This window comes from Erigeron canadensis, chromosome 6 (assembly GCF_010389155.1).
Source record: "Erigeron canadensis isolate Cc75 chromosome 6, C_canadensis_v1, whole genome shotgun sequence".
NCBI lineage: Eukaryota > Viridiplantae > Streptophyta > Magnoliopsida > Asterales > Asteraceae > Erigeron > Erigeron canadensis.
In genome coordinates, this window is record NC_057766.1 from 26719557 (window position 1) to 26791645 (window position 72089).

At 32.9% G+C, this 72089-nt stretch overlaps 7 protein-coding genes and 1 long non-coding RNA gene across 9 annotated transcripts in view; 1 reads left to right on the top strand and 7 right to left on the bottom strand.

Annotated features, from left to right (window-relative positions):
* Positions 1–3172: 3172 nt before the first annotated feature.
* On the bottom strand, positions 3173–3773 carry LOC122606053 (protein RSI-1-like). Its single transcript, XM_043779018.1, has 3 exons — positions 3665–3773; positions 3545–3569; positions 3173–3432 (listed from the first exon to the last, which is right to left on the bottom strand). The coding sequence occupies exons 1-3, from the start codon at positions 3743–3745 to the stop codon at positions 3251–3253; spliced, it is 288 nt and encodes a 95-aa protein (XP_043634953.1). The 5' UTR covers positions 3746–3773; the 3' UTR covers positions 3173–3250.
* A 5548-nt stretch (positions 3774–9321) lies between these two features.
* LOC122605656 (protein RSI-1-like) lies at positions 9322–10636 on the bottom strand. The gene is made up of 3 exons (XM_043778611.1): positions 10476–10636; positions 9834–9858; positions 9322–9725 (listed from the first exon to the last, which is right to left on the bottom strand). Exons 1-3 carry the CDS (start codon positions 10554–10556, stop codon positions 9544–9546), a joined length of 288 nt encoding a protein of 95 aa, XP_043634546.1. The 5' UTR covers positions 10557–10636; the 3' UTR covers positions 9322–9543.
* Positions 10637–19287: 8651 nt separating this feature from the next.
* LOC122605379 lies at positions 19288–20444 on the bottom strand. The gene has a single exon (XM_043778319.1). The coding sequence runs from the start codon at positions 20332–20334 to the stop codon at positions 19465–19467; it is 870 nt and encodes a 289-aa protein (XP_043634254.1). The 5' UTR covers positions 20335–20444; the 3' UTR covers positions 19288–19464.
* A 1953-nt stretch (positions 20445–22397) lies between these two features.
* LOC122604586 (pentatricopeptide repeat-containing protein At1g66345, mitochondrial) lies at positions 22398–24878 on the top strand. Its single transcript, XM_043777468.1, has one exon. It carries the CDS (start codon positions 22398–22400, stop codon positions 24027–24029), a length of 1632 nt encoding a protein of 543 aa, XP_043633403.1. The 3' UTR covers positions 24030–24878.
* A 106-nt stretch (positions 24879–24984) lies between these two features.
* LOC122603356 (probable glutathione S-transferase DHAR2, chloroplastic) lies at positions 24985–28816 on the bottom strand. Its single transcript, XM_043776032.1, has 6 exons — positions 28540–28816; positions 26658–26748; positions 26431–26574; positions 25746–25863; positions 25522–25662; positions 24985–25352 (listed from the first exon to the last, which is right to left on the bottom strand). Exons 1-6 carry the CDS (start codon positions 28751–28753, stop codon positions 25266–25268), a joined length of 795 nt encoding a protein of 264 aa, XP_043631967.1. The 5' UTR covers positions 28754–28816; the 3' UTR covers positions 24985–25265.
* Positions 28817–37337: 8521 nt separating this feature from the next.
* Positions 37338–38252, bottom strand: LOC122602791. The gene is made up of 2 exons (XR_006324399.1): positions 38168–38252; positions 37338–37521 (listed from the first exon to the last, which is right to left on the bottom strand). It is a non-coding gene; the product is annotated as an uncharacterized LOC122602791 (long non-coding RNA).
* A 1507-nt stretch (positions 38253–39759) lies between these two features.
* On the bottom strand, positions 39760–42072 carry LOC122603121 (DELLA protein GAI-like). Its single transcript, XM_043775741.1, has one exon. The coding sequence runs from the start codon at positions 41791–41793 to the stop codon at positions 40087–40089; it is 1707 nt and encodes a 568-aa protein (XP_043631676.1). The 5' UTR covers positions 41794–42072; the 3' UTR covers positions 39760–40086.
* A 28148-nt stretch (positions 42073–70220) lies between these two features.
* The window catches only part of LOC122606070 (protein PIN-LIKES 3-like), a 2316-nt gene continuing 447 nt past the window's right edge, over positions 70221–72089 (bottom strand). Inside the window, exons 3-10 of one of the 2 annotated variants that reach the window (XM_043779033.1) lie at positions 71968–72089; positions 71545–71666; positions 71296–71466; positions 71116–71205; positions 70847–70947; positions 70689–70741; positions 70433–70618; positions 70221–70345 (exon numbers count right to left, since the gene is read on the bottom strand). The exon at positions 71968–72089 is cut by the window's right edge and continues 3 nt beyond it. In XM_043779033.1, coding sequence (XP_043634968.1) covers positions 70221–70345; positions 70433–70618; positions 70689–70741; positions 70847–70947; positions 71116–71205; positions 71296–71466; positions 71545–71666; positions 71968–72089 — 970 coding nt within the window. Of the gene's footprint in view, positions 70346–70432; positions 70619–70688; positions 70742–70846; positions 70948–71115; positions 71206–71289; positions 71467–71544; positions 71667–71967 lie in introns of both variants that reach the window. The other variant, XM_043779032.1, reaches the window with a different exon arrangement.

Sequence of the window (72089 nt, forward strand, 5' to 3'; positions counted from 1 at the left end):
ATGTATAATCCACATACAATAAGTCTTTCGGCTTTTAACTCTTCTTTTAAACTAGCAATCGTGACAACTTTCTCTTTGTCATCTTCTTCATTATCTTCAGCTTGACCTTCATGATGATCACCATATAAACTTGAACTTTTGCTACAACTTGTTGATGAGTCAGTCCATTCAAAAGGAATTATTTGGTCAAAAATTTGAATGTGTCGACTACTTGTATTCTCAATAGGAAGTTCCATAACTTCTATCTTATCAATTTTTTCGTAATTTGCTTTGATTTTTGACACATTACTAAAAGACTTTGGACGGTCTAAGCCGTAATAATGATTGAAAAACTCAGTTGCATGAGGTTCACAAATGAGATTTCGATACGGGTTTTTGTTGTTTTTTGGTTCTAACAAATGATCAATGGTGGAACACCAAAAGCAAGGGGGTTTAAGAACATAGTAAGTAGCAAACTTTCTAATTAGATATGAGAATAAAGAATTGAGAAGAAGCATAAGAATAAGGCTCCATTCAAGTGCTGCATAGCCTAGAAGGATTAGTGTTTTGTGAGTAGCAGCCATTGGTGTGTTTGTGTACATGTGTTTTGAAAGTTATAAAGAATTTGGAAATGGAAAAGGAGGGGACAAAGTGGATGAAATTTGGGGAATAATGATGGTACTAATGGGAGCCTCTTACAATTAAATGATATAAAGTGGACCATTTAACAGACCCATTTGACTAGAAAAGTCCATTTAACTACTATTACATCATGACTCGGAACAATATATATTTGAACCCAAATCAACCCAAACTCAAAACCAATTCACCAATTTATATGACCCATGTATTAACCAGGTCACGTAGATCTTGGGGTATATATATTAAAATCCTCAAACTGAAACTTTTAATGTCTGATAAAACGGGGATTTTCAACCCACCAAACTGACACTCCGAACCTGTTAACCCGAGCCTGACCCCAAATGCCATACGTGGCGCCGTCCCTTTTGGCATAAGAAGATACAACGACCTCTCTCATGCAACGTCTGGGAGCACATGTACATGCATATGTCTCATCATTTCTCAAAATACATCTTACAATAATAGAAGTTTAATTACAACACCTTTTGCAAAATTTTGATGCATAATAAACAACCATTTACTATTTACAAAGTTACAACATTTTTACGTGTGCTCATTGTGCTTAACTTACATCATTGGGTTGTTAGTCATTTTTTAATCTAAGTTAACTAGCATTACGATGTTTTTTTAAGGCATATTAATTACATGCCAACATATAATCCTCATAATATTTACAAATTTGTCTATCATAAAACATGAACTTACAATCTTATGGTTAATCATTGATGTATCACCATTCACCACAAATAAAACCTATATTAAAGTTCGGGAGAATTTCATATATACCTAATATTAACACCTTAATTACATATTTACCCAATTAAAATTGAAAATTTCATATTTACCCAATCTTAATTTAGATTCTATCATATTTACCCGTTCCCTTGTAAAATGAGTTATAACTAAATTTACATCAAGAAGTTCCTTTTCTATCATATTGGAACTTTCGACATAGTCCATTACAATCAAAATACATTATGGAATTATGGATAAAACCATGTGGTTACTGGTATGATGTAGTCTAGCAGAATAACTGACAAATTGTGCCACCAACTTGAGACTTAAAAGTAGAAGACATGCATAGCAAAATAAGTAAATAACATAGCTCCCGATTTGTAATAGCAAGTTAAATAAACAAAAATAGGAGAGGCGTCTGTATCCGAACATCCAATTCGAAATTTCATACATACCCAAATAAATTTTTTATTGTTCATCATTCAAACTGTTTTCACTTTCTTGTTAGATGCACCAATCTACTATACTAGTCATGACTCCTTAAGACCGTAGTGTGAAAAAATGGTTGAATCACTTATATGCCATCCTAAAGATTAGTAAATTCACTGTTAGAAAATATTTTTAAATTCTTCTGAGATGAAGATATATGTAAAAGCAAAATTGCTAGTGGGTACGTATCTGCACGTTAACGAAACCTTAGTGTAAGAAGGGACCACGTGGGCTGGGGCAATCTCTACCAGCAATGTTATTCAGCATGATACAATGGTGCTTATACATAACAAAACGAACTGTGCTTATTTATTTTTATGGAATAATAGAGAATTTGGTGATGTAAATTTAATTGTTAATCATTTTATAAAAGAATGGGTAAATATGATAAAATCTAAATTAAAATTGGGTATATATGAAATTTTCAATTTTAATTAAGTTAAAATGTAATTAAGGTGTTAATATTGGGTATATATGAAATTCTCTCTTAAAAGTTCAAAAATTCCAATATCTTTTGATAACAAAACTATAAATAATTAAATATAAAAAATTTAAAAGTACAAGCTTAGATAATTAATTCACCACACCCATACAGCAATAGCCAATAGTAATCACTAGTCAGCCACTACTCACAAGTCACAACTCACAAATCACGAGTAACAAACAATTATCAATTATGACTTTGTTTCAAGGTAACCCCACTGACCCACTGACCCACATACTGTTTTAGTAAAGAAAAGAACCCAAAGTGGGTTAGTCAATTGGGCTTGATGGGATGGGCTTTCAATCTTAAAAGCCAGCTCTCTACAAAGCAATCTATAAATATAGTATACTTAATTTCACTTTGCATTTTACAAATGTGTAGCCGTGTAATATATATATAGAAGAAAAGCATACAAATGTATTAATTTGGTTTGCAATTGTGTTCATCTAATTATAGAACTTTACTTTAATGTGTAGGAAAAAGTGATTTTGTTATTTATTTCAGTCACTTGATCATTATGCTACTATACATCATGTCATACATTTTTAAGTTATAATAAAATGTAACATATGTACTAGAAAGTTATTTTATACATGAAATAAAGATTATTATACGTATATTTCAATTTTTTTATTCGAATTGAGAAAGACAAAAACACACTAATAACCACAACTTGACATGATTACATAAAATCCTAGTTTAGCTTAACAGAAATAGCTATCTAGGCACCAATCTAATGAACAACACTTTGACTAAAATGGCCATATAGATTATCCGTATACTTCAATTCATTATTCGAAGTGAGAAAATAACAACAAACCAAACATAAATATTAAGCTTGACTGAAAAATAAAACAGTTAGCCCCTTCAATTTGTAAAACTGTCAATTAAACCCCTGTTAACTTTGAGATATAACAAAAATCAAGGGCACTTGGGTCTTCCTTCTTTGGTCTTCCAGTTGTTGTAGCAAGAACATTTTTGCTTATTGCCATAAACACCCCCTGGTACGCACAAGCATTTGGCGCAACACTTTAAGCAGTAGAACATGCACGGCTTCTTGTGTGATGTTGCCGAGCACCTATACGTACATCTTGGCTTGCATTCTGTATAACAACGAATTTGCGAAATGACATTAGTGTAGAGTGGTTAGGGAAAAAAAAATACAAAATGAATTTTAGACAAATTAATGTTCGTTGTATTGTGAAATATACATACCACTAGGACGAAGTTTGTTTTTTGCCTGTTGAAGCGGAAATAAAAATGAAATTAGTTTTTAGATGCATATACCTTAGCTAATTAACAAGGCTAGCTCTAAATATACGTAATAAAAATTACCTCAGCCACGTCTGCTAACGTGATCAAAAGGATCAACGACAAGACCAAAAGCAAAGCAGTGAAAGGACGTCGGCCTGCCATTCTCCCCCTCTCGAACAAAATGTAAGTCTAATGATAATGTGAGCGAGGGAGAATGTACTACTACTCAATAGATCAAATCGATTGTGAAAAATAGTTGAAGAGGAGATGGGTATTTATAAGGAGCATATATAATGAGATGTGTTTTTCTTAGAAAATGGTGGCACGTACCAGATTTGAACACACTACTTGATGATGTTTGTGTGTGCGTAATGGTGGTGGATGCGGAGGTTAAGGCGTAAAAATGGGAAGCAACCACCATATTGGTCCGTTTTAATTACAGATCAAAAACATTAGTGGAAATTAATTCCATCGGATAAAATGCCGCGTTTTATGTACTAGTATATATTATACTACTATCTATTTATTATCCTCCAATGGCTTATTATTTTGTCATTAATAAATTTGGTAATTACTTTCATATAGACACAAAAATTATAACTCTCGATTTCATACATATCTAGGGAAAAAAACCCTTAATCAAATCAAATACTCGTATTATAAAACTCATTCAATAAATCAAGATTAGCAAGTTAGGATATGTACCACGATAAACATACACTTCCAATCAGTAATTTGTCTCTCTGGCCACTCACGAGCTGGATATGACATAAAATCGTATACATAAATATATATACGAGTTACCTATTTTTATATAATAATACTATATTAATTAATACTATCCACATAACTAAATTGTAACAGAATCAACAATCCCTGCCCATAAACCATATATATGCCGTTCTACGTATCAACATTAACTTTATAAGTATGGAGATTGATTGATTGCGGGTGTTTTGGTGCACATGAGAAGATATATATATGATCAGCATATAACGCCGGCACTTCGTGGAGCAAATAGGTAGCAGCACATGTGAGACCGTGCGTATATATATGTGTAAGTACTTTCTGTTCCTCTACTTAATTACTTACTTTACAAGCTTTCGATTATATATACCCAGTAAATGACGGGTAAATTTGTTATGACGGTACAGAATAATAAAATTATGCGTATCCTTAAATATAGCTCATATATAGTAGGGCATTAAAAAATAAATCCCAATAAAACTGCCTTGATTTCCCGAGCTCTAACTTGTTAATTTTAAGAAACTGGTTTTTGCGTCTTTTTATCTAGCAACTTAACTTTTGACATGTTTTAACTGCTTGTGGTTTCAGATACGTTAGAAGCTCTAATTGGTTACTACGGTGGATAAGGGACTTTTGTTCTTTCACTTGTTTCAAAACACGGCCTGATCCAGCCCGAAACCCGATAGAACAACAAAATCAAACCCGGCTCAGAGCCAGGTCACTTTTCTGGTCATATACCCATTAATATACTACGGTGTCAATTGTTGACATGGTGATAACTACACCTTTCACCTTTTAATTAAAAGAAATATAACAATCTATATATGACGGTTCTAAAGGCCGTTAAATGACAATGATTATGTGACAACCTTAGGATTGTTAATAACAAAATATTAAATGAAAAAAATATTAACAAAATATTAAAATGAAAAATATAAGAAAAAGATGAGAAACAACAATAAATGGATTATATACATCAAGGTCACACTACATATGTCAATACATTAGATAAAATTTTATTAAGGTAAATCATTTTTTATAAAATTTCGTAGATACTTCTCCGTAAGAAATATCTTTTCAAAGAAATCATCATAAATCTAAAGAGAAACAATAATATATACGGAGTAATACACTAAGTCCTTGAATATTAATTAACTCAATGATTGAAAAGACACTCCGATTTAAAAGGTTTTTTTTTAACTTTTGAGATGAGCATATGAAGTCCCTCTATGAAGGTTTGGGTATACGGTATACCCAGGTTTCAAGTCTGAGAGACAAAATCTACCCCTATTAATCCCTTCATTGCGTATTTGGAGAGACATTTTTAACTTCGAGGATGTTCTCTAGCGCGGATTTAATTAAAACAACGTATGTTAGATCTCACACTATCAAATCGAGACACAAACTTTCAAGTAAAATCCATCTAAAACATGTAATACACGTGATCAAGGGAAAGGGTAGGGGGATAGCATGTGTTGGGTTTAACTTTTAAAAAGACGAGAATATCATAAGTGAAATGTTCATTTGAAAATTAAATTTTCTGTGAAAACTATAAAACTGCAAAAAACACACTGTAATCTGAATTTAACACAACGTGTTTTAATTGTGTTTTTATAAAACACAATGTGTTTTTATTGTGTAATCTAAAATACGTTGTGTTAAGTTTAAATCACAGTGCGTTTTTGATAGCATTGTAAATCAGAAAATTATTCAAACACACTGTGATATGAACTTAACACAATGTGTTTTCGAAAAACATAATAAAAACACATTGTGTTAAATTCAGATCACAGTGTGTTTTGGCAGTTTTCTAGTTTTCACGAAAATTTTAGTTTTCAAATGATCAAAACCCCGTGAAATATTTATTTGAAAACTAAATTTTCTATGAAAACTAGAAAACTGCAAAAAACACACTGTGATCTGAATTTAACACAATGTGTTTTAATTGTGTTTTTATAAAACACAATGTGTTTTATTGTTTAATCTAAAATACGTTGTGTTAAGTTTTAAATCACGGTGTGGTTTTGATAGCGTTGTAAATCAGAAATTTGTTCAAGCACACTGTGATATAAACTTAACACAATGTGTTTTCAAAAAACATATTAAAAACACATTGTGTTAAATTCGGAACACAGTGTGTTTTAACAGTTTTCTAGTTTTCACGAAAAATTTAGTTTTCAAATGATCAAAACCCTCGAAAAAAAAATATGACTGTTGGCAACAAAATAATAAATATAGATGATGTTAATTTTATATGTCCGAATCATATTAATATTTAAGAATTAAATCTCTTATATAAATAAAACAAGATTTGTATGATATCATTATTTTTAAAAAAATGTTTACTTGTTATTATTAGATTTTTTAATACTAATTATTTCCTTTTTATTGTTTTGAATTATGACATCATTCTTATTTAGAATTTATATCATTTTCAAATGATTTATGATTTATTTTCATATAAATTAAAATATTTATAAATTATTAAATTTTATTTTATTTTCATTAACCAAATAAATTTATTTGTAACATAAGGTTTACTATTATGAAGTTATGAGTAATATATTTATGTTTGTTGTTTGCATACTAAGTATACTAAAAAATGTTTTAATTAGTTAACTATAACATAGATATTTCGGAATAGACTCAATCAATTTTGAAAAATTATGAAAATATGGTTTTATAAAACTTTTATTAATATGCCCGGGTTGAACCCAGGTTAATTAGCTAGTAGTTAATTAGTTTACAATTTGTTTTAAAAATATATGATTGATAGCTAGATTGAAAAGTTCCAAAAATATATTAATTCATATGTCCTAAAGACATCTGAAATGTATGATTACTAGGAGAAAACTTTATAAAGATGCGTAATTGATCTTGACCATCATAAATTTGGTTTTATGGTAAGAAGTTTTATTTCTTTTCAAAAGATCTCTGTGTCATGTTCTAATCTTTTAAGTATATCTTGAGGTTGTTTGCCACCTCTAAGGCCAATGGGATTGCTGGTCATTGGTAAGGTCTTTGACTTTGAGAGGATCTATCTGGGTTCGAGTCTCACTTTTTACTTTTGTGATGGTGGATTAATTAAGGTTTTTCGGGAGTTTTGATTTTAGGCTTACGTGTAATTTAAGAGTAGCAATAGAATAAGAACCCTTTTTAAATTCAAATTATTCACTATATGATTGCTTACACATGTTCAAATGGCTATATAATTGCTTGAAAATATTCATATAACCATCTATATACATTTGATCATCACCAATCTCATGAAAATATTATTTTACAAAAATACTTGCATACATATGATCGACCTGCATACATGTGATCATAAAGTTATTCATGCACATGTGATCATAAAATTCATGTCTCCAAAAATTGCATAATGGATGATAATCCATATTTCTACATAATTGTAAAATATAAAATTTCATCTAAACAATTCAAAAATAATCAAAAAACATTTATCATGTAAACAATAATTAAGGATTAAGCTTGATTTTAAAAAGTTCTTAAAAGTTCTTGCCTTTTTAGAGATTCTCAAAATAACTTTTCAATATATATATATATATATATATATAATTATTAAAACAGTAGGAATCCTAAGGATTCTAAAGGGTCTTAAAAATAAAACCTATTTTATAAAATTGCCACCTATGATTAAAACTTATGTGTCATTCTCATACATTTTTCTCATTATTTCATGATAAAAAAGTGATAAATTTGATTATATATTAAAAAAAGGTTAAAAAAAACAAAAGACAAACAAACCGTCCAAATAGGAAACGGCGAAAAAGTAGTATACCATAGGCGACAAAGTAGTTCAGCATTTTTATACATTGTATCATATTCTTTGGCAATTATTTTCTTTTTCAATGTACCAATAATAATAATCATAAATTAAATTAAATTAAAATAAAAAAATAGATATAATTCTAATTGCATAGATACATATTCATAGATCTATATCCCGTATATATTCATCACATATATATCCTCTTTTCTCATAAGATCTAATCTTTCAAATTATATAAACCCTTATATTATAGGAATTCAAAATTTCATAATTAGGAATATGATATCATTTACGCAAAAAATACATCAATGTTCATCTTATATATATATATATATATATATATCGATCAAGAGTTTTTGAAATTATCTTCTCCTTCCCTATCTCTTTTTTGCTCGAAATCTGTAAGTTTTTAATTCATTTATTTATTTTTTTTAAACTGTTTTTTACAAGTATATCATGGTTGAATTAGCTGTTGTGTAAGTTCTCATATTGATTTAACAAAAACATGTAATTTTAAGATTAATTGACTTATTAATTATTAACTGTTATCATGGTTGAATTAACTGTTGTGTAAGTTCTCAAATTGATTTAACAAAAACATGTAATTTTAAGATTAATTGAGTTATTAATTATTAATTGTTCACCAAAGAAGGTTAAGTGATTGTGATGTCAGAAAAGATTAAAGGTAATCAGAATGTTTCAGGAATTAACCATGAATGCATGAACTATAACATAATTGATTTCCACAAGATAAACCTGTAGATTAACTATTTACTAATGCATAAAATAACTATTTTAACTAGCCGCGCATCGCGCGGGGTAAAATACCTAGTGTGTATATATATATATATATATGCTACAGAAATACTTAGAACTTGAGACGCAAAAACTAGCTCATCGTGAGGTTTTTTTAAAGTGAACCTTACTAAAATAAAGTATTTTATACCTCAGGTCTCGACATTCGTAAGTAATTAACACATTTCAAAGGGGAACAAGATAACCCTCCTATAATGGGTTGTAGGCCACGAACCAAACAAAATTTGGAACAAGTTCATCAAGCAGAGGAAGTCTCTTTGCTTTAGAAACCAAAAGTGTTTATCCCATTATAATCATATGTTTTGTTACGAAATCATGATCTTATTACTTGTGTACAAACTTATATATATATTTCAAAAAATAATAATTAGTACAAACATTATGTAGAAAGCAAAAACATATCATTTGGTTTGATATTCTAGGTTAAGTGCTTAACTAGTACAAACGATCTAGTACCTAGATTTCAATATATGGACAACACGTTGACTAAAATGCCACTTGGTCATCCAATTTAAAACAGCACCAATTCATTTTTATTCGATAAGAAAGAACAGTTAGGCCCTTCCATTTTTGGGAATTGCAAATAAACCCCCTTTAAAAAAATTCAAGGACATTTGGGTTTGCCTTCTTGAGTTTTCCAGTTGTTGTAGCAAGCACACGACTGTTTGTTGCCATAAACACCTCCTGGAACACACAAGCATTTTGCACAACACTTTTGGCAGAAGAACATGCAAGGCTTCTTGTGTGATGTAGCCGAACACCTATACGTACATTTTGGCTTGCAATCTATATATATACACAACATGAACAATATATCTCAATTCATATACTTTGGAACATACAACATGATTATGTAATGGAAAATGAACTTTGGATTAATTAGAGATTCCATACCTTGTGGACGAAGCTTGTTGTATCCCTAAATTTAGATGAAAGAAAAAGGAAAATGCATTAGGCATTTGACACACTTAAAAGTTGTTGAAAGTAAGCAAAATTTATTTGTTTATCTTAATTCTATCAAACTATACATTATTACATGTATGATTGTAACAGTGTTGCCATTGGACAGTACATTAACTTTATGCATTACAATACAGTCGGTAATAATTGATATTTGACAATAAATTTGGGTTGGGCCTTATATTTTTATTTCCTTCCAGTAATAATTGATTAATTGACTATAAATTTGGGTTGGGCCTTATGATTTTACTTCCTTCAATGTTTTTAAAGATATGCATCTTATGAACACATGTTAAATAAACTTTTAATAATTTATTATTGAACTCACAAATTGCTACAACAATTATCTAAAATCAACAACTACTTTTTAACGAAAAATATATATTAGCTTTTAAAAGTTAGTTTTTTCTTAGTTAATAATTAAACGTCAATATACAACTTTAATTAAACCTGAAACTTCAAATAAACATATATGGCATGAGTTATATATTTATTTGTAATGTATACAATAATAGTGTTGGCATGTAATAATTAGTTATATTAAGTCGATGAACGAGTAACGAATTAGAATGATACCTGAGCTACATCGACGAATGCGATCATAAATATCAAAGATAGAACCAAAACAAGAGCAGTGAATGAACGTCCTCCAGCCATGATTTCTTCTCGACCTCTCTCAAACAAAATCGATATTTGGTGATATAATGTGAATGAGAGAGATAAATGTAATTAATGGAAAGAATTATATTGTGAGGATAAGTCGAAGTGCATGAGTGCTATTTATAGTAAATCAGAGGATGTGTTTTTCATAGAGAATGTCACATTTTGCACATTGGTCAAGTGAGTGTATTTGTGTGCGTGACAAAAATAGTTAATTGCGGTGATCATGACGGTGGTGCCAACGAGGCGTTAGTTAAGGCGTGAAAAAGGGAAATGAATTTGCCTAAATATCTCTCAAGTATTTCATGATTTTATTTTACAAATGCAAAATACTCTATTCTTTAATTTAATTTTGCTTTAATTTCACCATTGCCAAGAACAATCTATTAACATCTAGATACTAAAATTTTTAACTTTACGTGCCTAATCAACACAATGTTTTGGATGTACATCATCTATGAAAACGACGAACTTTATAAGATCTTGATCTTGATTGTAATGACTTGTTCCAATCCGATATTGCTTTGTTTGAGATAGTTAAAGAAAAAACATCAACTAACTAAGATTAGTTACAAAAATTTAGTGTGTTAATCAATATAAGACTTTATGATTAAAAGTAAAAAAATAGTTTTCTATTTTTTAAAAGATTTAAAAAAAAAAAAGAAAACTATCATTTGATAATGTTTTCTGTTTTTCATGATTCTTTAAAAAACATTTTAAATAAACCATGAGTGTTTTCTCCAGCTAACTCATTCTTAATCATTTTGTATATTTTAAAGTTAATCAATTACGTACATTTCTATGATTCACTTGGATTTGTTTCGTTCAATATTGTGATGATTATATAGAACAAATGAATTCGAGTTATTGTATTGAACACAAAATTCTTTAAATGACATGCTGGACGAGGCAAACTTTACCCGCAAAGTTATCAGTTCGATTTCTTGGAATAACATATTTCGTGAAGTTTTCCGCAAAAATTTTGCAATAACCGACGTCAGTTCGATTAAAATGTATGCGTCTATTCCATAGTAGTTGCCTTTTGAAATGTGTCAGTTCTTAAATTATATATATATTTTTTAACACAAGTGGTGATTGGACTTGCATGCCTCTTCATTGTTCGGTAGAGATCGACCACGTTACCAGCACAATCAATCCGAGGGCATGACTGACGGTGGAAGTCTCATTACCGTTCTGAAGGAAACCAACTAAATGCTAGAGAAAACCTACATGTTCCACCTCATTGGCAATGACTTTCCAATATGTCTTTTAAAGGTTTCGAACCGTAACCAATATTTAACTGAAAGACATAAGAAACATTAAATATCCAGTTGGGTTAAATCCCAAGGACTTTGAAATTATATTCTGTGAGTAGTAAATAAAGTAAATACATTTTTATGATTAATTATGATTGTATTATTTTTATTCAATATAAGTGTCGTATCTTCACAAAAGCACAATAACTATCCACGTATTTCATTATTTCAAGACAAACATGAGTTAAATATAAATAAATAATAATTTCTATATTAATTATTAACTTAATTAATTATAATTATCTTAATAATTAATATTTCATTATTTTGTTTCAGTATTATTTTCGAAAAACATATATCCATAATATAATGTAAAACATCTTATTTTTTTTCTAAGCCACAAAAACGATTGATGTATTTAAAATATGGACTTAAAAGATATATCTAATACATTAATACATGTATCATGATTTTTCTCTCCCCTAAGCTTATCATTTACGAGTATCATGCAATGTGTTATCATCTGACAACCTCCTCTTATATTACGATACATCAATTTCCATTGCATCGATAAACTACATTATTTGTCACTGTCACCACTACTACCTCGTCATCACTAGAACTATCTTCGTTGCACCATGCGAGTATGAACAAATTGATATACTACCATACAATTTATCGGAGGTGCCTTAAATTCTAGAAAAATTTACGTACATATTTTATATTTTAACTTATCATTTAATTTAATATTTATATTATCTATATATTAATTTACCTAACTATTTTCATATTTAATATAATACATGTATTTTTATGTGCATGTTTGTTAGACAATTTAGAATCGTTTTTGACACTATTTACTTTTATAAATTACATTATGAATTAAACCTTTTAAAATCATTTCTCATTAAACATTGTGCTTTTAGATTTATATATACGGGCATTACAAATAAAAATCTTTTTCATTGAATCAATAAACTGAAATTACCCGATGAAAGTGGAGAACTGTCTGTATTCATTATCTCCCCCATCGTAATTATTTTGTCTCCCATGTTATATGTGAGATTTTTTCTTCTTAACATTTTGGCATCATGCGAAAATGCTTTTAATATTAAATGTTACTATTTGTTGATCTCCATGTCTATTTTATTGACTTGTTTAGTGTTAGGTTTATAACTATTACTGTATATCATATGGTACTTGAACAGCAATTACTTGACACAACAATTATATTGTTCGTACTTAATCAATCAATGACGACGAAAGACGATAACCTCAATTTTTTTAAAAAATTAGTTTTTAGTTAAAGAAAAAAAAAGACAAATATAACACACCACTTAATATTCTACACAATTATCTATTATGAGAGTTAAACATACTTACATAGTTACATACAATCATTTAGTTCATACAGTTAAATTGGTGATAATTAACTTCAAAATGATCGATCACCAAACCCAATTTCAATGGGTTGGTAAACTTGTTTGGAATTGAGCATTTTGTCTACTTATCAATATAATAATAAAAGTGACTAGAAGAATGGTAGGAAATAAATAAAACGGCAACTTCTAATTAACTACAGTTTCGAACTACATCTCTAACTTCCAACCACAACTATTTTTTTTTTCCAAACGTTGTAATAATCTTTAAATGACTTATAATGTGCAAGTGGGTTATACTTATACACAACATAAAAAGGCTTACATACGTGTAACTAATATGTAAATTATTTTCTTTCTTTGAAATAGAATAAATTCATTAGATAATTGAAATAATTACAACTCCTTAAGCTTAATTACAATGATGCTATTGAATTGATTACCCAACCAAACTACACAATACATCTTAGTACTAATAAGGATGAAAGCTATTATTGAAATGCAACCATTGACGAGGAAACGAATAGAAAAGGATCATTGTTCACACTAATATTGCTTCCTAGATTTCTTAATTTATTACTGGCCATCTCAAAATTATCTAGTAAAATTCGTACCTGATTTCTTCTAAGACACCTTAGTACCTTACCACTAGATCATCTTGTAGACGGTTAGATTTTAGATAATATAATGTGTTACGTTTATCCTACATCCAAGTTCAGTTGATTTCAAAAGCTGTTTGATACTTAAGTAAGGTTACAAATAATTCTAACCTTAATGGAAAAAGATGACTGAGTGGGTACGCATTTGGTTCACAGAATGTTTTTGGAAGGAATGGAATCTATCGAAGGAATTGGAATTTGAAAGAATGAAATTTGACGGAATGTTTTTGATTTTTTGCAAATTCAAGTGTGTGAAGGAATGAGATCCCTTCCTCCATCCCTAAAGAATGGATATTCCATCAAATGATGGAATGTTTACATTCCTACGGAATGTGATTCCTGCTTCTTTTAACAACCAAAAGCACTAAAGAATGAAATTCAATTCCAATTCCATCAAATTCTGTGAACCAAACGCGCGTAGTATTAGTATTTGTGTACGGAGATTTCCTCAAAGTTTTGGTTTTAAAAAACTATTTTTTGTATAAAGGATTGGAAGTGAACAAAAGTTTAGTAGGCACATGAAAGTAGATCGGGGCCCTTGTGAGGTTATACAATCGCAAATGTGATTTTAGAGGTCATGGACTCGTTGGTTAGTATGTAGTATAAACTGATCGAAGCAGCTTTTTCATAGGCATACTGTTTGATCACTTGATGTATTGTATTCTTTTCTTTTAAAACGGCGAATATGAGTTGTTTCCGGAATTTAGCAACCAAATGCCAATTTTTTTATTTGAACCTGAGAGCTCCAGAGGGCAGAGAGTAAACCACTAGACCAAAAGCTCGTTAAAAATGTGGATTTATTGCTGACCATGGAATTGAAATAGAGCATATTCTTTTGACTTTTATAAGACATATATAAGTTAGAGAAACATGTATATGTTCTCGATTAGCATGTTAAAGACATATTCACTGTCTAGACATTTTGTACATTCCAATTCCATCTTGAATACTTTCCTGTGAAAAAACAGTGGATATTTTATGAAACATTATTGAGCGATACTAGAAAGATCCATATAGGGATTGAAGACTGAAGTCACGTTTGCTTTGGAGACGGAAACGTAATTCACCACATATCGTGTGTCCAATCTCCACCAGAGTCAAAATGTGAATCTGATCTGTTACCGTACAAAATTTTATAGTTTGAAGGTGGATCGGTTTGTTGAGCCAGTCATCATCAAACAGGACACCAGGTGAACTTGATCGATGGAGAGGTATGACAAAATCACATGGGTTAGGTTGCCAGAATTTCAACGTTCGAGAGATCTATATGCTATCATATGTACGGATAATCAGCTAAGAACCGAAGATATTGGTTTATAAAGGGTAGTAACAAACTCTTGACTCTTTGTCAAGTTTTTAACCAATATAAAGATGCCATGTGGATATGTCATAATATTGCCAATAAGAAAAAGTAATGGTATAGCTTGCCTATTTGTCAATACTTGCCAAAAATGAGAGTAAAAAAAAACCAATACATGCCACTTGTCATGCCCCTTGTTCACGTGACAAGAGCCAAAACATGCCACAATCAGTCAAAACTAGCCGCTCTAACTTGCCGATTGATTTGCCAAAACTTGCTAATGCATATACTATAGGCTTGGCAAAGCACCAAAACTTGCCAAAACAACTTGTCGATATTTTTTGTCGAATACACCCTTGCTTCTAATTCCTCCACAGATGTACTTAATTGAAGTTGAATAGCATACAATGTTTATATATCAATATTTTGTCAAACTTGATGAATATATATACAGTATAAAATCGGTTGCATTTTTGAAGAGTAATTCTATGTATCTTCATACAGTATATTTTATGTACATATGACAAAAGACAATGACTTTCTATACATTTCTCCCATCCAGGTAAGAGAATTTATAAACACAAAATACAGTATATATGAAATTATCTTTTCTCCTTGCTTTCTTTTCTTATTATTTTTTTAATAATTGTCGGCAACCTACATTTAGAACACTTTCCTGGATTTGTATAATATTTAAAGGTTTTTATTGTCGTACTGTTACTCTTTCCTTTCAATTCTGAAGACATTAAAAGATAGTTTATTTTTGTTTATCAGAAAAGTCATCAAGTATTTCTAAATACATGACACTTTTATTATGTGAAAAACTAACACAAAAATATATAAATCGTAACAACTATAAAAACTATAACCATCTAAACCACCATTTTAGTACCTTCAATCCATCATTCTTGTCCAAAAAAGATCTTATCAGAAGGAGATATACCATCTTCTAATGACCTAATTTGACGAAAGTATGTTGGCATCATAGACAATAAACCTAGATTTTTAAGCATAACAACGCCTAACAAATCATAAGATCATAATTTGAATTACAAAATTAAACATGTAGCTTTATGCTCATTCGTCGTTCAGTTTTTCTAACCGTTTTCTGATGACCTATATGTGTCTTTTAGAACAATAGATATAGGACTCTTTGATCATATAAGAAATGCAGCTGATCAGCAGTTGAACCAGAGTTTAAACAAAAGAATTAACATTACCTTTGGAGTTCAGATCTATTGCACAGATCATGTCTTTCAAAACATGCCCAATTCTTGTACAAATACAAAACGTCAAAACACTTGGGGCATGTTTGATAGCAGGAAATGAATCTGGAGAAATGGAAATGCTTTGACTTCCCTAGTTTGGTAAGATGGAGAAATAATAGGGCGGAGAAATTAGATTTCTCGGGAAATGCTTCTCTTCATATTTTGATTTCCTTACATTTTGAAAGAAAATGAGTGTTACACTACATAATTTCTCCGTGTCTCTTAGCTGAGAGTTGGAGACTATAGAAAAAAAAGGGATATAAATTAGAAATATCACGTGCTCATCACATATTTCACAATTGAAAGTCATTCAAAACCCTAGAACTCCTCTGGTGATTTTGGGGTTTTTTTTTTTTCCTCACAATCCTTCTCATCTGATCACTTCTCCTACTTTGCTTCGTGTTGCTATTGATTTCATGTGAGTTATTATAAAAAGTTTTTTTTTTTTTTTTTTTTTGAGCTTTAGTAAGGTTTTGATCAATGGAGATGAAGAAGGAGGTGGTGGGAAGGGAGGAGACTCACGAGATGGAGGATATATATCAAGTTTTCCTTTTTTAACAATTTAATTTTGTACTGTATAATTTAGATTCCATTGCTACTTCGTAGTTATTTTTACGTTTTTTTAAACAATTTAATAGCCTTTGATATTCCAGTAACCTAGTTTATTTACCATTTTAATCATTTAACCCCAAATCAATTTATTATGATAACAAGTTTATTGTAATAAAAATATTTTTTTATTTCTCGGAACAATTTTACCAAACATAAGAAATGATTTCACCCATTTCTCTCAGTTTTTTCCTCAAAGCCAAACAAAAGAATTTATTACAATTCTCAGTTGATTTCATCTCTTTCTATTTCATTTCTCTACTGCATTTCATTTCTCTGAATTTCTCTCTACCAAACGTGCCTTTAATTTGCTCTTAGATTCTGCTACCGAGAGCATCTATCATATAATCATATCTAATATTCTAATGTGGTAGTGTTTATGATACCTTTTTGTTGAATTTTCGACCATACTTGTAATTTAGCACATATAACAAACAAGAGGCTTTGGCTACATTTTAAATTTAAACCAAACTCCTTGTTATTATCAAATTTTAAAAGAAGCAGTAGCATTACCTTATTATTTTTATCTTTTGTACAGTTGTGCTACTGGAATCTCAAGAACCAGGATAAACTTGAAGATGGAACCTTAAGTGTAGAGCTAATTGCATAATGAGACATTATCAGCATCCAATTGTGTTTACCAGGCAAAGTTCCATTTTTTGTGTGGGAAGCATTATCTGACAGTCATAGCACTTTCATCATGCCTACCTTCTTAAGGGTGACCGTTAGTTTTACTTTGCCCTAATCCTAGTTTCTTGCCCAAAACTGAGCTTACCAGTTGTATTTTTTGGATTTCACGTTCACTAATTTATGAGAGTATCATCTCTTGGCGGTTCAAGCCATATTGTACACATGTTTTTACCCATATTCAAGATAGCAAAGACAATAAGACTCTAAATGCACAAAGCTTTTGATTCTGGCTAGATGCTACAAGTTTCTTAAGGAACTGGAATCTTTTTAGCTGGTAAGCGAAACCAAGTAAGAACGAGTGAGACAGAGCCCTATCAGATTCAAGTGATTCCCTAACTGATACATCAAAGAATTGTAACTTGGCGACACTATAAGTACCTTTCGGGCTTTCGACTCACATTGAACATGAGCAGAAACCCTTGTTCAATTACTTTTCTAAACCTAGAACCTGTATTATTAGTGAACTGTCTGGGATGTTAACCAGAATAAAAGCAGTTCAGTAATCACACGCAACGGATACAAGGCATTTGCAACTAGGCATTTCCAAAGGACTATATTTTCTTATAGTAATGGTCGATACCCAACAATGCAAAGCATTTGCAGTAGACTATATTTTCTTATAGTTATAGTCGATACCCAAATACCCAAAATTTAATATCTGTAAAAAAGGTGCTTGCAACTGGTCCATTTGTTTTCTAACCATATCTACCACATGAACCATACAGCTTTTAAAACCCCATGGTCTATGGGCATAGGTGTATGAAACTAAAAGAATCGTATAGCACCTAGTCGAAGTCAAAAGCTTTAAGCTTTATACATACATTAGACAACAAAGACACTAGAACCGCAGAAAGCTTTAGAGTTTTGATTCCGGCTAGGTGCTGTAAATTCGTAAGTAAATAAGCTGCGAATCTTGTTAGTTTTCATCAGCTCAACCAAGAAAGTGTTTTTTGTTAGCTAGTAAGGGAAGCCACGTAAGAAGAATGAGCGAGACAGAGTCCTATATTCCTATCAGACTCATTATTTCATAACTAAGGCCAGACAGGCACGGCTGAATCAAATACATTTAACTTGGCGAGGCATTGGTTTAGACTCAAGTTGAACGTGAGCAGAAACCTTTGCTCAATTAAATCTTTCAACCTAGAACCAGTATTGAATTGTAAGCTATCTAGGACTTTTGCCAAAACTAAAACCAGCTCAGTTATCATACGCAACACATACTTCAGCCATATCAAATACCTCTAATCCAACAATACAAGGCATTTGCAACACAACAGAGTAGACTATAATTTCTTATAGCTATAGAGATATCCAAAAACCCATATATAATACCTGTAACAATCTTATTTGCAACTAGTCCATTTGCTTAATAACCATCGCTAACACAAGAGCTATACAGCTTTTTAAGCCCAATGGTCAATAGGCATAGGTGTATGACACTAAAAAAAACGTATAACACCTAGCCGGAATCAAAAGCTTAAAACTTTATACTACATTGGACACAAACCCTTAGTTTAACTTAAGTCTAAGCAGCTACATAGTTAACAACTAAAACAACCCATGGAACTACTAATGAACTAACTATATAGCTTATTTCATAAGGAAAGATCTACAAAAGTGTAAAACTTGGTGTACTCATCTTTAGGCAAAAACTATGCAAGTATAAAAATAGTCCAAAGTAAAACATAAAAACGATATCAAAACCAACCAACCAATAAATATATAGATATGTATACTCATTCATTCATTTACTAACCAACGGCGAACCATGCTCCACGATCAACTTCAAACGTTTCACCAACACATCAAACTCCTCTAAACGTTGATCCCTCCATCGTTTCCCAAACTCAATCTCCTTCCCCAAATCCCGACACCTTTCCCTATCGATCCGCATTCTAATCTCCTTCAACGACTCCTCAACCACATCCCCAAACACCTTTTTCGCAATTCCCAAAATCTCACATTTCAAATCACCATTCCCTCCTTTACCCACATTGCCCAAATTACCCACATTGCCTAAATTATCCACATTGCCATTTCTATTCGACCCATTATTCTTCGGTTTCTTACCAACAGATGGCAATGCCAAAATCGCCATCGTGGGCTCCGGCAAAACCGGTGTTCCAGGTCTGCACTTAGTACTATTACTATTTTCAACAACTTGTGGGTCCCAAAGTTGTTTAGAAAGGTCATATAAGGCATACTCTTGTGCAGAAAGCGAAGAAACATCGAGCCCTTTCGCTATTCGAGACGAAACGGCCCGAAACTTTTTTCGCAGTCTGCGAAGCTTTTCGGAAAGCTGGGACTTGGAATAAGGGTGAGACATACCTGAAATAAACTGGGCATAAAAGATACTGAGATCACGAGGGAAAGATAATGAAGAATTGATGAGAGATTGAAGTAACCGGATCTCATCGGGTTCGGACCAAACCCGGTTGAATTTGAAAGGGGTTGGAGGAGGGTTGGGAGTGACGTCATCCGGGTCAGAAGATGGTGAGATGGGGGTGGTTTGGTTTTTGCGTTTGATTGGGAGTTTTTGGGTGGGGAATGGGATTGAAGAGATGGGTGTGGGTTGTTGGATTGGTGGTGATGGTGGGGTGGTTGTGAAGTCCATGGGTCTGATTTCTGAACCACTGTGTGAATTTGTGTGTGTTAGTGTGTGTGTTTGGGTTAGGTTTATGAGGGTTGAGTGTGGGGGTGAAACTGTGAAAGGGTGGGGGGTGGGTTAGATGGTTAGAATTGGTCAAGGTTTGAATGGGTTATAAGTTAAGTTTGTGATCCTATAAATGGGATGGGAATTACACATTTAGACCATGAGATTTGGAGTGATTCAACCATCATCAAAGGAGTGATTCAACCATCATCAAATTTGGTCGAGTGATCATATATATCGATATCTTTACAAACATTTGCCGAAATAGACCCAAAACATCAGCGACGGAGACATCGTGAATTGATTTGCGTTTCTAAGTTTGTCAGATAAATATATTAAAGATAGACGGGATCAAAACAAGAACTCTCTTTTTGATAATAAATAACTTTTATAGTTTGGTTTTAGATCGATTATCTTACAGTTTGTATGTATTTATTTTCTCTGTGTTTTTTTTATAGAGACAAAGTTACAAATATATTTTAAAAATTAAAAAAATTACATTGTATGACAATTGGGCCGAGAAGAGTTCACAAATCGCCCCAATGCTAAATCCGTCTATGGGTATATCTAGCTGATGATTTTTATATTGTGTATATCAAAGTTTTACATATTGTTGTTTTATATACTTGATAATACTTTTATTAATGTATCATTTATATAAATTGTCACTGGATAGCAAAAACACTACCGTATACGCATAATATTTATATACTTCAAAGCTTAATATGCATAATTTTTTTTCGTAGCCGTTAAAAAAAATACACATAATTTTAGTATGATGAAATAGATATTCATGATTCATGAATGTGCGAGAATCTTGAAAGATAGTCTGCAAGAGAAGTACTTCGTAAAACATCAATCATGAAGGCTTCGTAATAAGAAAGATTACGTGATGCAAAATCCCATGGATTTGTAAAGCACAAATGTGGAAAACATTTTTTTTTTTTTCGAACATTCAGTCGGTATGCGACATCAGGGAAACTTCACCGTATAATGGTGTAGTCTTGCACGTACCATAGACAACGAGATGTTGACCATGAGCCGTTACAAGTATTCAGAGGAAAAAACCCCAAAACTTGTCATCCCTAAAGATGGAACTTAAGACCTTGGGTAAAACCTAATATTGTGGAATACATATTTTACTTATGACTTGTAAGTTGTAACAACATAAGAGTAAAAGTTACTTAAAAGAGAAAGTTCAAAGCAAATGGTAACAAAGATTATCCTTTGTTTTCTATCTTTTGTTCGAACTCACAAGGAAATACGCCATATTTATTTGGTCTTTTCAAGAGCAATGTTATATCATCCCAATTATGTATCATTGATATTCTATGTCCAGGTGATACGTGAACAGTCACTTTTAAAACTTAATCCATGTCCTAATCGAGCTGCGTATAATTTCATAGAATCATAGTGCAAACATACATATCAAACGCAATGGTTGTCGGATTTACGCCACAAGAATGATTGTTCTCGAGTCAAATGTATAGATAACACAAAATTGCTCTTGGAGAGACCAATCTAGCTACATCGCTCATAAAACTGATCTTAATGGTGAGTTGATGACAACGTCAGTCGCTTTTTAGTTTTGTCACATCAGTTTCATGTCAGTATTTCTAAACCGACATACTTCCCTACATGTATCTGTCAACATCACCTCATCACTTCCTCATCACTTTATTTTTTATATTAACATCCGACTAACTAAGAAAAATAAAAACTAACGGCTCGGACTGAGGGTGGACTCACAAAGTTCGTTATTTACTCATCACTTAACCGGCAATGAAAATCGAGGCAGCTAACCGACCAAAGCATGACAATGGAGTTATCTTATAAGCAACGCTCATCACTTCAAGTTGGGAGGCTCCTGAGCACAACTATTTGTCTTGAACTATTCAAACTTTGAAAATATAACAAGGGTGTATAATGTAATTTCATATTGTAAAAGGGGCAAAACATAAATCCTAGTAAACCTCATATCAAAATCTGTGTTCAGTCCGACATGAACTTCAAATTCCAAAAAAATGAATACACTTTTTCACAAAATCATCAACAATCCGTACACAAAATCCACACTTTTAACCAAGAAAACCCAACCCCACCTCCTAAATCACTTCACCACGGCGGCACAACCACCACTGCCACCACCACACACGGCGCCGCCGTCATCATCAGAAGAAGATAAAACCGCTGCAACAATCACCACAATCTGCAAATCATTCCCAAACAATCTTAACTGGAAAACCCTTAATCAAAATCTCAAATTTATCAATCTAACAGACCAAAATGTTATCAAGAAAGTACTAATTCATCTTAAAGATCCACCAAATGCTAAAAAGGCCTTATCTTTTTTCCATTGGTCATCACATTATACAAATATTATGCACCCAACACACACTTATGCACTTTTAATCCACATTTTAGTGAATGCAAAACTAATAAAAGATGCGAATGCCCTTATAGAGTCGGTTTTGAGACGTTCTGTTGCGTGCAACAGATCGTCTGTAGAGTTGTTTATTCAAGATTTGGTTAGTAGTTATGAGGTTACTAGTTTAGGTAGTAGTTTTGTGTTTGATTTGTTGATACAAATGTGTGCAAAGTTGCGAATGATTGATGAGGCGATAGACGTGTGTTTCTATTTGAGTGAACATGGGTTTAGGTTGAGTATTATTAGTTATAATACCTTGTTGTATGTGATACAGAAATCGGATAAGCCTAAGTTGGTTTGGAGGGTTTATGAGCATATGATTGAAAATAGGACATACCCGAATGAGAAAAGTGTTGGGATTATGGTTACTGCATTGTGTAAAGAAGGAAAGTTGCACACTTTTGTTGATATGGTTGATAGGATTGATGGGAAGAGATGTTCGCCTCGAGTGATTGTTAATGCTTGTTTGGTTTTTGGGATGATAGAGGATGGGCGGGTCGAAGATGGGTTGGTTCTTTTGAAAAGGATGTTCGTTAAAAATATGATTCTTGATACTGTTTCGTGTTCTTTGATTGTGTATGGTAAGATAAAGTTAGGGAAGTTGGAGTCTGCTTTGGAGGTGTATGAAGAAATGCTTAAGAGAGGTTTTAAGGCGAATTCTTTTGTGCATACGTCGTTTATAAGGGCATACTGTGAGGCGGGAAAGATTGAAAGTGGAGATGAGTTGTTTAAAGATATGGAATGTGTTGGTCTGCAGCCTTATGATGAGACTTATACTCATATGATTGCAGGTTGTTCAAAGTTTGGAAAGTTGGAAGAAAGCTTGAATTTTTGTGAGAAAATGGTGCAGAATGGTTTTGTTCCAAGTTGTTTGGCTTTTAATGAAGTGGTTGAAAGGGTAAATGGATTTGTGAGTGTTCGACGAGCAGATGAGATGTTGACTGTATTGTTAGATAAAGGGTTCGTGCCAGATGTGAATACATATTCTCATCTCATTGCAGGTTATGGACGAGAAGGTGATGTTGAGGGGGTCCTTAAGCTTTATTATGAAATGGAGTATAGAAAACTTTCCCCTGGTTCGTCGGTGTTTACATGGTTGATTGTTAGCCTTTATCAAGCAGGGAGATTGGAGGAGTCAGAGAAGTATCTTAGGACAATGAAAGCTCGATCTTTAGCCCCGTTGGATTACACATGTTATACCCTGATTTCCAGATATGAAAGTCAGTAGCTTCACAATAGAAGGGAGGAACTGCCATTTTCATTAAAACAGTATGTAGCCTTGAAGCCGATTCATATATTAATCATGTCAAATTCTACCAGGCTATAACCATTCTATGCGATGGCCTAAATTCCATCTCGGGATTGTCAATCAAGGAAGAGTTCTATTCTGTCTGATGAATCAAGAATGTTGACAGGTCTGCTGGCCTGTGGGCAGAATCATCAGAACCCGACTTTTTGCACTAGTCCGGCGTGCCTCATGCCTCAAAACCGCCAGAAAGACTGAATATCGACTTGTAAGTTCTTTTTTACGTCCTGCACATTGCAACGAGTCTGATACTCCAGAGAATGTAGTTGCATTTGAAACTATTTTCTTGCTTTTGGTAAAATACAAGAGTCAAATACTCAAATGCCTCTTGGACTTCACCATATCCAGTAATAACATGTTGACCCCTCGTCTATATTGAACGTTGATTTGGAAAATCAACTCCATAACTTAACAAAAAGGGTTCATCAAGTGGCATAACCGCACAAGGAACTTAACAGATGGCACATAGTTCAATCAAGATCCCAGGCTCCCACCCAACTTATCAGCTGCTCCTTCATCCATTACAAGTACAAAGAACAATGCATCAGTTGTATAGATTGGTTAACTTGGATGTCAATATTCTCTTGATTCATCTGAGTAATCCGAGAGACATGAGGCGTTTATTCAGTTTCATTGTATCACAGGTCTTTACTTGCATCTATCAAGATAATTTGAGGTTGATGGTATCAAATATCAAGTGTTAAATGTCGGATGTCAATGACAATAATAATGCAGAAATGAAATACACATGACCCTGCAGATGTTATTAGATACAGCTATCATATCTTATTTATAACTTCACCCCTGAATCCCTGATATTGTATTTCTTAGCGTCTCATGATTTCTTATTCAGACATATGCTATGGATAATATAACAGAACACATAACTGTTCTCCATGATTATATTAGAGAAGTGATATTTTAACAATGTTAACAAGCAGTGTTAGGTAAATGTAGGTACGGTGGAAAAATAAGTGGCTTTTTTGACCATCTAAACAAGCAGAGTGATTAAAAAGGACGAAAAGCTATAGCAGCTTCCACATGTTTGCTCAATATACAGGGCACATATCTAAATAAGCAACTGAAAACATAAGAGAACAGATACAAGCAGCTTTATCATTAAGAAACTGATGCAAGACACATCGAGACCAGCTGGCTTTAACCCATGACCTTTGGCCGCCATCCCTCAATTACATCTTCTGTCAGTGGCATAGTTTTGACAAACGAGTCCAATGAGAATATAGCCTGAAAGAAAACATGATTTGATTAGCACAAAGAAACTTGAAGTCGGCTATATATTAAGTTAGAGTCGCCTGCAATCAATACTGCTCTCATAAAATTTAACTGCAATGATAACTTTCAAAAACTTGCATTAAAAAAAATAACATTGGGCGGTTCAATGATGATGGTATACCTTCATGTAATCTTTCAAATGTGGAAGTGAATCTGGAACTGACCACTTCTTATAATGACCCAAAGCAATCTCCATATGGTACAGTTTTGGTCCAAGTGACAAGTCTGCAGCAGAGATATCCTTCCCATTGATAAATGGTCCCTGCAACAAACAAGTGAAATTCAAGTGAGAAAATGGATTCAAGAAACGCTCTATAGATGTGTGTGTGTGTTACAAGAACTAACATTTTCTTTAATGTGATCATTGAAAGCAGACAGCTCGTCCAGTAAAGCTTGCTCTGTTCCATCATTAGCATCTTTGCTTTTCAGGAAGCCAATAAATGTTGAAAAGATCTTCGACCCACTGCATATACACATTAGAAATGAGACATGTCTACTCTTTCCAAGTCGATTACATTTTTTCTACACTTATGGTTTCACTATCCATGATTATGAGCTTAAAATATCATTAAAAATATCATTTTTGTTGATACAGTGTTGTCGTCCTGTAAGTCTGTATCAGTTGTAGGGTAATCTAAAATCTAGTTATATTATACTTAAAGGGTATTATCAAGTCTTATGAATTTAAAGGTGTGTTCAAAATAAGCAACATCGACCTGACTTAAAATTAAGTGTTGTCCCCCTTGAGATAGGCTGGAACACACCTAATACCCAAACACTGCAAAATACGTTTTGGTTTAAAAAAGGAAATAAGTTATACGCACTTGAAATATGCACCACCAAACACTCTCTTAGCTTAGATGTATATTCTATCCGACTAGCATGAAAAGTATATCTTTAAGGATGCAACTAATATGTTGATGATCACTTCTTCATCACTTACATATGATACTAGTACACTAAACAACTAGGTTCTGACAGATTTGAAGAAATGAATTCAAACTGAGTGGCACAAAGATAATAAGCATACACAGAAGCTTTCTCAGGTGGAGTGACCAATGACGGCTCGGGAAACTTCTCCTCAACTATCTTTGTAATAACATCTGAATCCGCTACCCATTTCTCATCAAGCTTCACCACTGGAACTTTACCTTCTGGGCTAATACCAAACAGCCTACAAAAAACTAGAAGTTTTATGAGTGCACAATAGAGATGAAAAATCTACTAATTAATATAGGAATACAAAAGCATGATTACCAGTCTGGCTTGTTACGAAGATCAACCAACTTAAGGTCATACGAAAGATGCTTCTCCTCCAGAGTCAGCAAAACTCTTTGCGTAAAAGGGCCTAATACCAATGAAGAATAACAATAACTATACATCCAGATCGTGTACCAACTTTAGCCATATGTATAAAGACAAATGGTCAGAGAAGAAAGATAGTTGCTAAGAATGTCATGGTAAATGGTATGCTCATCTGAGATGAAAGCTGTCTTCCGAACATGTAAGACGTGGTTTTTATTAAAACTGTCATGATAAATTCTTTGTTTAAAGTGCCTAACTTTTAAACTTCCTCGAGCTTTCCAACAAAAGCGCAAACTCACCATTAACCCGCACCTCTAAACCCTAAAAACTATAAACTACTCACCTTGTTATACGCTTATAGCTATGAACAGAATTAACTAGAAATAGGAGGTTGCCACCACTCACAACCATAGTCACATAAAACGTGATACGCTTCGGTACGGGTACGCAATACGGGTATGCAATTTGCTCCGTGACGAATTCGGTACGTAGGAGGTATACTCATTTCAGTACGAAGCGGTACGAAATGGTACGGTGTACTATGAATTCGGTGAGTGTACCAAATTTTAAAACCACAAGTAAACACTTCATAATAAAAAGATAGAACATAACATTAGGAAGTTAGTATGATATATGTAGCCGTTTAGTGCCTAATTTTTTGTGATTTTGTAATAAATACATGAAGATCTTTGTTTGTTAAAAATGGTTCTCATTAAGTAAATTGATTTTGTTATTCAAGTTAAATAAATTGTTATAGTTAAAATCTTGGAACATGGAACGTCTATTGGAGCTTTGGAAGTCACGGGACATGTTTTTCCCGCTCAAAAACGAACTGAAATAAAAGAATACGAATTGAATTCGGCGATTTCAAGACGGAATTCGACGATTGGAACTGGACTCAGTTCGACGTACCCTGCCGACTCGGTTCACAGTACCCTATCGAATCGGTTCGACGTACCCGCATCGTTTGGAACGTTTTCGTATTGCGTTCCGGTACGTTTTGTACCAATACGCAATACGAAGGTTATTGAGCGTATTCTGTGACTATGCTCACAACATTTCTTTCACTTGTTATGATCACAAAACATGGTATTACCAAATTCTAATATATAGCAAGAAAATCCTCGTCTTTGAGCTTCAAATTGATAATTAGACATGCCTTGCCTACAATTATCTAAAAAAACAAGACAGCGATCCTCTAAAAATTGATTTTCAGCTTAATACATCAAGGTGAAAAAAATTATTACACACTGATACCACACCAGGGTTTTCAAGACGTGGCTCAACCACGCCCTGGACCACGCAGGCCCAAAATGGTCAATAGGCCAAAACCTGTGGTAACACCAAAATTATCCCATTGACCAAACCCTATGGCCCTAAATATTAATTCATGCCTAAACTTTATACCTCAATTATCTCTACTACTATTATATAAAACATTTGAGTTAACGACTCGGCCTCCTCGGGTCCGTTTAACCTGTATTCATTATAGAGAAACCTTAAAAGACATTGGCCTTAAAATTAGAGGAGTGATATTGCTACAACATTAATTAGTCCTTTACAACAAATGTACAAATTTTATTGGAAAGTGTACAGCTGTATAATGCAGGTATTTTTGTAGATAGCTAAATATTGCTCATTCCCCTTAAAATTATGGTAAGTGATGGATGTGGTCCCTCTGATCATATCTTGATTAATTCTTGTAACTAAACACCCACTATCCTATACACTCCTAAATCATATTGTTCAAAGCAAAAAATGAATATCCATATATCTAATATCTATATATACATATCTATACATATAATTTATATTTATTTAAAGAGAGACTTACAATCGCCGAGCTTATTAGGAACAGTAAGAGAAGATTTGGCACAGACTTCAATAGGGGTGGTGGAAGACATAGCGACAGTTGTTAAGGTTCTTCTAGTACGCTTATAATAATTATTAGTGACTCCGATTTTATTTGGGTTGCAGAATGTAATGTGGTGTCTGATTGAAAATGTGAAAGCCGTAGGGGCGGTATGATGTATTCTTATGGCAGACATTTCTAGACGGACAAACAAAAACACCACTTCCTCCAAGTCTTTTTTTTTTCTTTAAAAAATTTTTATAAAGTAAAAAGTGTTTGTTTATTTTAGCGTGGTGTTTGTCTAGAAGAGATGAGGTTTGTGTCTACGTGTGCAAACGAGAGCGACAGGCTCCTCGAATGGTACCGATCATTAACCAAAACATGTTTGTCCGTCGGTGTGATTTTGATGGGTTAAAACAATGTTTCGAGAACCGGACAGGATTTTGAATGTATATGATTCGATTCACAGTTTAACCGGTACATAAAAAATTTTTAATACTTAAAACAAATGAAATATGTCATATATGCTACCCATAAATCACAAAATATCACTTATGTCTAAAATCTAAAATCATAAAATAACAGATGATTGTAAAAATATATAGTCTTAACAAAAGAAAACAAAACATGAACAACCTAAACAACCCTTTAGGTTGTACACAAATTTTACCATGGAGCAAAAAGATCCAGTTAAGAATATAGGACCAATAATTTGTTTGAAACCCATGCTCAGAAATATTTCCCAATGGTAATAAAAAGTCGGTCAACTCTCAGGTTTACGATTGAACCGGCCCGGCCGGTCCGATCCGGATTCAAATCATGGAGCTTAATTTTTCTACAAAGATATGGTTAACCCTCGATAACATATTTTGTTTGCAAACGATTAGTTTTTGATATGTGGAGAAATGTCCTTTGTTTCGTATGTTAGGGCGTATCCAAAGTTTTATATGGGCAGGCTTGTTATGTTAACTTGCTAAGCCCATTTTAGTTCCCTTTGACAAAAGAGCTTGGGCCCTGTCTACAGCCCACAACGTTTTTTTTAACTAATTGTGGTTTTTTGATCGACTTTTATAAAGATTGTTCCCATATTTTAAGTAAGGTGCTAGCCTGCTAGGTGCATAACTTTGTTCTCTAATTTAAAAGCCATGGGAAAAAGCCATATATCCATCTAAAGTAAAAATACAATAACAAGTCTTTTAACTATTCGATAACAAGTAAAAACAAGGTTAATGGGAACTTTAACCTCAGTACAATTAGATATTCATTGATTTATCTTGTATGAGCCAGGAAGTTAGTTGTTATGTTTTATTATGGATTTATAGATATTAAAACTAATATAAATAGTTATTACAAAACCATCCATAATAATGTTGTATTAAAGAGTTATAGACAATAAAAATAAATAATCCCTTGAAAAAATTTAAAAAATATCATATTATAAAAAGCCATAATATTAACTAAACAAGCCCACATTAATATATGTTTCATGAGCCCTATCAAATTTAGAGGTAATTAACAAGTTCGGTGCGTGAAAAAAAACACAATTTTCAAACGTGAAAAGAACTTGTTTAACACTTAATTTTGATTTGATGGTATGAATATGGCAATTATATGTTTTATGTAATAAAAAAGTTACATCATGAACCCTAGAATACTAAAAACAAATATTTATAACAGTGTAACAAATTGCATAGTACATTTTTTTAATCTAATATTATCATAAAAAAACAGTTTTCCATTAAAAATTATAAAAAAGAATTGTCTATAAGTAAACGATAAATCTTTTTAAAGATAAGCTTAAAAATCCTCCTAAAACTATAAATATGTGACATGTGGTATCTACTAATTATCTTTCCTAATTTTATCTTCTGATTTTTTCACATGTCAGTTAGGGTGTTTTTAGGCTACTAGTTTAGGAGAATTAATTAATTTTTTTGTCGAAAATACCTTTAATGATTAAACTGTACATCATTAGTCTTTTATCGTTAAAAAAATCTCAATTAACCCTTTTACATCAATTACGTTTACATCAATCATCTACACTAATCGATGTCGTATCCACCACCAACACTCGCCCCCACCATCATACCGTCGCTGCTACTATACAACCAATGACGCATCGCGCGGGTATTGTTCTAGTAGGTGTTAACAGGTACCCTTTTTGTTTGCTCTACCTTAAATTCACTTGTCGTTGCCCCCTATGAACAGGTCGTGTTTTTAAAGATATAACAAACACTCTTGCAATCAACAGCATCACTACTCAACATCTATGGCATAGAAGATGGTTCAAAGAGTGCAAACCAATTTAGCTCCTTATATTTATCTTCCATATTCTGTTTTGTAGTTTGAGCTATTTCTGTAACTTATATTAGTTAAAGGGTGTAAAGTGTAAATATAACTTAAGTCGGTTAGAAGTTAGTTAGCACTAGTATAAATACTCTTCTTTTTCCTTGTATTATTTTTAGATTAATTCTTGATAATAACATTTTTCCCAAGATGATCCTCTCTCAAGATTCATCCATTTCCTGTTAGTATTATGGTATCAGAGACAACAATCGCATCTTGTGATTGCTCCGACGATCCTTTCCGATCAAGTATATAGGTCCGATCATCTTCTCCGACGATCCTTCTGGTTTGGATTTCAAATCTCCATTTTCCCGCTCCTATTTTACTCTCATTTTTTTTAACAAAATCATAATATTTCTGAAATTACTATTAGGATCTCCTTCCTTACTGTTAGAATAACATCTAATTGATCTAAATTGATCATATCATCCTCCATTATTGAAATCCCCAATTTTTTTTTCAAAACCCTAATTCTTCATTTTTTTCTCTTGAAAATGGCTTCCTCTACTACTGAAACAAATCGTCCATCACTGGATATCAATTCACCAAATCATCCTCTTTTTCTTCATCAAAATGATCATCCAGGCTTGATTTTAATCTCAAAGAAACTCACTGGATCAGACAACTATGGTGCCTGGAAACGATCTGTGATGATAGCTCTCAATGCCAAAAATAAACTAAAATTTGTCACAGGGGAGTACAAGAAAACTGATGTTACTACTGAGAACTCTTCACTATGGGACGGAAACAATGACATGATAATCTCTTGGCTACTCAACACCATTGCTGAAGACATTGGTAACTCTCTTAACTTCCTTACTAGTGCTGCTGAATTATGGACTGAATTGCAAGAACATTATTCACAATTGGATGGACATAGGATTTATCAATTGTCTCATGATATTGCACACATGCATCAAAATAATTGTGTTGTTGAGATTTATTACCACAAACTGAAAGGTCTTTGGGATGAATTAGATGCTTTAGAAACACTATTTCAGTGTACTTGTGCTTGTAATTGTGAAAATGGCAAAACAAACAGTGAGAGAGACAACAGGAAAAGGCTTGTTCAATTCTTGATGGGTTTAGATGAATGCTATTCCAATGTTAGAGGCCAAATCCTTCTCATCACACCTCTACCTACTGTGGCTAAGGCCTATAGCATGATAAGACAAGAAGAAAACAAAGAGAAGGTATATTGATCAAACCAACAACCACTACTGCACTTGCTGTCCATCAATCTCATTATGACAAAATTCCTCACCAAAATTACCCAAAATCATCTTACTCAACTTACAAATATGGGAAAACAAACACTTCTGACAATCAAAGAAGGAGCCAATTCAAAAAGGGTGTCTATTGTGGAAATTGTTTTAAGGAAGGCCATATAAAAGAAGAATGCTACAAACTTGTTGGTTTCCCTGTTGGTCATCCTCTCCATGGCAAGATTAAGCCACAAACCCAATCTCAACCTCAACCATTCAGAGGTGTTCATATCACCACCACACCATCTCACACTACAAATCAACTCAACATCAAACCAAGCTCCCCTGCCCCAACTGAATCAACTCCATCACAATTCCTGAATACCAATGGACACAACTCTGATCTGGCAATGTATGCAAGAATGGATCAATTACAAAACCAGCTGAATCAAATGACAATGTTGCTCCAACACAACCAATTTGGTACTTCAGAAGCCTCAACCAGTCAGCCTAACAATCAATCAGAAGGTAATTTTAGGCTCATTGCATCACATCTTACTGCACAAAGGTACTCCCTCATTGCTTCTCTCATTTCACATCTTAAAAATGGTTGGGTTGTGGACAGTGGTGCTACTGATTATGTTTCCAAATCCTTATCCTGCATGCATAATCTTAAAACCTTCCCTACTGCCATTTATGTCACTCTCCCTGATGGTAGCAACACCATTGTTACCACTTATGGCTCTGTAACACTCACCCCCACCATCACCATACATGGTGTCCTTTATATTCCCTCTTTTGCATTCAATTTACTATATGTCAGTAAACTAGGGGCTCATCTCAATCTTGCTGTCCTATTCACCCCTCTATCTTGTTACTTTCAGGACCATCACAAGAGAATTTCCCATGGCACCCTCTGTAATGGTCTCTACATTCTTCATCAACAGGATACAGCCACTACAAAGCACACCATCCTTACAACTACTCAAAACCCTTCTACAAATTCTGCAAAGATTGATGATGCATACTTATGGCATTCAAGGCTTGGCCACCCCTCTGTCCATGTTCTCAAGCAAATAAAAACCATTTCTCCTTTTATTTCTTGTAATAATTCCATCAGTTCATGTTCTGTTTGTCCATTGTCTAAACATCATGTATTACCATTTCCAACTAGTACTTCTCATGCTTCTAATCCTTTTGATCTGATACATTTTGACATTTGGGGACCTTACAAACACTCAACATTGCACAATTGCAATTACTTTCTCACCATTGTTGATGATCACTCTAGAGCTACTTGGACTTATCTTTTACCAAGCAAACATTTTGCCACTTCACATATTAAAGTCTTTCATGCTTATATTCAAAACCATTTCAAAACAAACATTAAAACTATTAGAAGTGACAATGGATCAGAATTTCTCAATTCATCACTCAAAACTTTCCTTGACTCTCATGGCATCACTCATCAAACTTCTTGTCCCTACACACCCCAACAAAATGCCAGGGTTGAAAGGAAACACAGGCAACTGCTTGAAATTGCTAGGTCCCTTAGATTCCAAGCTCACTTTCCAATTCACTTCTGGGGATACTGCATAATGGCAGCCACTTACTTGATAAACAGACTACCCTCTAAACCACTTCACTTCAAATCTCCTTTTGAACTCCTTTATCATGAACCACCTGATCTCACACACCTAAAAGTAATTGGATGTCAAACATATGCCTACAAACAAAACAATGACAAATTTGCTTCCAAAGCAACTCCATCTCTTTTACTTGGCTATCCCCTCACTCAGAAATGCTACCTCCTTTATGACATTCAAAACAAAACTACTTTTACCAGCAGAAATGTCATTTTTCATGAATCCATATTCCCATTCAAATCCAACCCCCACATCACCTCACCAAACTTAACCCCATCTGAAACACCAACAAACATCTACTTCCCCATTCCCTCACCACCCTTAAACTCTGGCATAGAAGATGGTCAAACTCCAACACTACCTCTCACACCTTCATCTGATCCAATCTCATCAAACCAAAACACCAATCCTCCAACTACTAACCCAACAAATGTTGAAAACCCCTACCACTCAATCTGATGATCAAACTAACATCCCCTCCTCTGAAAACAACAACACTACTCCTCAAACTATCCCTACCAGACCACCATCTACAAGAACCCATAAAACCCCCCATCAAATTAAAAGATTTCCACTGTCAATTCTCAAAGAATACAACCAAACTAAAATTTCATCACTCAAAATTCATCAATTACTGCAATATTTCTTCCCCTACCACAAAACACTTTCTCAACTCCTTACATTCTCAAGTAGAACCACATTCCTATACCCAAGCATCTAAAGATGCAAACTGGATAGAAGCAATGCAGAAAGAAATTGGAGCCCTTGAGTCCAATAACACTTGGACCATCACCACCTTACCTGCCAACAAGGAACCCATAGGTTGCAAATGGATATTCAGGATCAAATACCATGCTAATGGCAGCATAGAGAGATATAAGGCAAGATTAGTTGCCAAAGGATTCACTCAAAAAGAAGGGGTTGACTATACTGAAACCTTTGCCCCTGTTGCTAAAATGGTTACAGTAAGGACCATATTAGCCTTAGCTGTACAACATGATTGATACATTGAGCAATTAGATGTCAATAATGCCTTTCTTCATGGTGATCTCCATGAAGAAGTTTACATGAAGCTCCCTCCTGGCTACAACATAAAGGTTCCTCCCAACTCAGTCTGCAAACTGAATAAATCATTATATGGCCTAAAACAGGCCAACAGGCAATGGTTTACCAAATTAACAACCTTCTTGACACATCTTGGCTTCAAACAGAGCTATACTGATATATCTCTCTTCACTCTTTCTCAACCCAGCACTTTCACTGCTTTGGTAGTCTATGTTGATGACATCTTATTACTGGGTTCAAATATGTCCATCATTACTCAAATCAAGCAGCAACTTGACTCTCAATTCAGCATCAAAGATCTAGGTCCTCTCCATTATTACTTAGGAGTGGAATTTTTCAGAAACAAGGAAGGTTTATAAATGTCACAAAGAAAATATGCTTTGGATCTTCTCACAACTGCCAATTTACTTGATGAAAAACCCTCAAATACACCTCTTGACCCTCATCAACCCCTAAACAACACTGATGGTGACCTTTTAGAAGATCCTTCACACTACAGAACACTGGTTAGTAAACTGATATACCTCACTATCACAAGACCTGACATCTCTTTTGTAGCCCAGGCTTTAAGTCAGTTCTCACATTCTCCTAGAACCTCTCACCAAAAAGCATTGAACAAGGTTCTGAGGTATATAAAACTATCCCCTGGACAAGGCCTATACTTTCCAAAGCAACCAAATCATACCACTCTTTCAGCATATTGTGAAACCAGTCCTCTAAATGCTTTTAGTGACAGTGACTGGGCTAGTTGTTCAACCACCAGAAGATCCATCACAGGCTATTGTATTTTTCTAGGCCCTTGTCTTATTTCTTGGCAGTCTAAGAAACAAAATGTGGTATCCAGATCATCAACTGAAGCAGAATATCGAGCCCTTGCAGACTGCACTTGTGAAGTCACATGGCTGAAAAGTCTCCTACATGATCTAAAATTCTCAATTGATACTCCTACTGCTATTCACTGTGACAATTCTTCTGCTATTTCACTAGCCTCAAACCCTGTCCAACATGCTCGAACAAAACACATTGAAATTGATTGCCACTTTGTGAGGGACAAAATCAAAACTGGACAAATTCTCCCAAGATTTATCTCCACCACTGAGCAGCCTGCAGATGTATTAACCAAAGGTTTGAGCAAGACTCCCCACCACAAATGTATTGCCAAATTTGGCATTTGTGATCCTTTCACACTGCCAATTTGCCGGGGGGGGGGGGGGGGGGGTCAAAGATATAACAAACACTCTTGCAATCAACAGCATCACTACTCAACATCTATGGCATAGAAGATGGTTCAAAGAGTGCAAACCAATTTAGCTCCTTATATTTATCTTCCATATTCTGTTTTGTAGTTTGAGCTATTTCTGTAACTTATATTAGTTAAAGGGTGTAAAGTGTAAATATAACTTAAGTCGGTTAGAAGTTAGTTAGCACTAGTATAAATACTCTTCTTTTTCCTTGTATTATTTTCAGATTAATTCTTGATAATAACATTTTTCCCAAGATGATCCTCTCTCAAGATTCATCCATTTCCTGTTAGTATTAGTTTTGTCACAAAAAGTCACCAAGTACAAATCAATTTACGAAATTTAAGTTTAAAAGATCAAACAGAACGGAATGAAGGAGAAGAAAAGCGTTCGTTGAATTAATTGCATCATACAATGATTACATAAACTACTGCCTAAGCCTTGGATCTCTACAATGGACACATTTTATTAATGAAATAGCGTAACAAGAATCAATAAGTATCTGAAGATGAAGGCAGTAGTAACTTTTGCACTTGTCTGAAAAATAATAGATATCGAAGAATTCAAGTACAAAAGAACTGATTGTTTTCCAATGTATGTCTACGAAAGAACAAAGGCCCACAACGTCATGACGATCACAGATGAAAGACCATTCCATGTGCTTTAAAATCACATTGCTTATCTTGTTCCGATTAAATGGTACTCCTATTATTGTTGTGGGAATTGGGACAGTCTGATCTTTCAAATGGCTTGTACAAATGTACAATTTATCATGAGGTTCAAAAGTAGTAATGATGAAGCATTCCGTCCAGCATGTAAAGCAATGAATTTTAAGATCTCCATTTTGATCTTTTTGTTTCCTTTTTTTTATATGATATTAGTATTACGTGGGACGAGTGGATTAAAGACCCTCTGCTATGTATCATTAACTTTCCTATTTGCTGCTGGTTGAAATCTTTTCGACCCGTTTAGCATTTTCTATAAATTGTAGTTTAAAAAAATGGGTGTTAACATATTCAATATATAATGAAATAAAGGTAGATTGGATCGGTATGTAGTATGTTGGTTTGCTAAAGAGGAATATTTATGTCCCCTCCATTACCTATTGTTTCAAGATATAATATAATGTGCAATTTCATGGTCCATATACCCCATGGCCATGTGTATGCTGCCTTGCTTCAATGGTATATATTGTGTTGCTAATAATGTTGTGTCGCAAAACAATATCTAGACGGTATATTGTGGTAGAATAACTATGATGAAATAGATAACGAGGAAACAAATTGAATGTTGCACAAAGTATATTCAAATGATACAAAGTTTGGATTAAATTTGCATCAAACATGTGGCTATCAGCCGATATTACTACTTTCTAAGGCTCGTTCCAACGATCTTGTCAGTTCAGCAATTTCAGAGTCTCGGTTATGTTTGTCATTTGTGACTTTGTGTGCGTCGCTTTACCTACGAGCAACAGACAAGCATGGTGGGCCCTCGTCGGTTATGGTAAGTGATGAGCATGGTGTGTGTAAACTATAAAATTAAAACCGATGAGGAAGTGACAGATATTACAGCGCTGTGTTAGTTAACGTGTCAGTTTAGAAGTGCTAACGTCATGTTAATATGACAAAACTCACAAGCAAATGAGGAGATCAACTATTGAGAACAGCCTAACTATGAAAAAGCATTAAACAATGGGTTAATATAGATGGTTAGAATGAATTGGACTACCATCATGTATTTGACCCTACAACCAGAGACAGATATTCATACGTTCATTGACTCATATAACAAACGTGACTCATATCGTCCCCATAAGGGCCCATTTCAGAATCTACTAGCGATACATCGACATACATTGATATGATGATATCAATTGTACATTGTTCACCATCTAATTTAGATTTATGAGATCTACCTTACATTATTGTTAGATTTGAGTTTTTAATTTAACCAAGATAAAAAGGAAAAAAAAAACATGTAGCAAGAGCGGTTTGACTTTGACCCAGGAATGCACAAGGTTGATATTCATAGATATCCAATATAACAAACTTTTAATGTTTACAAATTAATGGTGCATAAATCATTGTTATAGATCGCGATAACTTACCTGTTTAGTGGATGGTTAATAATCCGTGTCCTTGGGGCCTCGTCTTTTCACCATATCCTTGCATTCCCACAAGCTTTAATGTGACGTGACGAGTTTGTTCTTGGGTTGTACAAAGTCGAGCAACTTGTCATATACTCGTAGATCTCTTGGTCTCTTTCAGATGTGGGTGGTGGGGATTGCACGATAAGTTAATCTGATTCTGGGTCCAACAGATTGAAAGAGTCAGGGGTCATACCCCCTTTCATGGGTCTAGTGGTGTCGCCTCTAAACGATCAACTCCAAAAACGGTATTGTTTCTGTACACACTCGGCGTTCCACCCCAAATCGACATCCAGTCACAAGAACACTACATTTGCTAACATTTCTGCCTAAATTATGGGTAATCTTTTTTTATCATCTTCAGTAGATTTTATGTAAGCAGATCATTTGTTTGCGTGAAAATAATACTTAAGGAATGTAGATTTCGAGTAACTATAGTCATTAAGCCTTGATAGTTGATACTGTCAAAAAAATTCAAAAAAGAAGTGATATTGATACCAAACAGTTTGATTATTTTATCCATTATCACAATACAATCACAAAATAGTGTACAAATGGTTAATACACACGTATATCCATCAAGATGTGTTACTAACATCACTTCCTTTTTCAAACTGATTTTTACTTGTTTAATCATGGTCACTGTTAGCGTTTTCACAGAAAACTTATTATGCGTTTTTATCTTACAAGTCAATGCGTTAGAAGTTAGAACCTTACCAAATTAAACAATATATTGTGTTCTGTTTTCAATAGACGCATCTTTAGGTAAAAATGCTAGCTACGGATTTTGAAGGCCCGATTCTTATCCGACTGTTTTCAAAGTAATTCCTGATCATCCTCGATCAAATGTTTATTCAATAAGGCTCCGAAACTTGGAACTCGAAATATGTGACAACTAGACCGATTAAAAGGTAGTTCTGTATTGCAAACAATTAAAGAAAGATATAAAGAGAAGTAGAGAACACACGTTTATAATGTTTCGCAATGTTACGTACTTACCATGTTTAAGTGTTTGGTGACATTTTCATATGAGCAAATAGTTCAACAGTTAAGATTGTCAAATAAATATGCTACAAGTCATGGGACATTGTTTTAAAATTTTATTTTGCCACCTTTTTATATTGACAAAATTGTGTTAAGTGATTACCTTTCTATTAGTTAGAAAGCTGGTTTTTATTTATCATTTTTTAATCATTTATCCTTTTTATACTATTACAAAACACATATAGTTAACAATAAGTTGATAATTTAAATAAATACTTAACAGTACAAAACAGATGACCAGCCAACTTGAAATTAAATATCCTATATATGTATCTAACTTCCTTGTTTTGGTAAAAGCATAAAGTAAGTACTGTCTTTCTCAGAAAAATGCAACCTCTTTGTGCTTGTGAAATACACACTATGCAACAATGCTCACGCCTTTTGAAACTTTTTATTCAAATAAAAGAAGTAAAGAACACATTTTACCAAATCAACAAACTTAGATCACCACAAAATCCATGTAGCACATGTACATGTACACAAAAATCAATAACCAATCTGTTTATATATTTCATCAACAGAAACTCACTTAATTTTATTCAACTAAAAGCAAAAATATTAACATAAATTTGGGCCATATAAGCCCTACAAAACTAGAGCAAAGTACAAATGACTCCCATTAAAGCATGTAAAAAAAGAAAAAGAGAGACCAAACAACCACTAGAAAAAGTAGTGGGAAAAAAGTAAATAAAAAGCTGACTTAAGTGTTTGAAATGTAAATTATGAAAAGACTTTGATTTGACTCATATGGGTCTCACTCTCTCTATCATTGTCCCCTCATTCCACCGCCCAAACTCGCTATCAAACCCATGACTGATCCCCGAGTTGACTCATTCCTAACTCGGCTGCCAAGCAGATGTAGCAATCAGTGGTCTTGTATGCCAACCCAACATCAAGCATCCGTCATTTTCTTCCACCCTATACCCGTCCCCGTCGGCAAACAAAGCGAGTAACATACTCGCTTGTTTGAAGGCGTTGGACCCGAGATGGACCGGGCTGAACCCCGTTGAGTTCATCCGAGTCCTCCATTGACTCAGGTTTTCATGTCGTTCGACCCGGTCCGTCCCTTCACAGGCCACTATGTTGCATATCTGCCTCCCTAAATAAACCTCCGACATGACCAAATCTTGACTCATCGGTTGAGTCAACGCCGAGCTTTCCAGTGAGTCGAACATGGTTGAATAGTAATGTAACGATTCGTTAAACCGGTCTAAGAAAACCGCACCGTTGTGGTTTGATTCTTGTTCTACGAGAGTGACAATTTTCGGTTTCATTGCTTTAATTGAATCCAATACTTTTTCGATCGCGCCAGGTCGAGCCAGAAGGCGGTGCATCTCGAAAACCGAGTTCACCGCCACTACTTCGACCTCGCTCGGTCGGATATCAAGCATACTAGCATCGATATCCGCTAACGAGTTAGCCACAAATCCACGAAATTCAAATTCAACCCCTATAGTGTCCGCTAGTTGGGCTAGTTTCCATCCAACTTGTTGTAAAGCATCTGTATTATCTGGTTGCGGTGGTCCAATACCTGTTAAACGAAAAGCAGGTGGACCACCGGCTCGCAAGGCTAGCGCTTGCATAAGCGCTGGCCATTGCATCCCTTGGTTTAAACTAAAGTCAACTACATGAACACGTGTGGCGCCAGCAAATGCTTCTAAAATTGCTTGATTCGCCGTGAAATGAGCGAATTTAAGATAAGGACAACTCTCATAAAAATGCATCTGTAAAATTTCCCAACATGAAGTTTCAAGGCCATCTTGAGGATACATCTTATAAATCCTTTGAGCAAGAGCTCCAGCAAAATACGTGGCGACTTTTCCCATCGCGCCGGCTTGAGCCGCCGCGAGAAGTCCCACGTGTTTCACTAAAGCATCAGCTAGTTTCATATTTTCTTGTTGCACCGCCTCAGCGCACGCCATCAGAGTATGAACTAATCGAATCCCAGCCTCCTGTGAATCGACTAGCACCACTTGGCGTGGCGACTCAGGTGGTGCAGCATCAATAACTTCAGATCCAGAAACGGCGGATTTCATCCGTTTGAACCCGCCGTTTCTGGATACAGAAGGAGACTCATTCCCAGTAGTGGGGCTATTATTATTATTTCCGTAAATAGCCCCACCAGCTATGGCCCGTAAATCATACGGGTCATCTAATAACAACCCATCACCTTCTTTCCCATTAGAAAAATCAATCATAGTAGTAGACGAAGATTCACCATTCAGACCAATATTATCTGAACCGCTATTATTATTATTAAGCTCTGATAGCATGTTATGATACCAGCCAGAAAGATCTGACGGGTTATAATGAACAGTATCAGAAAGTTGAAAAATACCATCTTCATTCATAACCATTTCTAGCCTTTCAAGTTTTTGGGCCACGTCAGCCATGTCTGTAGACTTAACCTTGTAGCCCAATGCTTCCAATAGCTCATCCATACCACCAGAATCAGGTAAATCCTTACCCATTAAAGATGAAGAAGTTGATATTTGGTTTGTGTTTGTTTTTCCATCTTTTTTGCGCTCACGATCTCTTTTCATGGTTGTAAATTTCTATCTATTCTAGATTGAGAAAATTAATATAGATATATATGTATGTATGTATATATATATAGTTGGTATTGGTTGAAGAAACTTGAATTATCTGGATTGGGTGTGTGGGAGTAAAAAGTAGTAGTAGTAGTAGTATGAGTAAATAGTTGGGATCTTGATATTGGGGTGGGGGGGCTCAAGCTTCAAGGGAGGAACATACACTGGATGGAACTGGAGAAAGAAGAGATAAGGAAGAGAATAATAAAAATAAAATAAAAAAGTTTGTGTTATGTTTTTTTTTTTAGGCCTTATAATTGCAACAAATAATTTAGATGTTACGTTATTTTATCAGTTGTTTTTAAACATATACATTTGGAGTCGAACATTATATTAGTATATATGGGTTTGATGTTAACAGCTACTAATAAAAAATACATGTATTGAATGATTAGTTATTATTGATTAGATTTTATTAGTGACGTTAATTAAGTTATAATAATATCGTTATTTATGCATGTAATAAGTATTTTTTTTTCACGGTTTTAAAGATTGTGTCATTCTCGAATTTATATAGGTATTAGTGTTCGGTACATCCAATGGACGAGTAGTCTCAAAATATATTAATCAAAGCTAAAACAATAGAATTCAAATATATTAAATAGATATATCGAAATCAACTTGGAAATTTGCTAGCTGAATAGTCATTCCATCAGTCAAAATACTCCTAAAATTTTTCGCTCATTCACCATTGATCGATCTATGTATGATAGTGCCCTGCAAATAGCAAAAAAAACATGGAAAAAACTGATAAATTCTCTTAGTGTGTTTCTATGTATTTAATCCAATATTAAAACATAAACCTCAAACAAATTAACCATAAGAATCGAATAAAACATTTTGTATACAGATCCAAGAAATTATTCTGGATAGAAAAGGACCCGAACCAATGACATTCCAAACGTCGGTCAAATGATTTTATCGGCTAATGAAAGAAAGATAGGGAAACAAATTCTTGATAAAAAAAATTGAGTCGAGCCAGAAACCTTGCAAAGCCATCTCTTGTTGTGTTAAATCTTAAACATAACGTTGATCAAAGGGTTTTATCTAAAGGTATTATTTAAAATTGATATCATACTTTTCATAAGATCCGAAGTATATATGTCATACACAAACTAAAACAATGAATTGTTCCACCATGCTAAATAATCATACTAAAACATTTAACATCATTTATGTAGCATTTTCCCCTGATAAAATAACAGTGTCTAAAAAATTACATCATTAATGTGCTAGTTTCAAAACAGATTCAAAATAATCATAGTCGATATATTAAAATAATCATAATATCACTCATATCAAAATTTGACTTTTTATCTAAAAGCTTATAGAAAGATATAATCGTAAATCTTAAGTATACACCATTAATGAGTTACTTTCAAAACGATATCAAAATAATCAAAGTCAATATTAAAGTAATCAGAAAGCTACTCATAACAAATTTAAACTCTATATCTAAAAGGTTATATAAAGATATAATCTTAAATCTTAAGAGTTAGTATAGGTTACGAATACAAAATTTAATATATAATATTTAGATTAGTTAAGTCATATCACAACTTAATCATTACGAAAGCTAAAGAACAAACATACGAAAATTAACTTTATATAAATATTGATTCCAGTTTACCCTTTTTTTTCAACTTTAGTTAAATAAAAAATTTATAGTTTCTTATATTCTAAAAGTGTAAACTATATAACTTGAAAAATATATGTCAACTCATCAACAAAACCATCTCGAACATTTTGATTTTCTTCTTGTTGTTTTACTCCGAAACAGTCCATACATGCACAATACGGAGTCGTAAATGATGGTTAACATGTGTTGGCTTAAGATCTTCAAGATTAACTAATGTGGTCATACTTTTTGTTGTTGAAGAAAAAAGCCATAACAAATCTATAATGGACAACAAACTAAATTAAAAGAAATAATAACAATAACATAAGAATTCAATGTTAAAAAATAATAATAATGATTAATTATGTGCAAAGTATATAAAAAGAAAAATCCTTTGTAATTGAGCGTAACTTCTTTTTTTGTTGTCGTTCGTGAGTTATAATATAGATTACCAATAAAACCGAAAAGTGTAAGTTAACTATTTTTAAATTGGGTGAAATTGTAAACTGGTGATGGAAAATCAAAAAGTGTAAATTCATTATTTTTAAGTGTAAATTGGTGATGGAAAACCAAAAAGTATAATTAATTATTTTTAAATTGAGTTAAAGTGTAAATTGGTGATGGAAAATCAAATAAGTGTAAGTTAATTATTTTTAAATTGGGTTAAAGTGTAAATTGGTGATGGGAAACCAAAAAGTATAAATTAATTGTTTTAGATTAGGGACCAACATCTTTAATAAGTGGCAAAGAAAGGTTAGTGATTTGAGGTTAGTGTTAGGGACAGTTTTTGATGTTAATATCTTCAATTTGATCGAGTTTGTTATATTATCAGCGTTTCAAAATGATATAGATACCGTGACATGTTTGTTCGAGACACAAACCATGGCACAACTCTTTCAACAGTATCATACCGACATTGACACAACTATTACGAGCCGCCTTAAGACTCTTGTTTGTCTTAAGAAATATTTTGGATACCATTTTTTTTTTTGAACGGCAAGAAATATATATATATTAACAAGGTATACTAACAAGATGCTAGTTACCAAAAAATACAAATACAATTACAATCTAGAAGAGAAACCAAGCAATGAACTATCTAGACACCTCCCGGTACATTAACTGCGAGGACTTCAAAATGAGTGAAAAACTCGTGGCAAAAAGACACGAGAAAAACTCCCAACCAACCAGGGCCGAGCCACCGGTTTTCACCTCGTGGTGTTTTTGATGAAGTCCCAACCATGTCCCGAGAAATAAACCATACATAAACATTACAAGAATAGTAATTACCGAGCCTAGTAGTATAACAACAGTTAAGCCTAAAATCATAAATATCCAGAAGCAACAGCAATGCTAAGAAAAAGCAACCCATTAATCACCAACAGAACCTTAAGCCCATGGTAACCTCCATCTGTACGTGTTCTAAAAAGAAGAAGCTAACCACCATTGTCCAAAGGATTAGTGATCCAGTCCGACCAAACATAATGATGTTTCCTATCGCGGCTTGATATCCAAATAAACGATAATGACACAACTGAATTGAATATGTCGTTGATGTTTTCATGAGTGTCATTATGCCGAGCATTATTTCTTTCCTTCCAAACGTGCCACCACCAAACAAAAATGATTGTCTCAAAAATTCTACGCTTCAGCCCGGTAATCCTAAGACTGTCAAGCCAGTTGAGAATGTCTTTAGGTTCTTGGTCCGGGATATTATGGTTTAACCACAAACCCATTTTGCTTCTCAATTCACGCATCAGTAAACATGTATGAAAAATGTGTGAGACGTCGTCGATCCCACTGGAGCATAAAGGGCATCCGACAACCATCACATCTATGCCACGGCCGAAAAGGTTAACGTTAGTAGGTATACCATTTATGTTTACTAAATTGTCAAAACTATGCATCAAGTGTTTATACAATATATTATAAAACTTGTACGAACTAATAAAAAACGATTATATCGATATAATTTTTATTGTTTTACATACAAGTAAGCTATTTGTTATTTTTTTTCCCAAATAATTTTATGCTATATAGATACCATGGAAAAATACAAAAGTTTACTTTAATGATATGTTTGTCATTTGCTTTTATGACATTATTATATTACTCGTATATTATTAGAATTATAATTATAAAAGTTATCATCTATTATTGAACTTAGATAAGTACTCGTAAATCGTAATATGCTTCAAGAGATAGATGATACCACATTTAGGTGTTTCAATATACCAGTAATTACCTAAAAGTATTTCATTCTTTTCGGAAATTGGTAATACGTGCTAACTAGAGATTTTCTTTATGATTCTTTCTTAGATAAAGATATTAACCAAATTGATTGATAAACACATTACTACTCCCTTTTGCTTTATATCGCTGTAAATTGAAGATATTAACATCAAAAACTGTCCCTAACACTAACCTCAAATCACTAACCTTTCTTTGCCACTTATTAAAGATGCTGGTCCCAAATGTTGCATAAATAAACATCTTAACCCGAAAGTAGAAAAATATAGATTCCAAGCTTATTTAGCAAAAACTCTACAATTTGTTAGCAGCAATACAGTTTCTTAACGAAATTATTCCTTTCGTTCAAGATAAATATTTGTCTTTTATTCTGATTTATTTAAAATAATTAAAAGTATGAATTCTTATAAACACATAAATAATTTCTTATCAGTTTCTTTAAAAATTGCTTTTGAAAATTTGTATAAAAACAAAGATTGTTAGATACCGGAGTTTCTTTTCTGTTTTTCGTCCTTTTTTATTTTATTTTAAAATAATGCAGCGGGTAATGGCTAACACCTTTAACGCTTTGCTCCCCATGTGTTAGATGGGTACAACATTCACTTGTAAACAGTGGCGGCTTAAGGTTTTTTAGATGCCTCAAACGAGATTAATTTTGGGCTAGTTCATTACCATATAAACCAAAGTAAACAAAAAAAAAGTAGCTCGTCTTTTGTTATTGAACTACAAATAGTAAAAAAAATATGCAGATGTTGATGCAAAAATCAAAAAGGCGTTACTGCAATGCAAATTATATAATGATACTTAATCCAAAATTCAAACACTAAGTCTAATTTACAAGATTTTGAGGCTTAGAAATTTAGGAACCTAAAACGATCGCCTAGTCCCATAGTACTGTTGAGTCACCTCTGCTTGTAAAATGAAAATCAAATATATTTACCTACGTTATCAAATCTTAACCTAAACACTGTAATTTGATCTTTGTTTTTGAGCGTTCATTTAGAGAATCATTCAAAGAAAAACCCTACATACGTGATCCAAAAATTCGAAGATAAGAAGTGCGAGTAAAATCCAAAAAGATCTTCTGGTAGTTGATATGTGCCAATGATACGAAGTCACAAGACATATACGAAATCTGCATGATGAATACCTACAGGAATGCAATTTACAGTCGAAAATATTCAAAAAAAAACCAACATATATATAATACATTGTATTGTATAATCACTGTATAATCATTAAAAACGAAGCAAATGAATAATACTACTGTTACGTGACATTGTTTTATTAGTTTACCCTATTTTTTATTATTTATTTTTGGAACGGCAGATTTTCTAATTAAATAAACGACAACCAACTAGCAAATATGCTAGCAGTCAAAAAGTACAATACAATCAATCTAGAATACAACAATTATACATCTAGATCTTACTCGGGGCTTTAACTGCGAAGTTTGTAAAAAGTTTGAAAAAACTTGTGCTAATTACCACACTAGAGCCACAAGAAAAAACCTCATCAACGACGGCTGAGCCACCGGTTTTCACTTCGTGATGTTTTTTATGCAAACTCATACAAGCCCCAAAGAAATAAAATACAACACGAAATATCAAAGAGTAAACTAGAAAAATGCATAAATATGCCTTTCAACAACAACTAGAAGAATGCATAAATATTAGTTTAGCTATACTCCGCGTTACGTACTATTTGGATTTTATTATATCGGATCCATTTGAGCTTTTTCTCTTTCATTTCTGCTTGGCTTTTTCATAATTTTTTTGCTTTTGTGTTTTCTTCTATTGATTCATCTTATACCTCGCATCACTATTTGGATTTTGCCATATAAAATCTCGTTTGGGGTTTTTCCTTTTGTTTCGGATTTTTTCATATCGGATCCCACGTGACACTGTTTTATTATTCTACCTACACTATGCGTTACTATTTAAATTTTGTCATATCGGATCTCATTCGAGTTTTTTTTTTCTTTCGGTTTTTCTTGGCTTTTTGCACAATGTTTTTGCTTTTGTATTCTCTTCTATTGATTCATCTTATACCCCACATCACTATTTGGATTTTGTCTTATCGGATCTCGTTCGGGATTTTTTTCTTGGTTTCTTGAACAATTTTTTTGCTTTTGTGTTCTCTTCTATTGGTTCATCTTATACCCCGCATCGCTATATGGATTTTGCCGTATTGGATCCCGTTTAGGATTTACTTTTTCGGTTTTTTCTTGGTTTTTTTTATAACTTTTTTGTTTTTGTGTTTTCTTTTATTGGTTCATCTTATACCCCGCATCACTATATGGATTTTGCCGTATTGGATACTTTTTCGGTTTTTTCTTGGTTATTTTTATAATTTTTTTGCTTTTGTGTTCTCAGCACTGCCACATGGCAAAGTTCTATTGGTTCACCTACACCGCACATTACTACTCGGATTTTACCACGACAAATCCCGTTGGGTTTCTTTCTTTCGGTTCTTCTTGGTTACACGATATTTTTGCTTTTGTGTTCTCTTTTATCGATTCCTTTTATACCCCACATCACTATTTTGCCAATTGGATCCCATTTGGGGTTTTATCTTGATTTTTTTCCCATAGTTTTTGCTTTTGTGTTTTCAACTAATATATTGTGAACTTTTACTTGCATTTTGTTTTTCCTTCGTTTTTGAATTTTGGTTTTATTACACAAATTATATTAAATGTATGTTTTCGAGATTGCACTCTTTTTAATGCATTTTTCTTACTTTTAACGCACATTCATTTTATGTTTTCTTCATGTTATGTCCTTTTTTTACATTTTTCTTTTTGGATTTTTAAATAGGTTCAACGCAAATATACTAATATAACGAATCTGGATCAACACGATAAATGAAGCCTGTAAATTGGGGACCAAACCTCACTAGTTGTAATCTCATTAAAGACGAGGCCAATGAACAGTGTCACGTGCCACGTGGCGCTGTTCTATTGGTCCACATCTACCCCGCGTTTTTTCCCAGATTTTGCCATATCGGATTCCGTTAAGGTTATATTTTGTTCGGTTTTTCTTGGTTTCCTAAATAGGTTTTTTTGCTTTTGTGTTTTCTTTCTATTGGTCCACCTATACCCCACGGTTTTTCGGATTTTGCCATATCGGATTCCGTTAAGGTTATTTTTTCTTTCGGTTTTTGTTTGTTTATTACATAGTTTTTTTGCTTTTGTGTTTTCTTTCTATTGGTTCATCATATACCCCACATCACTATTTAGATTTTGCCATTTTGGATCCCGTTTGGGGTTTTTTCTTGGTGTTCATTATAGTTTTTTTGCTTTTGTGTTCTCAAATAATATATTGAAAACTTTTACTCAACATTTTATTTTTCTTTTGTTATTTCTATTTTCTTTAAGGTTATTTATCTTTCGGTTTTTCTTGGTTTTTTGATACCTTTTTTTTTTGCTTATATGATCTCTTTTATTGTTTCATCATATACCGTCTCACTATTTAGATTTTGACATTATGGATCCCGTTTGGAGTTTTTTCTTTCGGTTTTTTATGGCATGGTTATCAATAGTAACCATGCTTATTAAAACTTGACACGTGGCACCAGTTATAAAGTGACACATCACACGTTTCTTGTAGTTTGGATTTTGTCACATTACATCCTGTTTGGATTGTGTCACATCTTTTTCTTTTATAGTTTTGTTTTTCCTTTTCGGATTTTTTATTACGTGTTACTTCTTTTGTTTTTTTCACACTTTTTATTTGTCATTCTACCTTATTGTGATACACCCTGTATCACTACTTGCATTTTGTTATATCGAATCCACTTGATATCTGAATTATATATTGATATTTTTGTCATATCACATTCCGTTCAGGTTTCTACTACGGGTTACGTTTTGGTTTCTTGCATATTTTTAAACAAACATATTAATGACAAAATTATTTCTAATTAAGCTGTCGAAAATTTACGGCATATATACTAAAATAACGAAATATTTCAACAAAGGAATTGAGACCCCGCGGTTGCGGGTCCAAAATTTTCTAGTAAAACATTAAAAAGAACTTAAAATCAATAAAAGTAAATAAAAGAGAATGTATATTCTTGAAAGTTCATGGAAGCATAGGGTGGGGGTTGTATAGAAAAACTAAAAATGTAGGATTGGTGGCATAAAAGGGAGACGTGGCTGTACCGCAATGCATATATAAACTGTTTCATAATGCTGAGGAGTGCACCTCCCTCTCCCTTCAACATGATATAGACCATGCACTCTCGAGCCCATAATAATAACCGTACACCATTTTTCTATAAAGTTATTGACATAGTAGGTCCCAGTAATTACACTTGAAGATATGTATACATGTATATATATTTACTCATTTCATTTTTCGTTCTTTACGCTTGTTCTATTTACTTGCTCCAACGCGCATCTTCTCAACGATCGTACCAGGGTCAAAATGAAATGTTTAACCGATCATTTCCGGGTTGTTTGAATGTAATGTTTAACCGATATGATTCATTCTGGATCGACCGAATTGGTATGTAGGTTGTAGAAAACCATAAAAACACACAACTTATTACTTACTAGAATTACCTGGTTAGCTCCCGATTGTAGAAATTGGAATTTTGACAAGCAATAAGCTATACTTGTTAGTTTTAAATATTTAAATATATGAAAGAAAAAATAAAATTGGTTGAAAAGAAAGATAAAGAAATGGTTAAAATAGTGTTGTTGGTATTCTTTAGTTAAACTAATATGATACCCGCGTAATGCAGCGGTGATTGTGGCGGCGATTGTGTGGTGGTGGGGGCGAATGCTGATGGTGGAGGCGACGTCAAGTGGTGTACGTAGATTATTGATGTACGTAAAGACGATGCAGTACGAGAAAAAAATTCCAAAGGGGACAAATTTAAAAAATTCGTGAAAAATATATATAAATAGGGTCAGAATGTTAAAAACCTATAAGAAAAATTTTAAAAATCGATAAAAAAAATATAAAAATACATAACAAAATCTAAATTTTGAGGGGGACATTTGCCCCCTTTGCCCCCATGTGGTACCGCCATTGCGTTAAGGGTTAAATTATGAAATATTGATAGTGTAATTCATTAATGTTAAAAAAAAGGTAGTGTAATTACAAATATGTTAAAGGGTGTTAGGTGAAAATATTACATAACTTTTCAATACTTTTAAAAATAGCAGTTGGGGTTGTTTTTTTATTATTAAATAATATATATAGAAATTGAAAGAAATTAAGAGATTCATTTTAAATTACCTCAATTTTAACAAGGAAAAAATGACACAAAATTATCCCTTTTCATTCTCTTTCTATACTTTAAAAGCTTAAATACATTTTATTAAGTGGTAAAACATTATTTATAAATGATATAATGTCATAGAATGGATAAAGATAACAATTATAAAATGTATATAGATTGTGAAAAGTTTGTATATCTAGATTCTGAATTTTGTATATTGATCACTAGTATATTGTTATATGATCTCATTAATATAATTCAACTATTGTCGTTTAACAAAAAATAGAAATAAAATTTATTTATTTTACGTTAAGCTAGTTTATTTTCAAAAGCATAAACACCGTAGATATAGTTTTGTTAACTAGTTTTTTTATGCTTATCATCAATATTTACATTTTATTAAGGTACATTAACCAGTTATTCATATGATCAAACTGTTAGATCAATACCAAAACTAAATATGATCATGTTGATCAACGATCATAGTGGTTATTCATGACATGTTTTTGTAAGGTCAGTGCTTATAAAGGACAGCTTTTTGGAGCTTCTTCCATGCCATATCATCATCACATAACTCAAGACTCTCCTTAAGACTCTCCCTGTCTATAAAAACAACTTCTTGGAACTTTTTCGCCACATCATCAATTCTTTTATATATTTTTTTAATCAACAAAAACACCATTCAAATAAAATACTTTTATTGTTAATAAAACATTACAACGCTTATTAAAAAAGTTACGATCCTAATATTAGAAAATAAATATTAAGAAACTAGACATAAAAAAAACATTAATAAAACATCATCAACGTTGACGGTAATTTTCCGGGAGGTTCAACCATGTTCCACTAGGGTATTACGAAGTCGATGGTGCGTCCTTCTATCACGTAATTTCGCGAAGATCCGCATTTGCGTTGCAACCCTTTCATCCCACGTACGTGTTGACAAATTAGTTGGAGCGGACAAGTAATCTTCCTCAAGGTCGGAAACTGCGCTACCGTTGTCTTGAATAATCATGTTGTGTAGAATGACACAAGCATACATAATACGTTCTATTTTGTTCACCGAAAACGGACATGCATTATGTTTAAGGATTGCCCGACGACCTTGAAGCACCCCGAAAGCTCGTTCGACATCCTTTCTTGCAGCCTCTTGATAGCGCTTAAACTTTGTAATCTTTGGCTTCATCGGGCATTTAAAAGACTTGACTAGTGTCGCCCATTCAGGATAAATACCTTCAGCTAGATAATATCCCTCGGTAAACTCTTCATCGTTAATAGTATATTAGATTTCAGGAGCCCTATCTTGGAGTAGATCATCAAACAAATTTGATTCATTAAAGACGTTGATGTCGTTGTTCGAACCTGTCGGGCCAAAGTAAGCATGCCAAATCCATAAATTATATGAAGCAATTGCTTTTGTCGCCTCGTGTGTACTACCCTTGCCAAGACACCAGACAGTTTCTCCCACCTCAATGCATACAATCAATAATACCAAACATACGAGGAAAACCATGTATATGTTCATGCTTACTTACCAAACGTTGGACATCTTCAGTTCTCGGATTTCACAAGTACTCGGTGTGATATAGATAAGAGTAAATTATACGGATGGTTTCTAAAATATACCTCAAGTTAATCTTTTGATACCAACTTTTGAATATCCACTCGAACCATACTTATACTTGCACTCTTCCGCACTAATCATACCCAAAGTTCCATTTTTCTACTCAGACCATACCTATCACTAACGGTTGTCTATTTAGCTATTAAGTTAAGTCATGTGTCATGCACGTGAGATATCAAACACGTAATTTCATATATACTTCAGGTATCATCCATGTAATTTACTGTATAAAAATTTCTTAAGAATTTTAGAGTTTTCTTTATGTTAATTTTTTCTTTTTTTCATTTATTAAGTTCGGTAAATATATTTATTATGAATTTTGTTTTTTGTTTTTCAATGAAAGGTTTTTTTGTCTTTTTTAGAACGACATTCTATCATATGTGTACTTCTAAATTACACGCATGTATGAGATAAAACTTAATACTTTCGAAAAAACCCTATAGTTTTCATTTTATTATTATTATTATTATTATTATTATTTATAAAATCATCACTTTCATTAGAAATTATTATTGTTATTGCTATTATTGTTATTGTTATTATTACTATTATTATTATTATTATTATTATTATTATACAAGCATGCATCAAAATTTTTTTTGTTATTATTATTATTATTTATTATATTGATGAAACAAGGTGAGAATAATGAGGATGTTTCCGATTTTTGGTTTTTTTCATTTTTACAACTTATTTGTGTCATTTTTTGTTTTTATTTTTTTTAAAAAACTTTTACAACTTATATGTATCTTTTTAATGAAAATTTATTCAAAAAATAATACAAAAATATAAAAAATATATATATAATTTACCCATATGAAATATCATATCTATCCAACTTAATAAATGAATATAAAGAAAACTAAAATTCTTATTAATTATTTTTACGGTAAATTACATGGATGATACCTGAAATATACATTAAATTACGTGTTTGATACCTTACGTGCACGACATGTGGCTTGACTTAACGACCAAATTATAGACGGTCGTTAGTGATAGGTATGGTCATAGTGGAAAAGTGGAACTTTTGGTATGATCAGTGTGGAAAAGTGCAAGTTTAGGTATGGTCTGAGTGAATATTCAAAAGTTTGTATTGAATAGTAATTTGGGGTATTATTTAGGTACCATCCGTGTAATTTACTCTATAAATAATAAACACACTTACAAAAGTTATTTAAACAATCAACTGATATGTAAGTACTCATCTAGTTGGTCGGGATTAGCACTATACTCCAATTGACGTATGGCGGAACTACAGTTTTGGAAAAAGTTGAAACCACGACTACCAGTGCAATCGGTTTGATTTTTTTTGAAAAAACTGAAAATGTTTGGGTAGGGTTCGATGGCGCTAAAGCTGTGTATAGCTTGGCATATACGGATAAACATCTACTAGTGCATTTGATATCTTCTTCGGGAAAAATCGGTCGAAAAAGTTGGTGTATTAGAAAAGTAATCATTCCATAAATGTGTCGCGGATCCGGCATGATCTCGTGATAAAACCCTCCTGGGTCTAAGAACCTGTGAAGTTGACTCGTCATCGTTTGATTCTTCTTCGTTACAAAGATCAAAAACGTCATATGCGATCTCTGGATTCAATAGCGTGTTCATTTGCGTAACGGTGTTGATAAAGAAATTAAATTCATCAATTGATGGTGATGAAGTTGACATAATTTTGGTGGTGTTTGAAATGAAATGTTTGTGTGTTAAAATGAAATGAAATGTTTGTGTGTTAAAATGAGAATAAGGTTAGTGTTTAAATAGAAAAAGAAAAGTAACCTTTGGAGATAAATAAAAAATAAAAAAATACAAACGGCTAGTGTAGGTCCCACATCGAACGTCCATGAAATTCTTGGTGTGGACTCCTCTCCCGGGACGCACCTCGAAGACTCTTGGTGTCAATAACGTCCGACGTCTTGGAGTGGAGGGACGCACCTCCAAGATGCGTATAAGCACCGCCCTAATATATTATAGAAAGAATCGATGTGGAGCTTTGATTGTAACTAGTAAATTTTAGATTCCGCTTTGCGAACGTCTCAATTGTATTGTTGAAACGGTAACGTTATTGTAATATACTGTAACTGCGTTCGAACCTTCAACCGCTTAGTTTACTATCATTCTGACATGAATATTTTTATTTAAACGTGTGCAACTAACAAACCAAAATATAACCCATAGTAGAATACCGTACGGGATGTGTTATGACAAAAGCATCAATATATTAGTTCAAGATTCAAGCGGACGTGATATAACAAAATGCAAATAGCGGTACAGGGTGTGCATCAAAAAGTTTGGATGGCTCAAAAGGAAAAAAATGCGAATAAAACAAAAAAAAGTAATCAGAAAAAGAAGTCCGAAAAAGATACGATGTGGCAAATTACGAATAGTGGTTTTCTAGGTAACATATGAAAAGGCATATTGTTAAACTCATATTTATGGTTAAACAAATAAAATAAAAATAGAAGAGTAGGTATTCTTTTACATTATCAAAAGCTATATTTTTTTAGGTAAAAATGTAAAATTACCCCAACTATTGTATTAAAAAGCTATTTTTATTTATTTTATCAATTATCTTGAGAGTTTATAAATAAATGTAGGTAAATGAAAAAATTTACGCTCATTTTTTGGTATGCTTATTCATATACTTAATTAAATTCTAATTTAAAGAAACCCCTTTTATGAAAAGCCTTTGACTCAATCTTAAGAGCATTTCGTTTACATTTAGATTTGAACTCAATATCTAATAGTTTTAAGTCCCTTAAAAAAATAATTAATCTATTGATTGTTGATTATTAATATAGGTAAAATGCATTACTAAGTCGTAACTTAGATCTATATGTTTTGAGCGGCCATATTATGCTTTTTGATGTAGATGTTAATACTTAGGAGTTAAAATACTTTATTACATTATATTATTATTTGTCTGCACCTCCACCTTGGATCGAATTCATCGCCACATAATCAATTTTGGTATAAGAAAGTTATAGTTTTTTTTTAAACGTTATTTTGTTAATAAAAATTATGTTAATCACATAAATTAAATAGTACTCCATTTATTATTGAAAATTTATCACTAAAAACTTTATAACAGTTTTCATAATATGTTACTAGATACACCAATTATAATATATATATAAAAAAAACAAAGTATCGAAAAGCGTGTGAAAAATACTATATTTTTTATTTTTTTTATTTTCACCACATAAGTTTCAATATTTAAATTTCGGAAAATGATAATGACAGTCCTTAGGGCTGTCACTAACAACATATTACATGCTTAAAAACTTGTACATTATATACTAAAAACCGCCCTCTGATTTTTCTAACAGCAAGGTACAAATTTTAATGCACCCAATTAGTTTTTACTGACAACCCTAAGGGCTGTCACTAACAAAACCCTTAAATTTTTAGCACTAAACTATAATACTTTTTACTAAACTTTTTGTTCTATTTATTTTCACCACAAAACTTTCAATCTTTACACTTTTAGCACTATAGTATAATATTTTTTAGTAATAGTATACTTTTTATTCTTTTTACTTTCACCACAGAAGTTTCAATTTTACACTTTTAGCACTAAACTATAATACTTTTTAGTAAACTTTTTATTCTTTTTATTTTCAACACAAAACTTTCAATCTTTACACTTTTAACACTAAACTATAAGAGTAATATTTTTTAGTAAACTTTGTATTCTTTTTATTTTTACCACAATATTTTAACTCTTTACACTTTTAGCACTAAACTTTCATAGTTTTTAATTTTCTTTTATTTTAAGGTACAGGAAATCGTGTATAGAATAATATACGTTTTTTTTTTTTTTTTTTTGCACCACAATAGTTTCACTCTTTACACTTTTAGAACAAAACTTTTATAATTCTTAGTAAACTTTTTAATCTTTTTATTTTCCCCACAATATCTTAACTCCTTACACTTTTAACACTAAATTTTTCTACTTTTTGATAATCTTTTATTTTAACTACAACATTTTAATCTCTTACACTTTAGCAACAAACTTTTTAACACATATATTAAAAAGAAATGTACGGGAAAACTTCTAAAGAATAATAAACTTTCTATTCATTTTATTTTCACCACAACATTTTAATCCCTTATACTTTTAACACTAAATTTTTATACTTTTTTTTTCACCACAACATTTAAGTCTCTTACACTTTTAGCACTAAAATTTTACGCGAACGACTTTCACTTTCATACAAAACTTTTATAGTTCATTTTTAACTGACAAATGTCAGTTTTTAATAATTTAAAGAGTAAATTACACTTTTCGTCCCTAAACTTGGCATGTTTATCACTTTTCGTCCCTAAAGTTTAAAAATGACAATTTTGACCTTAAACTTTTCCAATTTTTTCAATAAACGTCCTTTTGACATACAGTGTTAAATTTGGGCCGTTAACCTGCCCTCATGCCAAACACGTGAGGGTAAAAGTGACATTTCATTTTAACAATATCCTAATATACCAAGTTAATCACAATTTTCGTCCCTCATGTACCAATACTTTTCACTTTTAATCCTTTCATCCTTCTTCCCCATTCAACCATATAAACCCAGATTCATATATACTTCATACATAGATATCATTATATCAAACATTTTTAAATTATGCGGAAAACATCAAAGCTAAAATCAAAACTGAAACACTTCAAAGAAATAACCTTAAGAATAACTAGACAAGTAGGTAGCTAATTGGTAGGTGTGTTGCATTCAATCATATGAAAGAATCTGCTAAAATTCTTGGGCTTGAAGCGAATTGGCAATCCGGATCCTTCCGTCTTTGACATGGGTGGGGTAACACTGTGCACAAACCTTCTGAGATCCAAATAGGACCCATGAATATGGCACGCCGGCATATTTGAAGATCGATTTTTCCTTCGTTTCAGCGAGTTACAACTAAAAGTTAGCACCGAAACATTCTAAATCAGATTCCGAACAAATTCTTGGCAACCGTTTTTTGTTTTATCGTCGCCGGAAAAAATGGAGTCTCGCCGGAAAACTAAAAATTGCGATTACTCTCTCGTTTCTTCGAATTAGAAGACGAAACCACCACCGATATACTCCAAATAACACCGAGAACAATCCCTAACCAACAAAAATTGTTTACAAGTTCGTCGGAAAACTCGCCGGAAAGATTAAAATGATGATATCTTTGTTGTTTCTTCAAGTTAAGACCTGAATCCACCACCAAATGACTCAACACTTGATCGCGAACAAACCCTAGGCAAAAAATATTCGATTTGAACCTTGCCGGAAAACTCAACTTCTCGCCGGAATCTGTAACCAACACCAAAACTCAACGAAAATGGAGAACTGAACACATCTACTTGATCACAATTTCACGCCGAACAAAACCTTATGATTATCACCTTGATTTGATCAGAAACGGTTATTGATTTGAAGAGAGAAGTTGTTTTCTTATTGGTCTTTTTCTGTTTTCTGTTTCTTCGAACCTGAATCCACCATCATCATTTCTGTTTTCTGATTTGAACAAAACCACCACCTCAAAAAATGTATGTACGGGAGGAGGTGGAGTCGATGGTGGTGGCTGGTGGTTATGTTTGTGTGTATAGAACATGTATGTATGTGTGTTCATATAGAAAGAAAGGGGATATATATATAATAATAATAAAATACATAATAATAAGTTAGTGGAAACGCGAAAAGACAGAACTGCCCTCACGTGTTTGGCACGAGGGTAGGTTAACGGCCTAATTTTAACACCGTATGTCAAAAGGATGTTTATTGAAAGAATTGGACAAGTTTAAGGTCAAAATTGTAATTTTAAACTTTAGGGATGAAAAACATGCCAAGTTTAGGGACAAAAAGTGTAATTTACTCTAATTTAAATAATACATGTTTCTTTCAAAAAGTTTATGACACATTATCTCTCGAATAATATTTTTATTAAATCGTTAACAAATGTAATATCTCCCAGGTCAACCTCCCCACACACTGTTAAAGACGGTATTGAAACCCAAAATCCGTAAAAGACGGCATTAAGAGTTACTTACTATTTTCAGGGCACGCGCGTCAACCGAGCCGGCCGAAGATAATTCACGATATTGAGCAAAAATATAGAATATATTAAAAACTGGGAGAGATGAAGTGACCCACATCACCAGCACGAGGACAGTCAATTCGTATCTCACGCTCCATGACCGCGAGTGCGTGATGTGTTACAAATATATGCAAAAAGAAATAGGTGTTGATCGACTCGCGCCTATGAAGCGAATATTATTGATAAAATAGACATTTTATCCAATGGGACCCCTGTGATGGGATCAACGGATTCAGACGTCAACATCGTTTTCGGGACCATCATATTGGGACCTACCACTAGATAGGAGTAATGAATTTTGATGAAAACTACACTTGGCCGTTAACTACTTAACGGAGCTCGTAACTCCTTTTTTGATGTTAGTTTTGGAGACAAAGAAGAACTTATTTAGTTTAGGCTTATTTCTTCGGGTTTTGGAGAAGGCTGATAAATGTTCAGGGCCGGCGGCTCAGAGTTGATGAAGTATTGGTATTTCATACATAATTAGGCCATAATTGGGCACTACATACCTAATAAGGCTTAAAATTTTTAGAAACCTCAAACAAAATCAAATCAAATTGTAGGGTCTACTTTATTAATATATAAACTAAATAAATATAAATATATATATATATATATATATATATATCGACTTTTGTTATTGAACTATTAGTAATAAAAAAGATGCAGAATTGATACAAAAATCAAAAGGGTGTTGCAATGAAAATTATATAATAGTTTTTAGTCCAAAATACTAACATTAAGTTTAAAATACAAATTATTGAGGCCTTGAAATTTTGAGGACCTAAAGCGATCGCCTAGTCCCATTGTACTGTTGAGCCACCTCTGTACATATCATCATTATACAAGCAAATGTTGATACGAACAACTAATTTCTTCCTGCAATAATCAAACTCGAATGAGCTTAAATAACTCTTTAGAATAGTGTTAGTGTTCGCTTGAAATCATGAATTTTATCAATGTTTGAGATCGATGCTTATTTTTTATTTATATTTGGCGCAACAAATTTTATTAACATATTTTCGCCAAGGCACCGAATTAAAACTATGAGAACATTGATGCTATATAAGTAAAAACATTGACGTTTCTATAAGCAGACACCTTATAAATAAATAACTTGATTTTGATCGGTGCTTTCCACACTTCCACATATAGAGGGATCACCAAACAAAATATGTTGCTACCACTATATTTTGGAAATATGAGAGATAACAACTAACCTGTAGCACATACAATTGGGTGATGGACATGCATACTAAGATCGATTTAATCCGATTCGACAAATGATTGCCAAGCAAGCAAACTTAAACTTGTGTTACTCGCATACAAGCTTGTGTTTAATAAACTATGATAACCTATTTAAAATATTTTAGTGTGAATAGTGAAACATGTTGGCAGCCTGTCTGCTTACATTTTTTTTTTCTCCACTTTTTAGTTAGCGTCTTGTGTAGATATCAACTTGGCTTATTGGGTTTGTATATTAATATATTAATATTTTGATTTATTTTATTATTTTTAAGATGATAACGTTTTAGTGTTTTACACTTTAACTACTAAATATTTTGGAACTTTCTACTTATACCATTAAAGTTTTATGTTTGATACTTCATGATATTTTGCTTTAGTCGTTTTTATTTGCACCATGAAAGTTTTAAGTTTTTTAATCTTTATTTTTTTCAGTTAGTTTACAACCTTTTATTTCTCCATCAAAGTTTTGTTTTTAAGATTTACGTATTGATTAAAGATGTCTAATAGTAACAATTGACATATTAAAATTAATGATCCGCATTCAAGTCTATGTCCGATCGTTGTCCTTGGCCAACGGCCGGATATAACACTTGTTGTAGTTACTTATAAACTTTTGAGTTTGAATAATATGACTTGTAAATTGTAATCATAAAAGACTTCACTCTAGAACTTAAATACTAACATAATAAACTTAATGATAAAAATAAAAAATCAAAATCAAAAACTTTCACAAAAATCGTTAGGATTGGTTTGTAGATATGTTCATCTGGCTCTTTTTTCCGGTATAAATACACACATATGTATATTTTCTGGCTTAAATTGTTATTTGATTTTAAGTAATGTACACATTCTAACTTGGTTTTTTACTTTATGAACGCTTACTATTATTTTTGTGATCACTGAAAGATGTAATCCAAAAAAAGTTTCTAAATCTAATACCAAGAAATAACCTCTCTCTCCACTTTTTTCATCCTCCCCGACTTTCTACAAGGTGGTTTCCCTATCTTCGTAACCTTATTTTTCTTTTTATTTTATTATATATTTTAATGGTCAAGGAGATTTATCGGTCAAAATTAATCCAATAAGCAGTGAGAAAATCGAGATCGGGCTTTCTAAAATTCTTCCTACCTTTAGAATACTTTTAGAATATGGGTGGGTGGGGGTGGGGGGGGGGGGGGGGGGGGGGGGATGGGAGGGGGTTGGTGTTCCGAAACCGATATCGCTTTGGTCCTTATGATACTGTAACCTCTTTTATATCTAATCATTAGTCACTTTGATGATTGTTCGTGCACTGTTTTTTTAAATGGTTAAACATTACCCCAAATTTATTCACAGCTATTACTGCTCTTATTCTTACCTACATTATAAAACATTTGTTTTTGTCAAATTTGTTCAACTTTTCAACCACAAGAACCGTACATCGATAAATTATAAAAGTTATTGGTGTTCTTAAAACTTCATGCTCTTTCATTCATTCGATATACTTTCGACGAAATTTTAAATGTCCGTACGGTTAAGGCATTTGGCTATCACACTTTATAACCTATCACTTCAAATGATCTATCACTCCATCATCCATCATCTTACCGTTGCAACGCGCGAGTACTTTCTCTCATTTTAAATATGTTTAAACAAAAGTTTATTTTTGTCAAGTGGACTAATCCATAACGATGTTTATTTTTTTCTTTATTACTATTTTATATTTTGGCATATAATTAAATGGAAATGGTTGAAGGATGAGTATATACGCTGACACGCATGCTTTGAAACTATAAAAGTAAAAAATGGTTAATTTAAATAAATTTTGGGAATTTGGTATTTCAATTTCAAAAAGAATTGGTAAAATGGGGGAATTGGGTCCTTGCGGGAAACCTGAGGTGGCCGTGATGGGTTCTACACTTCTACTGGTCCACGCCCCATGTGATTCTGCCGCGTTTTCCCGATTCCTTTGGTCCCAACCTTTTCACACTATATTTCATTCATATACATTTCTTTCAAAAACAAATAATAATGTACAACAAAGACCCAAACAATAAAATGCTATAAAATTTTATAGATTTATTTTCGACCTTCTTCAGTTGTTTTTTCATTCTCTGACTTCAAACATGATCCTATTTTTCTTTTCAATTATATTTTTCTATATGACAAAGTGGACTTATTGTTTAACAATGAGTGTGTGTTTTGTCTATATATATATATATATATATATATATATATATATATATTTTGGTTACAAATTGGCCATGTCTCAATAAGGGTCATTAGTCATTACTTGCTATTTATTTTCAAGAATATTCATTGCTTACTCTGTATATTCATTGTTTTGCAGGTCCGAATTTATAAAACCTGCAATCCATGATTGAGAAAACATATAATAATTAATGCAATGTTAAGATGAGAATAATGGATATCAAGTACATATGTATGCATTCTATATATAGAAGGGAATTGTCACATTATTATCACATAGAAGTCATTTTGTTGTTAGACCAAATGCAATATCATTTATGTGTATATGCATTTAAGCATTTTTACATATATACCATGATATAAATTATAAAATATAATTACAAATGTGGTCAAAATATGTACATTAGATATATTATATAGTATTTACAGAAAATTTACCAAGTGAGATAGCACTCAGCATATATCACGTCGTAAGAGTGCAGAGGATGTACAATCTCATTAAATTCATGAATACCAGTTTTATTACTATAGGAAAGTAAACACACAAAAGTCATACCAATTTACTTGTTTTCGTAATTTTTTTTTTATTGATTTAATTTGCATGAATACAAAATGGATAGAGAGTTAGTGCTAAAACTTTTTATCCTCTTGTACGTTGACGTGAGCGTTTAGTCAGATGAGGTGGCCTATTAGGAACACCCGTCACTCCCTCGTAGCCTGTCACCTAATTATTGACTGAACAGTGCACACTATTTCTGCTGCCCCATACTATACACACCTGATCTTACATAATCTTCGTAACTTGATTGCGCTTTTTTAATACAAAAAAGAAATGTCACTTTTCTTTCAACATACGTAATAGATATTTATAAATTTGATATCTTTCAATTCATTGGTAGTTTCTTGGTAAGGTTTCGATACTTGAATAATAGTTATCTCGACAAGGCCGTTTTGTGGTTTTTAAATATCCTGTTCTCTATTAAAATTTTCCATATATATGTTAACAATCTCTGATTATTCATACTTTTTTTATTTATTTAGAGTGATAAAACATCATTTCATTATAAAGATAAATTAATAATAACGTAAGGATAATAATGGTAAATAAAAAATAATAATAAACATTTTATTAGAAACAAAAAAATAAAGACTATGTAATTTAAAAAATCACACTAGTTATGCTAGGTTCGAACATATGTTCTTAAGAATTGGAAGAAAAAAAGATTATCAATAGGCTAAATATAACATTTTGTAATATCATTTTCTGTTTATATATAGATAGTTTAACCAACAAAATTTTGGGCCTTTATAAAACATTGAGCCTTGTTCGTTTGCACGGGTTACACATGCCCAAATCCAGCCTGTATCTTGATTCAAAAGTCACTCTATATTTGGGTAGGTTTGGAAGTTTTGAATTTAATCTAGTTATTCAAGGATAATTTAGGAATACGAATAAGATAATTTGCTAGAAAATAAATTTAATATCGTCGCGATTCAGTGGGTTGCAACTAACGAACGCTGCTACAAAATGAAAGGTATAATAGATATTTACAATTATAGCACGAGTATAATTTTGAAAAAATAACGGATCATTAAGACAATTTGTCACGATAACCCTTAATTTATGAGTCTTGTTAAGCATGTACAGTCAATAATAAGGAATAAGGCCAACTATTTCATAAAGTTGCAAAATATGTAGCCATAGAATGTAGATATGGAAATGAAGAGGCGGTACTAGAAAAAATTTTTAAAGGGGGCAAACTTAGAAAACTTATGAAAAATAAATCTAAAAGGGGGCAAAATGTAAAAACCTATAGAAAATTTTTTAAATTTAATAAAAAAATTAAAAATACATGACAAAATTTAAATTTAGAAGGGGGCATTGGACCCCCTTTAATACCGCCCCTGTAGAAACGGATAATATTAGAATGTAGAAGCGAATATTTGTTATATATATACATTAGTATAGAATAATTACAAAAGTTGCATCCTATTTTTTCAAAAGGAAATGATTTATTTTTTAAATATTAGTTTAAAAATCATTCTAAAACCATTAGATGAAGACATATGATAACCACTAATTGTTTTCTTTAATCTTACATTCTTACTTTATAATTTTTTCATATGTCTTTCATTTCGTATTTAAGAAGATTTTTAAGCTATTATTTTAAGATGAATTTTTTTTTTTCAAATAAACTTTTAGTAATGATGGCTTGTCCAAATTGCTTTGAATTTATCGTTTTTTTACTTTTAAAACTTATATATATGTATTTAAGAAAATAATTATGGCAACAAGACCCATTACAAAATTGTAAAGGTACGCATCTACTGCGCGCATTCGGCATGACAACATTGATACGTTTGACAATTGAAATCTATGCAAATAAAAGTCTAATAAAAGTGCAAAATAGAAACATCATATTGAGTCAAAGCAGGGACCAACATCATTTAGCTTTGGATATATGTAACGATAAAATAACGTTTTTTATAAGCCTTTGTGTGGATCTTGTCTTTATGGTTGGCTTTTAATTAACAAGTGGTTATTCTTTTATTAGATTAAATCTTCTATTTAACCTTTTTGTTGGTCGCATTAGGAAAATGATGGGGGTCGAGCGAATTTTTTTTTTTTAATCAAACAATTTTTTAAAAGCCGTAACGGATAAATAACTAACATCTCTATACGGATGCGTCAATGCCGGTTCAATCTCTGACAGTGTCCTAAAGAGTTTGCTCCCTATATGTTATATGAATACATTATTGCTAAGACCCCACCACATTGTGAAAACCCCTTGCCACTAGACTAGCACTCTAATGGCTTTTAATTAAACAACTTGACACTTCTATGAGTTAATTACAAAACCGTTCCTATAGTTTGTTAAAATTTACAAGTTTCATCCTCATGTTTTGTACTTACGGTTTGCATTCTTGATTTTTGATCTCTATTCATACTTTTGGTCCAAAACTGAGCCAAGGATTAAAATCATAGCTTATGAGAAGTTGGAATGAAGTTGCAATTTTTGACAAATAATAGGGACAATTTTTGTAAGTAACTCTACTTTAATAAACTTGTTTATTTAACTGATAAGAAATGTATAGTTTAGTTTTAATTTTTTTGAAAGGTGTGGATTATTTGCTCACAACAAAGGATCTAGCTTACGTTGTCTTAATCGGATCCATGTTAGAGAGTCCCCTCAACATCAATACCTAGTAGGAGAAGAAACCCCCAACAAAACCGCTCGAAGGCACGACATTTAATTGAGATAAAACGCTGCCCCATCTACAGGACTCAAACCTGCTTTACTGGAGGACTTTTTGTGAAATTACTTTTAAATGTCTTTTCCATGTCTTGAATTCAAGACCTCCAACAGGTAAAGCTGGTGTTCAACCATTGAGCTATAATGAAAAGTACAATTTAGTTTTAATTGGTATGATATAATATGTTAATTTTTTGGTGGTTTAGAAAGACCAATATACTTTTCGGCTTAAAAGCTATTTGGTCCGAATTGCATTTTTTTTAACGGCCCAATACCATAATGTTATTATAGTCTATAATTAAATTAAATATCATCAATCAAAACCGATAAGATCATGCCCTTTTGTTTTATGTATTTATCTTTAATGCATATCAAAATATGCATCAACTTAAAGAATCTTCATTTTTTCTAAAATAAATGAAATTCTGCAAAGAGCCATAAATGCGTCATGTGTAATAGTATTTATCTTATACGCAAATGCTTCAATTTGATGAATGTGAGATTCAAAAGTAGCAATTTTAAGTGTTCACACCTTTTTACTTTAACAGTGTTATTACTTGAATGTCATCATAATTAGTGCTAAAACCTTTTATATATGCTGTTAATATTAGAACAATTAAAACCGTATTAGTATTCCATTGGTTGTGTGTAGCTATCCAAATTACAAGTAGGATATTGTCGTCATTCATAATATTTCTATATTTTATAACTCAATGATTAAGTTTAAAATTAGGGTCTTAATTCTAAACTAACGAGCATGGTACCTGCACAATGCGACGGCAGTAGTGAGAAATACAGTCTGCTAAGTCTAAAGACAAATAAGGTATTTTAAAGACATAAATATTTAATAGAGGGAGGGGGGGAGGGGGTTACTTTATGAGGAAGTAGAGATAAGTAGGTCCAATGTCTTCGTGCAACAAGGATTAATAAAGTAAGTTTTTAGAATTGTTCTTTTGAAATGAGCCGGCTGATTACTATTTCCATAAATTGACGGTTAAATTTTACTAAAGTAGAGTTGGATCATTTATTTGATGATCAATAATGGGACAAATAATGTACATGATAACTTTTTAAGAAACTTTTATAGAGTTATTTTAACGTGAGCCCATTACGGGTTAGTGTCTTTTGTGCCGGGCTCTATTATGGCGCCCAACAAGCCATTATTAATTTTGGGCTTGTAGTTAAATTTTTATGCTTCTTCTAATAACTTGAGCCTAATTTACATCATTTTGCGCTTAATTCATGGTTTTTGCTTGCGAATCAAATTGATGTTAAATTGTTGATCATTGTCACAACTTGTGTTGTTTGGACCCCAAATCTCCAAGTACATTACCATACAGAGCTCAAATGCAACATGGAAACTGTAAAAGCAGAACACATACTTAGAGTAGAAAGACTCGAATGATGAATCCCACAATCTTATATGATAACACTCATGTTAGATATTTGCGCACATTCTATTGGCGCCTTATCGAAAAATGAGCTATTGTGTAACACAAAAGTTGGAGCAAGTAGTGTACTACTCCAATGGTCAACGGTGCAAACGCAGCAGCCATTTTGTAATTAATTTTAGATCAGGGGATCACCCTAAGATTAGAAACAGAAAAACAACCTTCCATTTCCCCTTCACGTTAACAGAGAAGTAGACGCTGGAAGGAAACTTTGTGAAAAACCTCTTGCGTGATTCTTGTTTCGTTGACAGAGATGGAATACCATTGCTGCCATTGACTCGAGGAAACCAGTACTCGTCTGGAAACGTGTGACCATAAAAACACGGCCACCATATGATGAGTTTTCTATTAGGACTTATTACAGATATACAAGTTACTATGAATACTTTGACAACAGGCGTAGAAACAGCAGCAAAGAGATCCACAAACCCCATCTCCAAAACTTACTATTTCAACAAATTCTGAAAACCAAACATAAAATGTCGAGATTAGTATATAAACCAACCAACTAAAATTATATATTTAAGCAATTTTGATTAAAAAAAGGTGCATGAACTAATATTCTTGAGAGTTTTATTATGCGTCATTGGGTGAAAATTGAAAATCATGACAAGAAAGAAAGAAATATAAATAATTTAGCAAAGTTATTGGTTACAAAACATGACAGCAAAAAATGAATATATATAATTTAGTAAATTGATCATATCGGGTAAATAATCATGCATGTCAAAAAAAGGAGAAGAAACATATATAACTAGTCAACATTTTTTTTTTTTTGCGTGAGGAAAAAAATATTAATCAATATGTACAAATGTTAGACTTAGTAAATTGGACGATCTAGTCAAATTACAAACAATTATTTCGATTAAAAAGTTACCGGATAATTGATTAAATAAAAAGCATAAATATAAACAATTTGGTCAACGTGTCAAAATAGCTTTGCAAAAAGATATATATCCGCTGCCAGGACTTGAACCTGGGACTCCTCGCAGGAGAAGCCGAATTAAAGAAACCAAACCACATCAATAATAGTCATCCTCATAAAGAGTTATCAGGCTACAGCGGATTTTGTTAATATTTTGCCCTTCAATTTTATTTATAGAGACAAAATAACATGTTGTAAGCTAAACAACATTAAACGTATCACTAATGCCCTTAATTGATCGACAGAAGAAAACGTCTCCTCCAATTAATCGTTGAATGGAAAACCTTTTAAGTTCGATGCATTAAATTGTCAGTGAGATTGGATGTCTGTCTAAATCTCTCCACTTTTTAAATAAATCTGTTTTTTAAGCTTTATCATATTTAATCTATGAGCTTTAATATTGGGATGGTTTTGATTTGCAATTGTATGACAATATTGAAATCTATTAAAGGATGATATATATTTGAGGCAGTCTCGGAATTTTTTGCTCGACCATATATTCCTAAAGGCAAATCCCCATGGTGTACAGCCAATTGGTGTTATATGGGTGTACAAAACAAAATTTAATGCAGATGGCAAGGTTGATAAGTACAAAGCCCGACTCGTGGTAAAAGGCTGTGCGCAAAAGAAAGGAGTAGATTACAACAAAGTGTTTGCTCCCGTGCCCGATGAGATACTGTTCAAGCATTACTTGCTGTAGCAGCCCAAAGAGACTGGAAAGTGCATCAACTAGACGTAAAAAGTGTGTTTTTGCACGGGGAACTCAAAGAGCTGGTGTATGTAAAACAACTTGAGGGTTCCATCAAAGATGGTGAAGAAACAAAGGTTTACAAGCTAAATAAGGCCCTGTATGTGGTTAGCTTGATTTCAAGGTTCATGGCCAGTCCAAGAAAAGAACACATGATGGCTGCCAAACGTGTTCTCAAGTATCTCAAAGGTACGTATGACTACGGTTTGGTGTATGGAAGATAGCGACTATGCCATGGATGTGGAAGATCGAAAGTGCACATCAGGTTATCAGGTTATGTGTGTATGTTCAGCTGGGCTGCGATATGTTGGAGTTCATGCAAGCAGGAGATCGTTGCTTTATCATCAACGGAAGCAGAGTATGTAGCAGCCACAGCTTGTGCGTGTCACTGTGTTTCGCTAAAGGGGCTGCTGGAAAACATTGGCGAAAAGATGAGTGGATTTTTGAAGATTCTATGCGACAACGGTTCCAGCATTAAGCTCTCAATAAATCCGGTCATGCATAGACGCACGAAACATATTGATGTTCATCTTCATTATTTGATAGATTTGGTCAATCAAGATGTGGTGAAGCTTAAATTCTGATAACTATGACCATTGACCGAACCAATGAAACTTGATACTTTTGTTCAAATGAGAGAGTGGATGGGAATTCAGCAGATTAAGGGGAGGAATTTGATGGGTGATGGGTCTAATGTTTATTGAGTCTGTTTGTTTTGGTCTTGGGTCAGTCCAGACAAATTGAATAATGGGTCTTATACCCACGTGCAAGTCATGGTCAGTTGCATCTGTTTTGAGTCTGTTCCGTTTTGAACGAGTCATTTTAGTAGTGCAGTAGTGGAATGCGAGTCTTAGGGGTTTGTTACCTATTAGTTGATAAACATGGAGTCTGTAAGCTACGGAGTATTATAAATAGCTGGTCTTCGATTGAATGAGATCATCGTGAGTTATTGTGTTAATTGTGATATCCTTCATACAAAAGCATGGGAAGAAGAAACGAATAGAATAAAAATAATGTAGTAAATTGATTGGGTAAATAATTATGTGAACAAAGGAACAAATATAAATAATCTAGTCAAAATTTTCTTCTTTAGGTGACAAAAGAATTATTAATCAGAATATATGTACAAATCTTACACTCAGTAAATTGGACAACTAGTCGAATTACAAACAATTATTTTGATTAAAAAGTTGTAAATATAACCAATTTGGTCAAAGTGTTAAATTATAGTGTTTGGGAAAAAATAACTTTGCAAAAAGAAATATATCCGCTGCCAGGACTTCAACCTGGGACTCCTCAATAGAGAAACAGACTTAGAGAAACCGCAATACCACATCAATAATCAAGAGCCAAGCAATAAGCCTGCTACAGCGGATTTTGTTAATATTTGTTCCTTCAATTTTATTTATATAGACAAAATAACATGTTATTAGCTAAACAACAATAAATATATCACTAATGCCTTTGATTGACAGGAGAAAACGTCTCCTCCAAATAATCGTTGAATGGAAAACCTTTTGAGTTCGATTTATAAACAAGTAGTCATCTTATCTTAAAATTTCTAAACAAAGACACATACTGCCATTGATATGAACCATTAGCGATTAATCCAAATGTGATATGGGTGTACTATCAAAAACTCATAGTAGATCATTTTCCACAACCAAAACATTTTGTAATGTTGTCTCTTCTAATAAGAAAAAAAAAATGATTGACAACCTGATGGAGCAACATTTTGTTGTCAAGTCAAATAAATTAAACAGATCAGGCAACAAGCCACAAGAAGAAGGTCGACCATAGGGTAAGCGATATTGATGCCAAGCCATAAGTCCATAACATGATCACAGAACATTCACTCTCACCAACACCAAATAACTGCATTATGGTACCTGTAAATTAACAAGGTTCGTTAATTAGTACCAATATATTCTGAAACATGAAGAATATTCTGCTTATCATCTAAGTCTTATATATACCAGTGTTCATTGCTGGTGGAACCGCAAACTGTAGCAGAAGAACAAAAACATATAGAGGATCTGCATGTACTAAGCCCAGGTAAACTGCTCCTTTTACTATTAAAATCCCAAAAATTGGCAAGAAAACATACCGAACTACTATAATCCCGAATACAAGTGGTAAAGAAATACTAGACCCATTCAGACCTGTATATCGTACACATCTGGTTAATCCAAGAAACATAATGTATGAATGCGAACTTATTGTTAAGCTTACCTCTTAATAGGTTTGCGCCCACAATTAATGTTACAGTTGGAATTGCTGCATCCCTGAGACAATGCAGAAATCACATTTTATTGGGTTTTTGTTAACTAAGTTATTAAAAAGTTCATTTTTTGGGAAGGCAGTGTTGAAAAGGTCTAAATAGATTATACCCAACTAAGGATGCAGAATCTTGGATTACTCGTAGAGGAGCCTCGGTGCCTATTAGTAGCATTCGGATTGGTGCAACTGTTCCAATGATGAAACCCACAATCTGTTACAATAAGAATAGTCATAATTGTAGTATTATGTTCAAATACCATTAATGATTGGTATAAACTGTTGAGTGCAAACTTAATGCCGGCGTATGATATAACTGACAACATATAAGTATAAGTGATTCCCTTATATAGTTAATCAAGTGTTAGAAATACTAGTTTACCGCTCCTATAGTACTTGGCGCGAACACTGCCTTTAAGTTGATCTGTCTTGAGAACTTCTCCAGATGTTGCTTTATCACATGTACCATCACCTAATTGCAAACCACATTTTCACTTTTCAGGTTGTATTTAAATGTGAAATGGACAACTCCAAGTTCTAAAAGCAAAAAAAAAACTTTTACATTTTCCTTGAGATCAGTCGACGGAGATGCAGAGGAAGGAATCAAACTCTGGGCCAAATCGTTTTGCAGGATGTCTGTTTGGTTGATATATTCGACACACTTATCATCGTAATTTTGAGTGAAAACCCTTACTAGGTTGTACACATATAACCACAAAAACACAGCTCCAATCTGATGATTTTCTAATTAGGATTCATTAAGAGAAATCAAATGTTTAAAAATATTTTTTAAGTAAAAATGCATACATACCGCCAAAGATACTGAAGCATAAGCCATGCCGTATTCATAGCAAACATTAGGATCTCCAAAGGGACTACCTTTCTCTTTGCATACAGCTGGTAAGATTATCAAAAGCATATTTCCCAAGTTTCCTGTCATTTCATGAAAACTCTAACTTAAGCAACTAACCAACGCTGGTCCTGAGGATTCAAAAGCCCAGGATGAGCCGGGAAATAAGGCCTATAGCCCCTAGCAAATTCACATATCAAACAAAATTTTTAATAGACGACGACTAACTTTCTAAGCAAAAATTTCCTTTTGGTGCCCCTGAAAAATAGACTTGGACAGGGGTCGGGTTTGCCCCTCCCAAGGGCCACGTACCCCTGCAACTAATTAGCTATCTAGTTGCGTTGTTTATACATGGGATTGTATAGTATAAAAGTAATTTGTTACCTGCTGAGCATGTACCAAGGACAAGACCCTTTAGATGTCGAGGTGGTTTCACTATCATCATAAGAACCCATCCAAGTGCAGAGCCAATTATGAATGTTATAAGAATATTAACAGGCATAAAC

Excerpts from the sequence above, each read along its gene's own strand:
- LOC122606053 (XM_043779018.1), bottom strand. The coding sequence starts at position 3,745 with ATGGCAGGCCGACGTCCTTTCACTGCTTTGCTTTTGGTCTTGTCGTTG. Across the intron at positions 3,570-3,664 it reads CGTTAGCAGACGTGGCTGAG|GCAAAAAACAAACTTCGTCC; the intron begins GTAATTTTTATT and ends CCGCTTCAACAG. Across the intron at positions 3,433-3,544 it reads AAACAAACTTCGTCCTAGTG|AATGCAAGCCAAGATGTACG; the intron begins GTATGTATATTT and ends GTTGTTATACAG.
- LOC122605656 (XM_043778611.1), bottom strand. The coding sequence starts at position 10,556 with ATGGCTGGAGGACGTTCATTCACTGCTCTTGTTTTGGTTCTATCTTTG. Across the intron at positions 9,859-10,475 it reads CATTCGTCGATGTAGCTCAG|GGATACAACAAGCTTCGTCC; the intron begins GTATCATTCTAA and ends ATCTAAATTTAG. Across the intron at positions 9,726-9,833 it reads CAACAAGCTTCGTCCACAAG|ATTGCAAGCCAAAATGTACG; the intron begins GTATGGAATCTC and ends GTATATATATAG.
- LOC122605379 (XM_043778319.1), bottom strand. The coding sequence starts at position 20,334 with ATGGACTTCACAACCACCCCACCATCACCACCAATCCAACAACCCACA.
- LOC122604586 (XM_043777468.1), top strand. The coding sequence starts at position 22,398 with ATGAATACACTTTTTCACAAAATCATCAACAATCCGTACACAAAATCC.
- LOC122603356 (XM_043776032.1), bottom strand. The coding sequence starts at position 28,753 with ATGTCTGCCATAAGAATACATCATACCGCCCCTACGGCTTTCACATTT. Across the intron at positions 26,749-28,539 it reads TCCTAATAAGCTCGGCGATT|GCCCTTTTACGCAAAGAGTT; the intron begins GTAAGTCTCTCT and ends CATTGGTATTAG. Across the intron at positions 25,353-25,521 it reads ATTTGAAAGATTACATGAAG|GCTATATTCTCATTGGACTC; the intron begins GTATACCATCAT and ends GTTTTCTTTCAG.
- LOC122603121 (XM_043775741.1), bottom strand. The coding sequence starts at position 41,793 with ATGAAAAGAGATCGTGAGCGCAAAAAAGATGGAAAAACAAACACAAAC.